The sequence below is a fragment of the Balaenoptera acutorostrata genome, chromosome 9 (genome assembly GCF_949987535.1).
Source record: "Balaenoptera acutorostrata chromosome 9, mBalAcu1.1, whole genome shotgun sequence".
NCBI lineage: Eukaryota > Metazoa > Chordata > Mammalia > Artiodactyla > Balaenopteridae > Balaenoptera > Balaenoptera acutorostrata.
The window spans coordinates 116355780-116427868 of NC_080072.1; positions in this window are offsets into that span (position 1 = coordinate 116355780).

The following is a 72089-nucleotide window of genomic DNA, read 5'->3' on the forward strand; positions in this document are numbered from 1 at the left end:
CTGAATAGTAAGAATCTTCAAACCTATGTATTGATATCTCTCTGTAAGTGAGTCAAGGGGCTGTAACACGGCATAAACACAGCCGTGAAAAGCAGCTAAACCCCATTATAAAAATAAATTTCTTTTCAAAACCTGTGAAACAAAGACAGTGAAAGAGAGAGAAATTCTTACAAAATTCGTTCAGGGGCTGTGATGCAACCTGGATTGACCATATCTAGACCCACAGCTGATTGAGACATAAGGGTGGACACTCTTGGGGCTGAGAGGTTTGGTGAGGTTGGGTGAGCCAATGCAGACCCTTTAAAGTAATACTGCATGGTACCTATCCCATGGGTCCCAAATCTCCAGGTTCAAGGGCATCTTCCTACGTCGAAAACGTGCATGAGAAACCCAGAAGATGGTACACCGTGTGATCGGGAAAGGTTTCTAAAACGCACCTCATTTCTCATCTCCTTGTGCTCGGGTTCGCCATTCCAGCCCCTTTACTAGCCATCTCCCTCCTTGGAGAATCAGCACCTTTAACCTCCTGTTCCGTACAGGTTGCAAATTGTCCTGATCATGAACGGGAAGTGGGGGAACCAATGAGAGACTAGCTCTAGTGGTTGGGACAGGCACAGGTCCCTCTATTTTCCCATCAGGAATAAGAATTAACCACAGCCTCAGCCTGCCCCCCAGAACCAGAAGAGGGCCTGAAGCAACACTGCGCTTTTGCGGCCAGCTCCCAAAAAGCGACTTGAAAAATGGAGCTCAGGGGCACTGCAATTCACAAACCTGCAGAGTTATAAATGATAACTCTCGTCCACAAATATATTGAGTGACGGCAACGAAGAGGCTTTGAAAGCAAGGCAGAATTGCAGGAAACAGATTTCAGGAGGTAGATTCGAATCGCCTTGAAAGCACATGAAAAGCGGCAAAACGTGGACAATGATGCCCTTGGCCAAAAAGGGCGTATGCGTTTTTTCCTGAATATATTCAGGAAAAAACGCATACGCCCTTTTTGGCCAACCAAGCAACCTGGAAAGGCAAATCAGCGCTCCAAAGAAGTCTCGCTTCCCAGCGGGCAAAAGTGCCATGCGGAAAAAAGTGTCCAAACCAGAAGTGCAGGAACGGCCATGGAGAAATGGGAGCCTTGCTTCGCTGATGGGTGCGATGTAAATTGCCAACAGCCACTCTGGAGAAGTGTACGGTGTGTTCTGAAACATCTAAAAAACACAGCTTGGAGAGCATAGGGCACTTCCACTCATGGGCGTATAAATTGGGAAAACTAAAAATCAGCAAGACACAGGCACCCGAAAGTTTAGGGCTGCTCTGTTGACAAGAACCCCCACTTCATTACACCTTAAATATCCTAGGAAAGAGAAAAATGGATAAAGAAGTTGTGGTCCTCATGTACAATGGAATAACACTCAGCCATGAAATCCACGTCATAAGGCTAGTAGCAGCACGATGAGTGGATTTAGGTACGACGATTCTAAGTGAAATAAGTCACACAGAAAAAGACACTTATCCTAAGATATCACTTCTAGAGGGAATGTAAAAACCGCTACACTTGAACTGAATTGCAAAACAGAACAGAGTCACACGTTTAGAAAACACACTATGGCTGCTGAACGGGAAAGGTGAGGTGGGGTGATGCATAAAACAAGGGTTTCAAATTAGCTCAGATACCGTTCCATAAACCCAATATGTAAGAGACAAGACCTATTCCTTTTTCAGTGAACTGGACTCAACACCCCCTATTCACCGCACAAGAATATATCTGACTAGTAAGAATCTTCAAACCTATGTATTGATATCTCTCTGTAAGTGAGTCAAGGGGGTGTAAAGCGGCATAAACACAGCCGTGAAAAGCAGCTAAACCCCATTATAAAAATAAATTACTTTTCAAAACCCGTGAAACAAAGACAGTGAAAGAGAGAGAAATTCTTACAAAATTCGTTCAGGGGCTGTGATGCAACCTGGATTGACCATATCTAGACCCACAGCTGATTGAGACATAAGGGTGGACACTCTTGGGGATGAGAGGTTCGGTGAGGTTGGGTGAGCCAACGCAGACCCTTTCAAGTAATACTGCATGGTACCCATCCCATGGGTCCCAAATCTCCAGGTTCAAGGGCATCTTCCTACATCGAAAACAAGCATGAGAAACCCAGAAGATGGTACACCGTGTGATCGGGAAAGGTTTCTAAAACGCACCTCATTTCTCATCTCCTTTGCTCGGGTTCGTCATTCCAGCCGATTTACTAGCCATCTCCCTCCTTGGAGAATCAGCACCTTTAACCTCCTGTTCCGTACAGGTTGCAATTTGTCCTGAGGATGAACGGGAAGAGGGGGAACCAATGAGAGACTAGCTCTAGGTGTTGGGATAGGCACAGGTCACTCTATTTTCCCATCAGGAAGCAGAATTAACCACAGGCTTAGCCTGCCCACCGGAACCAGAATAGGTCCTGAAGCAATCCTGCACTTTTGCAGCCAGCTCCCAAAAAAGCGACTTGAAAAATGGAGCTCAGGGGCACTGCAATTCACAAACCTGCAGAGTTATAAATGATAACTTTCGTCCACAAATATATTGAGGAAGGGCAACGAAGAGGATTTGAAACCAAGGCAGAATTGCAGGAAACAGATATCAGGAAGTAGATTCGAATTGCCTTGAAAGCACATGAAAAGCGGCAAATCGTGGACAATGATGCCCTTGGCCAAAAAGGGCGTATGAGTTTTTTCCTGAATATATTCAGGGAAAAACGCATACGCCCTTTTTGGCCAACCAACTACCTAGAAAGGCAAATCAGCGCTCCAAAGAAGTCTCGCTTCCCAGCGGGCAAAAGGGCCATGCGGAAAAAAGTGTCCAAACCAGAAATGCAGGACGGGCCATGGAGAAATGGGAGCCTTGCTACGCTGATGGGTGGGATGTAAATTGCCAACAGCCACTCTGGAGAAGTGTACGGTGTGTTCTGAAACATCTAAAAAACACAGCTTGGAGAGCATAGGGCACTTCCACTCATGGGCGTATAAATTGGGAAAACTAAAAATCAGCAAGACACAGGCACCCCAAAGTTTAGGGCTGCTCTGTTGACAAGAACCCCTACTTCATTACACCTTAAATATCCTAGGAAAGAGAAAAATGGATAAAGAAGTTCGGATCCTCATGTACAATGGAATATCACTCAGCCATGAAATCAACGTCATAAGGCTAGTAGCAGCACGATGAGTGGATTTAGGTACGACGATTCTAAGTGAAATAAGTCACACAGAAAAAGACACTTATCATAAGATATCACTTATAGAGGGAATGTAAAAACCGCTACAGTTGATGTGAATTACAAAACAGAACACAGTCACACGTATAGAAAACAAAGTATGGCTGCTGAAAGGGAAAGGTGAGATGGGGTGATGCATAAAACAAGGGTTTCAAATTAGCTCCGATACCGTTCCATAAACCCAATATGTAATAGACAAGACCTACTCCTTGCTCAGTGAACTGGACTCAACACCCCCTATTCACCGCACAAGAATATATCTGACTAGTAAGAATCTTCAAACCTATGTATTGATATCTCTCTGTAATTGAGTCAAGGGGGTGTAAAGCGGCATAAACACAGCAGTGAAAAGCAGCTAAACCCCATTATAAAAATAAATTTCTTTTCAAAACCCGTGAAACAAAGACAGTGAAAGAGAGAGAAATTCTTACAAAATTCGTTCAAGGGCTGTGATGCAACCTGGATTGACCATATCTAGACCCACAGCTGATTGAGACATAAGGGTGGACACTCTTGGGGCTGAGAGGTTTGGTGAGGTTGGGTGAGCCAATGCAGACCCTTTAAAGTAATACTGCATGGTACCCATCCCATGGGTCCCAAATCTGCAGGTTCAAGGGCATATTCCTACGTCGAAAACGTGCATGAGAAACCCAGAAGATGGTACACCGTGTGATCGGGAAAGGTTTCTAAAACGCACCTCATTTCTCATCTCCTTGTGCTCGGGTTCGCCATTCCAGCCCTTTTACAAGCCATCTCCCTCCTTGGAGAATCAGCACCTTTAACCTCCTGTTCCGTACAGTTTGCAATTTGTCCTGAGGATGACCGGGAAGAGGGGGAACCAATGAGAGACTAGCTCTAGTGGTTGGGACAGCACAGGTCACTCTATTTTCCCATCAGGAAGAAGAATTAACCACAGCCTCAGCCTGCCCCCCAGAACCAGAAGAGGGCCTGAAGCAATCCTGCGCTTTTGCGGCCAGGTCCCAAAAAGCGACTTAAAAAATGGAGCTCAGGGGCACTGCAATTCACAAACCTGCAGAGTTATAAATGATACCTCTCGTCCACAAATATATTGAGGGAAGGCAACGAAGACGATTTGAAAGCAAGGCAGAATTGCAGGAAACAGATTTCAGGAGGTAGATTCGAATCGCCTTGAAAGTACATGAAAAGCGGCAAAACGTCAACAGTGATGCCCTTGGCCAAAAAGGGCGTATGCGTTTTTTCCTGAATATATTCAGGAAAAAACGCATACGCCCTTTTTGGCCAACTAAGCAACCTGGAAAAGCAAATCAGTGCTACAAAGTAGTCTCGCTTCCCATCGGGCAAAAGGGCCATGCTGAAAAAAGTGTCAAAACCAGAAATGCAGGACAGGCCATGGAGAAATGGGAGCCTTGCTACGCTGATGGGCGGGATGTAAATTGACAACAGCCACTCTGGAGAAGTGTACGGTGTGTCCTGAAACATCTAAAAAACACAGCTTAGAGAGCATAGGGCACTTCCACTCATGGGTGTATAAATTGGGAAAACCAAAAATCAGGAAGACACAGGCACCCCAAAGTTTAGGGCTGCTCTGTTGACAAGAACCTCCACTTCATTACACCTTAAATATCCCAGGAAAGATAAAAATGGATAAAGAAATTTTGGTCCTTATGTACAATGGGATATCACTCAGCCATGAAATCAATGTCATAAGACTAGTAGCAGCATGATGAGTGGATTTAGGTATGAAGATTCTAAGTGAAATAAGTCACACAGAAAAAGACACTTATCATAAGATATCACTTACAGAGGGAATGTAAAAACCGTTACACTTGAACTGAATTACAAAACAGAACAGAGTCACACATTTAGAAAACACACTATGGCTGCTGAACGGGAAAGGTGTGGTGGGGTGATGCATAAAACAAGGGTTTCAAATTAGCTCAGATACCGTTCCATAAACCCAATATGTAATAGACAAGACCTACTCCTTGCTCAGTGAACTGGACTCAACACCCCCTATTCACCGCACAAGACTATATCTGACTAGTAAGAATCTTCAAACCTATGTATTGATATCTCTCTGTAAGTGAGTCAAGTGGGTGTAAAGCGGCATAAACACAGCAGTGAAAAGCACCTAAACCCCATTATAAAAATAAACTACTTTTAAATACCCATGAAACAAAGACTTTGAAAGAGAGAGAAATTCTCACACAATTCATTCAGGGGCTGTGATGCAACCTAGATTGACCATATGTATTTCCACAGCTGGATGAGACATAAGGGTGGACACTTTTGGGGCTGAAGGCTCCTTCCCTAGTTACCAGATTGGGGAACGTGGAAAGGCTCCCGCCCTCCGGGCGTTACCTACCAAAGCAGCTTTCAAACCTGTGCTAATGGTCACTTCATATGAACAAGTACTTCAGGGCTGTAAATGAAACCTGCCTTCAAAATGTCTTGAGGGAGGTAATGGCCAAAAATTTTCAAAATGTGACACTTACTTTAAGAAAACACTTTGAAGAACTAAGCTATAATCACAGTTTGATAAATAGAAAGGGCATGCTTTAAAGCTCAATTTCAACAGATTTTGGGACACATGCAAATTCAACCACAGAGAGGTATCAGCTCGCACCTGTTAGAATAACCATCAGCAAGAAAACTGCAAACAATAAATATTGAAGGTGTTTTTGAGAAATGCATACCCTCAATTTTAAGTGGGACGTAACCTGGAAAGAGCCACTAATGAGAACTGAATGGTGGTGCCTTTAAAACGTACACACTGAGCTACCATATGATACAGCAAGCCCACTCCTTGGCCTATAACATAAGAAGATAGAACTGGAAAGACACAGGCAAGAAAATATGCATTGCAGCAGTATTACAATAGCCAAGACATGGAGGCAACCAGAAAGTTCATCAAGAGGTGCGTGGCCAAAGAAGAACTGGTACACGTACAGATGGAATATTAGCCAGGGAAAAAAATGAAACAATGCCATTTGCAGCACCATGTATGATTCTTGAGGTAATCAGGCAAATTGTACTAAGTCAGAAAGCCAAAGACACATATCCTATAATATCACTTATAGGTCTTAGCTAAAAATTGATACCAATGAAGATATTTCCACAGAGAAATGCAATCACAGATTCATTAAACAAACTTATGGTTCAGCAAATGGATAGGTGTGAGGATTGGATACATTAGGATATTGGGGTTAAGATAGATATAGAAACACATGTGAAATATGTAATCACCAAAGACCTATGTAATACCAAGACAAGACTGCTCAACATTGTGTCATAACCTACATGGGAAAATGATGCAAAGAAGAATAGATATATGTATATGTTTAAAAGAACCACATCTTGCACACCTAGAAGAAACAAAACATTTTAATCAAATTTGCTCTGACAAAAAATAAAAATTAAATTAAAAAAAGAACAAGAAGTAATGAGACATAAACTTAAGGGGCTTTTTGCTGGCACATTGCATTCTAATTTACAACCAGAACATGACTTCCATTAAGGCTCTGTCATCACTAATAAAGCAGCTTTATAAGCAATGTTGAAGGTAGCTTAAAAGAAGTCTCACTAATTATTGATAGTAACAAGGAAACAAAGAAAAGTAAAAATCTCACTGCAAAAAGTATACATAGGGTAAGGATAGTAGATCAAACACTTATTAAACTTCTGTAAAGAATAAAAGACAACAGTAGTATGTTTTTTAAAAAGAGAGGGCCCAAATAAATCTGAAATGAAAGAGATGATGTTACAACAGACAGACACCACAGAAATACAAAGCATCCTAAGATACACACAGGGTAACTCAGGGCTCAGACTGGACAGAGCCCACTCTCCAGTCCCTTGTACATGACTTACAGGAGCCTCAGGAACTGAGGAGGGGTTCCCTGAGGAGAGGCTCAAGATAGAATATGGTAGGCATTAACATGACTGCATTCATCTTAAACATGCCTGAACTACATTCACACGAGATGATTTTGTCCTGTATGTACATCGGCACCTCTAGTCGGAACTGCAGATCTTTGGCTTCAACACCTCTACTGACAACATTAGCTTCACCTGCTGTGGACTGTCTCCTATAGGATTTCTAGAACCACAAAACATCGAAGCTTCACAGGACCCAGAGTCTGTGTGACTCCACGCAGAGTCTCAGAGTCTCAACTCCACTCAGATACTCCACTCTTGGAGGGCACACACAAAGTAGTGTGCACATCAGGACCCAGGGGAAGAAGCAGTGACCCTGTAGGAGAATGACCAGAACTACCTGCTACTTTTAGAGGGTCTCCTGCAGAGGCAGGTGGTGGCTGTGGCTGTGGCTCACCGTGAGGACAATGACACTGGCAGCAGAAGTTCTGGGAAATACTCCTTGGTGTGAGCCCTCCCAGAGTCTGCCATTAGCCCCACCAAGAGCAAGGTAGGCTCCAGTGCTGGGTCGCCTCAGGCCAAACAACCAACAGGGAGGGAACCCAGCCCCATGCATCAGCAGACAAGCGGATTAAACTTTTTATTAAAGTTTTATTTAATCCGCAGACAAGCGGATTAAAGCTCTGCCCACCAAAGCAACACCCAGCTCTACCCACCACCAGTCCCTCCCATCAGGAAGCTTGCACAAGCCTCTAAGATAGACTCATCCACCAGAGAGCAGACAGCAGAAGCAAGAAGAACTACAATTCTGCATCCTGTGGAAGGAAAACCACATTCACAGAAAGATAGACAAAATGAAAAGGCAGAGGACTTTATACCAGATCAAGGAACAAGATAAAACCCCAGAAAAAAAAAAAAAACGAAATGACGTGGAGATAGGGAACCTTCCAGAAAAAGAATTCAGAATAATGATAGTGAAGTTGAGCCAAGACCTTGGAAAAAGAAAGGAGGCAAAGATCGAGAAGACGCAAGAAATGCTTAACAAAGACGTAGAAGAATTAAGGAACAAACACCTAGAAGAATTAAAGAACAAACAAACAGAGGTGAACAATGTAATAACTGAAATGAAAAATATACTAGAAGGAATCAGTAGCAGAATAACTGTGGCAGAAGAACGGATAAGTGACCTGGAAGACAGAAAGGTGGAAATCACTGCCATGGAACAGAATAAAGAAAAAGAATGAAAATAAATGAAGACACGCCAAGAGTCCTCTGGGACAACATTAAACACAACAACATTCGCATGATAGGGATCCCAGAAGGAGAAGAGAGAGAAAGGACCCGAGAATATATTTGAAGAGATTATGGTCAAAAACTTCCCTAGCACGGGAAAAGAAATAGCCACCCAAGTCCAGAAGCACAGAGAGTCCCAGGCAGGATAAACCGAAGGAGAAAAATGACAAGACACATAGTAATCAAATTGACAAAAATTAACGACAAAGAAAAATTATTGAAAGCAGCAAGGGAAAAATGACAAATAACATACAAGGGAACTCCCATAAGGATAACAGCTGATTTCTCAGCAGAATATCTACAAGCCAGAAGGGAGTGGCATGATCAATTTAAAGTGATGAAAGGGAAGAACCTACAACCAAGAGTACTCCACCCTGCAAAGATCTCATTCAGATTTGATGGAGAAATCAAAAGCCCTACAGACAAGCAAAAGCTAAGAGAATTCAGCACCATGAAACCAGCTTTACACCAAATGCTAAAGGAACTTCTCTAAGTGGGAAACACAAGAGAAGAAAAGGACCCACCAAGACAACCCCATAACAATTAAGAAAATAGTAATAGGAACATACATATCGATAATTACCTTAAACGTGAATGCACTAAATGTTCCAACCAAAAGACACAGGCTCGCTGAATGGATACAAAAACAAGACCCATATATATGCTGTCTACAAGAGACCCATTTCAGACCTAGGGACACATACAGACTGAAAGTGAGGCGATGGAAAAATATACTCTATGCAAATGAAAATCAAAAGAAAGCTGGAGTAGCAATACTCATATCAGATAAAATAGACTTTAAAATAAAGAATGCTACAAGAGACAAGGAAAGACACTACATAATGGTCAAGGGATCAATCCAAGAAGAAGATATAACAATTATAAATATATATGTACCCAACATAGGAGCACCTCAATGTATAAGGCAACTGCTAACAGCTATAAAAGAGGAAATCAACAGTAACACAATAATAGTGGGGGACTTTAACAGCTCACTTACACCAGTGGAGATCAGCCAGACAGAAAATTAATAAGGAAACACAAGCTTTAAATGACACAATAGACCAGATAGAGTTAATTGATATTTATAGGACATTCCATCCAAAAACAGCAGATTACACGTTCTTCTTAACTGCACACGGAACATTCTCCAGGATAGATCACATCTTGGGTCACAAAGCCTCAGTAAATTTAAGAAAACTGAAATCATGTCAAGCAGCTGTTCCGACCACAATGCTATGAGATTAGAAATCAATTACACGGAAAAAAACCGTAAAAAACACAAACACATGGAGGCTAAACAATACGTTACTAAATAACCAAGAGATCACTGAAGAAATCAAAGAGGAAATCAAAAACTACCTAGAGACAAATGACAACAAAAACACGATGATCCAAAACCTATGGGATGCGGCAGAAGCAGTTCTAAGAGGGAAGTTTATAGCAATACAAGCCTACCTCAAGAAACAAGAAAAATCTCAAATAAACAATCTAACCTTACACCTAGAGGAACTAGAGAAAGAAGAACAAAACCCAAAGTTAGTAGAAGGAAAGAAATCTTAAAGATCAGAGCAGAAATAAATGAAATAGAAACAAAGAAAACGAAAGCAAAGATCAATAAACCTAAAAGCTGGTTCTTTGAGAAGATAAGCAATAATGATCAACCTTTAGCCAGACTCAAGAAAAAGAGGGAGAGGACTCAAATCAACAAAATTAGAAGTGAAAAAGGAGAAGTTACAACAGACACCACAGGAATACAAAGCATCCTAAGAGACTACTACATGCAACTCTATGCCAATAAAATGGACAACCTGGAAGAAATGGACAAATTCTTAGAAAGGGATAACCTTCCAAGACTGAACCAGGAAGAAATAGAAAATATGAACAAACCTATCACAAGCAATGAATTTGAAACTGTGATTAAAAATCTTCCAACAAACAAAAGTCCAGAACCAGATGGCATCACAGGTGAATTCTATCAAACATTAGGGAAGAGCTAACACCCAACCTTCTCAAATTCTTCAAAACAATTGCAGGGGAAGGAACACTCACAAACTCATTCTATGAGACCACCATCACCCTGATACCAAAATCAGACAGAGATACTACAAGGAAAGAAAATTATAGACCAATATCACTGATGAATATAGATGTAAAAATCCTCAACCAAATACTAGCAAATAGAATCGAACAACACATTAAAAGGATCATACACCATGATCAAGTGGGGTGTATCCCAGGGATGCAAGGATTCTTCAATATACACAAATCAATGTGATACACCATATTAACAAATTGTAGAATAAAACCATATGATCATCTCAATAGATGAAGGAAAAGATTTTGTGAAAATTCAACACCCATTTACGATAAAAACTCTGCAGAGTGTGGGCATAGAGGGAAACTACCTCAACATAATAAAGGTCATATATGACAAACCCGCAGCAAACACCATTCTCAATGGTGAAAAACTGCAAGCGTTTCCTCTAAGATCAGGAACAAGACGAGGATGTCCACTCTCACCACTGCTATTCAACATAGTTTTGGAAGTCCTAGCCATGGCAATCAGAGAAGAAAAATAAATAAAAGGAATACAAAAAGGAAAAGAAGGAGTACAATTGTCACTGTTTGCAGATGACATGATATCATAGATAGAGAATCCTAAAGATGCCACCAGAAAACCACTGGAGCTAATCAATGAATCTGGTAAAGTTGCAGGATACAAAATTAATGCACAGAAATTGCTTGCATTCCTATACACTAACAATGAAAGATCAGAAAGAGAAATTAAGGAAACAATCCCATTACCACTGCAACAAAAAGAATAAAATACCTAGGAATAAACCTACCTAAGGAAGTAAAAGACCTGTACTCAGAAAACTATAAGACGCTGATGAAAGAAATCAAAGATGATATAAACAGATGGAGACATATACCATGTTCTTGGATTAGAAGAATCAATATTGTGAAAATGACTATACTACCCAAAGCAATCTACAGATTTAATGCAATCCCGATCAAAATACTTTTGGCATTTTCTACAGAACAAGAAAAAAAAATCTTAAAATTTGTAGGGAGACACAAAAGACCCTGGATAGCCAAAGCAGTCTTGAGGGGGAAAAAAAAGAGCTGGAGGAATCAGACTTCCAGACTTCAGACTATATTACAAAGCTACAGTAATCAGATAATATGGTACTGACACAAAAACAGAAATATAGGTCAATAGAACAGGATAGAAAGCACAGAGATAAACCCACATACCTATGGTTAACTAATCTATGACAAAGGAGGCAAGGGTATACAACGGAGAAAAGACAGTGTCTTCAGTAAGTGGTGCTGGGAAAACTGGACAGCTACATGTAAAAGAATGAAATTAGAACACTCCCTAACACCATACACAAAAATAAACTCAAAATGGATTAGAGACCTAAATATAAGACCAGCCACTATAAAACTCTTAGAGGAAAACATAAGCAGAACAGTCTATGACATAAATCACAGCAAGATCCTTTTTGACCCACCTCCTAGAGAAATGGAAATAAAAACAAAAATTAAAAAATGGGACCTAATGAAACATAAATTCTTTTGCACAGCAAAGGAAAACATAAGCAAGATGAAAAGACAACCATCAGAATGGGAGAAAATATTTTCAAATGAAGCAAATGGCAAAGGATTAATCTCCAAAAAGCAGCTCATGTAGCTCAATATCACAAAACCAAACAACCCAATCCAAAAATGGGCAGAAGACCTAAATAGACATTTCTCCAAAGAAGATATACAGGTTGCCAACAAACACATGAAAGGATGCTGAACATCACTAATCATTAGAGAAATGCAAATCAAAACTACAGCGAGGTATCACCTCACACCAGTCAGAATGGCCATCATCAAAAAATCTACCAACAATAAATGCTGGAGAGGCATTAATTGGAGAAAAGGGAACCCTCTTGCACTGTTGGTGGGAATGTAAATTGATATAGCCACTAGGGAGAAAGGTATGAAGGTTCCTTAAATACTAAAAATAGAACTACCATACAACCCAGCAAACCCACTCCTGGACATTTACCCTGAGAAAACCATAATTCAAAAAGAGTCATGTACCACAATGTTCACTGTAGCTCTATTTACAATAGCCAGGACATGGAAGCAACCTAAGTGTCCATCAACAGACAAATGGATAAAGAAGATGTGGCACATATATACAATGGAACATGATTCAGCCATAAAAAGAAACGAAATTGAGTTATTTTTAGTGAGGTGGATGGATCTAGAGTCTGTCCTACAGAGTGAAGTAAGTCAGAAAGGGAAAAACAAACACTGTATGCTAACACATATATATGGAATCTAAAAAAAAAAGTTTATGTAGAACCTAGGGGCAGGAAAGGATTAAGGACACAGACGTAGAGAAAGGACTTGAGGACATGGGGAGGGGGAAGGGTAAGCTGGGACAAAGTGAGAGAGTGGTATGGACATATATACACTACCAAATGTAAAATTGATAGCTACTGGGAAGCAGCCACATAGCACAGGGAGATCAGCTCTGTGCTTTGTGACCACCTAAAAGGGTGGGATAAGGGAGTGAGAGGGAGGTGCAAGAGGGAGGGGATATGGTGTTATATGTATACGCATAGCTGATTCACTTTTTTATACAGCAGAAACTAACACACAATTGTAAAGCAATTATACTCCAATAAAGATGTAAAAGAAAAAAAAAAAAAGAAAGCCCAGAGATAAACCTACACACCTATGACCCACTAATCTATGACAAAGGAGGCAAGGATATACAATGGAGAAAAGACAGTCTCTTCAATAAGTGGTGCTGGGAAAAATGGACAGCTACATGTAAAAGAATGAAATTAGAACACTCCCTAACACCATACACAAAAAATAAACTCAAAATGCATTAGAGACCAAAATGTAAGACCGGACACTATAAAACTCTTAGAGGAAAACATAGGAAGAATACTCTTTGACATAAATCACAGCAAGGTCTTTTTTGATCCACCTCCTAGAGTAATGGAATAAAAAACAATAATAAACAAATGGGAGCAAATGAAACCTAAAAGCTTTTGCAAAGCAAAGGAAACTACAAACAAGACGAAAAGACAACCCTCAGAATGGGAGAAAATATTTGCAAACGAATCAATGGACAAAAGATTAATATCCAATGTATATAAACAGCTCATGCAGCTCAACAGTAAAAAAACAAACAACCCAATCCAAAAATGGGCAGATGACGTAAATAGACATTTGTCCCAAGAAGACATACAGATGACCAAGAAGCACATGAAAAGCTGCTCAACATCACTAATTATTAGAGAAATATAAACCAAAACTACAATGAGTTATCACCTCACACGAGTTAGAATGGGCATCATCAGAAAATCTACAAACAACAAATGCTGGAGAGGGTGTGGAGAAAAGGGAACCCTCTTACACTATTTGTGGGAATGTAAGTTGATACAGTCACTATGGAGAACAGTATGGAGGTTCCTTAAAAAACTAAATATAGAATTACCATATGACCCAGCAATCCCACTACTGGCCATATACCCAGAGAAAACCATAATTCAAAAAGACATATTCAAAAAAAAAAAAGACATATTCACCACAATGTTCACTGCAGCACTATTTACAATAGCCAGGTCATGGAAGCAACCTAAGTGCCCATAGACAGACGAACGGAAAAGATGTGTAACATATATAAAATGCAATATTTCTCAGCCATAAAAAGGAATGAAATTGGGTCATTTGTAGAGACGTGGATAGATCTAGAGACTGTCATACAGAGTGAAGTTAGTCAGAAAGAGAAAAACAAATATCGTATATTAACGCATACATGTGGAACCTAGAAAAAATGGTACAGATGAACCGGTTTGCAAGGCATAAATAGAGACACAGATGTATAGAACAAATGTATGGACAGCAAGGGGGGAAAGTGGCAGGGTGGTGGTGGTGGGATGAATTGCGAGCCTGGGATTGACATATATACACTTATATGTATAAAATAGATAACCAATAAGAACCTGCTGTATAAAAAAATGAATAAAATGAATTCAAAAATTAAAAAATAATTAATACTTAAAAAAATAAAACAGAAAAAAAGTTCTGTCCTTCCCATAGACGTATTTGTATGAATGAATTATTTCCATGCTTATATCCATAAATACAAAAAGAGGAATAAAACTTACCTTGAACCAAAAAAGAAAAAAACAAAAACAGAACCCACTGGTCATACAGAGGAAAACCCTATCAGGGCACTTGCTCCACTGGTAAACAATTCTGAAGTTGGTCACAGGTGGGGAATCATTTCCCATGCAGCCAGCAGCCCCAACACAAGGAGCGTCCTCATTGCAAAGCTGGGGGACCGTGAGGAGGCGTCTCTGAGTAAATGTGAGCTGAGCCCCAGGCCAGTTGCTGCTGAACTTTTCCCACCCTTCCCAGGTAAAACACCTGAATGTGTGCAAAGACTTTAAAAGCTAGAGGAAGGGGCTTGGACACGCAGGCCGACTTGGTGCCTGCAGGCCAGCCAGGATGGTCCTGGCCCCGGGCACTCGTCTGGAAGCTTTCCATTTCCCTGCCTGAGGTACCCCTCCTGTCCCGGTCCCCACTGCTTTTTTCCTTCCTCACCTCTGCCCGGGGAGAAATTCCAGCAGCAAGTATGGGTGACACATCCTCCTCTTTAGCAGGTGGCAGCCCGGCAACTCCTGCAGGAAGTCCAGCAGAGCCCCAGTCACACCGGGCCACTCATAGAGCCGTGGGCCCTACTCCCTCCCACCATCCCAACCCCGAGACTGCTGACGGGGCAGAGAATATGGCGTCAGGCACAGCTGCAGAGGCTTTTGCTGCCTGGAGGGGTGTTTATATTGACCTCAACCCAGGCACACCTGGGAAGGGCTGGCTGGCTGGGTCAGGCTGCCCAGGCCAGCCAATCCTCGCCCCTCAGGGGCTCAGAGTTGCAGAAAATGTGCCTTGCTGCACTGGCCAGATCCAAGGAACAGGTGTAGGGTTCCGAGAGTCAGGATAGATAAGGGGCGGCAGCCCTGGCTTGTTTTCTAATCATTTTATCTGGTTCATGAGTGGGAGACAACTTCAAGAAGACCCTCTGCTAATGAGAGGAACCCAGGAGTCAGGGAGAGGAGGGGTGGTGGGTGGAGACAGAGGCCTGGTGCCCCGGCTGCAGTGGAAGCCCCTGGAAGACCAGGCAGAGGGAGGCCGCACAGAGTGAAGCCTAGGGTCACAGACCTGTTGGAGCTGCTGTTTGTTAGTTCAAGCTCTGCTCTGAGGTGCTCTGTGTCAGCTCTGAGCTACAGTTGTGCTGGGGGTGCTCTGCAATGAGGGCTATGTGCACGGTTCCTGTGTGCCCAGCCCTGCCAGGGTACCTGTCCAGGGGAGCTCCATATCCAGGGAGGGGCCTGCCCACGAGAGCCCTGTGGGCTGCTGCATACCTGCCCAGGTGAGCTCCATATCCTGGGAGGGGCCTGACCATGAGGGCCCCATGGGTTGCTGGGTACATGCCCAGGTGAACTCCATATCCTGGGAGTGGTCTAACACCGAGAGTCCCATGGGCTGCTGGGTACCTGCCCAGGTGAGCTCCATATCCTGGGAGGGGCCTGACCACAAGAGCCCCGTGGGCTGCTGGGTACCTGGTAGAGGACGACAGGACAGTCAGTGAAGCCACAGAGGATATACATCTAGTAGTTCCAAATTCCTACACCCTGCTGGTCATTCTACCATCCACCAGGACATGGTATTCTGTATTAGACTTCAATGATGCCTTCTTCTGTATTCCATTAGTCCCAGAGTCACAAGAAATTTTGGCTGTGAGTGGCAGGACTCAACATACAACAAAAACAATGCTGCCGGGCCGTCCTGCCCCAGGGGTTCAAAAATCCCCACACCATCTTTTGGGAAACGTTAGCTAAAGACCTAAAAGATCTACCTCTGGAGAAGGGAACCCTCCTTCAATATGCAGATGACATTCTGATCACCAGCCCGACTAAGGAGGCCTCTGAACTACCTAGCCAATAAAAGATAGAAGGTGTCCAAGAAAAAGGCTCAAATATCACAAACTAAGGTGACCTTCCTGGGTTTCATTCACACAGAAGGTCGGAGAAGCCCACCCCAGGAAAGGGAAGAAGCCATTTGCAGCCTCACCCTTCCTAAAACTAGAAGACAGCTTAGGGGTTCCTGGGGAGACCGGGGTTTGCTGCATCTGGATCCCTAACTACAGTCCAATAACTGGGCCTCTATATGAAACACTGAAAGGAAAAGATGATGATCCTTTTGAATAGAATCCAGAAGCGGCCTTTCAAGAAGGGAAAGTGCAGTCAATTCAGACCCTTGCCCTGGACCTCCTTAAGTTAGCTAAACCCTTTGACCTTTACATTCCTGGTCCAAGGCGAATCGCCCTTGGAGTATTAGTGCAAAAACTGGGACCACTTGAAATGGAACAATGCAAGACTGCCCTCCAGGCATTGGCCAGCCACCCCATCTGACCAGGATACTGGGGGTATCTAAAAACCTGGAAATCAGCAGCCCGCAAGTCCAGCTCCCTCGTAAGGGTAAAGGATGCCACTTGGTGATCCTCACCACCCACCATGCCCTGAAGTTGCAGGGATTGCTCCGTGGGCACAATGACCTCGAGTGAGGAGGCCGTCCAACACCAACCTCCAGAGAGACAACCGGGGGCAATGGGCCCCCATGACGACTCGTGTGACCGTCACTTGACCTGGAGTTTCTCTCAGAAAACAACAAGAGTGTGCCCCAAAAGAGCAGACTATTGCTTACAGGACTTACTGCACCCAGAGCGGAGCTAATAAACTTGGCAGGGGAACCGTAAATAACGCTGCCACCATAGAAAAGCCTACAGACACTGCGGTGACGGAGGCCAATGAGACCGGCTGTACTCCTGGCTACTTCAAAAGGCCGTTGACTGAGTGGCCGTCATGGTCCTGGATCACCACCAGCCCTGGACTGTCTGGGAGTTGAGCAAGCAGGGCTCTGATACCTGGTGCTGTTTGTACGTTAATTCAGTGGCCTAACTGAAGAAAGCGCAGACTACTGGTCAGAGCATCTAGGCTGGCAGAAACCGTCAGCCTAAGGGGGTCGAACCAATGTGGAGCAGGGTAAAACCGCCCACCCCCCCGCAACGTCTCTGAACATCTCTTTCCTGGACCCTTAAAGGTCATTAGAATCTATGAAACTTCCAATGCTGGTGCTCAGGCAGACGAGCAGTGAGGGAGGAGGCCTGGGGACAATCCACCTCACCTGGAGGCTGCTGGAGAGAAGTCCTGCCCCTCCCCCCAGGTATGAGGACACCCAACTCAGCACGAAGCATTTACAGAAGAGGTGTCTGCACCCTCAGTGCCCCACGAATGAGGAATGGGACAAAAGGCAGAGGAGGGCTTTGTCACTGGCAAAGCCCATTAAAAATTCCTGGGAGATAAAAATAGAATCTGGGCAATAAAATAAAGTCTAACCATTTTGTCCTTTGTACTTTGTCTAATTTCACTTGCTCCTAGGTTTCCACATGCAGAGGTCCCACACCCGGCACTTCAGACCCGGTTTCCTAGTGCAAGATGGCTGGGTCGACACCTCAGCTCGTGGGGCCCTGTGCAGACTCTGCGACATAGAGCCTGAGCTCCAGCCAACCCGGCCCTCGAGAGCTCTGCCCCCTCCCTCTGGCTGATGCTGACAGGATCCCTACACAGCAGCCCGGCCCACAACCCGCAGGGGAGCACACACTCTCACCTCTCCATTCTCTGATTAAAATATAAAGTTTTCCTTTGCTTCTGAACCAAAGTCAGTCTCGATCTGTTGGCTCCAATGACACTGGGCAGGGAGACCCTTGTTGGGGCCCACTCTGCAGGATCAGTAACAGAATTTGTGAACATTGTAACTTCAATGAACAGATGTGTGAGCCAAACTGTAATTAACATAGAGCAGTGTATAAGGCTCGTGTAAAATAAGATGTTTCTAACACTTCCATTTGATATTTCCATCACTTTATTATAAGCAAGTTCAGTGGAGGGGTTTGTCTTATTTGTCAGGTCAACAGTAGTGAAATGCAGTGATTTCTTTCCAAGGATGTACATCTAATAATCTTGGTTGAAGTTTCAACCTTGTTTTGAATGATTTTCCATTGAAAATGATACCTCTCTTTCAGCTCCTAGATTTCTGAGAAGTATAAAATCTTATATTTTTTTATTACCAAAGGGGAAAGGTGGGAGGAGGGATAAATTAACAGTTTCGGATTAACATATACACACTGCTATGTATAAAATATATCATCAACAAGGATCTACTGTATAGCACAGGGAACTATACTCAATATTTTTTAATGACCGCTAAGGGGAAATAATCTGAAAAACAATAGATATCTCTATCGACATCATCTATCAACTACAGATAAAATGGAAACTAAAGGAGGCCGATGGTGAGCGTTTCTGAACCTGAAGACTTCAATCATCTAAAGTTCGGACTCTGCCTACAGCCCAAGTCCCTTAATGAACACACATGTACCAGTAGCTTAAAAATTCCCCAGATTGGAGCTTGGGGAGAAACTGATTTGTAAAAAATCCCTGGTGTTCGCCTTACATACATGGGACCTTTCCTACAGCTAAAACATGCCTGTGACACCCAGAAGATGGAACACGGTTGGATCAGGAAGATTTTGGAAAAGGAACCAAAACTCCTAATTTCCTGGTTGTTGGATTCACCCCTCCAGCCTTTTTCCTTAAAATCTCCCCACTTGAGGATGTCAGCACCTTCAACATCCAGTTGCACAGAATTTGGAATTTGTCCAAAGGAAAAAGGGGAAGGAGGAGAAACAAGGAGAGCCAAGCCCTAGATGCTCGGACAGGCACATGTCACTCTAATTTCCAATCAGGAAGAAGAATTAAGCAAAGGCGTAGCCTGCCACTGAGAACCAGAGCAGGGCCAGAAGCAAACCAGCGGCTCTGCGGGAAGCTCCCAAAAAGCGAGTTGAAAAATGGAGCTCAGGGGCACTGCAATTCACAAACCTGCAGAGTTTTAAATTATAATTATCGTCCAAAACTATATTGAGGGAAGGCAACGAAAAGGATTGGAAAGCAAGGCAGAATTGCAGGAAACAAATTTCAGGAGTTAGATTCGAATAGCCACTAAAGCACATGAAAAGCGGACAAACGTCGACAAGGATGCACTTGGCCAAAAAGGGCGTATGCGTTTTTTCCTGAATAAATTCAGAAAAAAACGCATAGGCCCTTATAGGCAAACCAAGCAAGCCGGAAATGCAAATCAGCACTACAAAGAGGTCTCACTTCCCATCGGTCAAAAGGAACTTCCTGAAAAAGTGTAAAACCAAGAAATCCAGGAGAGGCCAAGGAGGAAAGGGAGCCTTGTTACACTGATGGGCGGGATGTAAATTGCCAATGGCGAGTCTGGAGAAGGGTATGGTGTTTCCTAAAACATCTAAAAAACAGAGCTAGAGAGAATAGGGCACTTCCACTCATGGGCGTATAAATTGGGAAAATTAAAAATGAAAAAGACACAGGCAACCCAAAGCTTAGTGCTGCTCTGGTTACAAGAAACTCCACTTCATTACACCTTAAATATCCTAGGAAAGAGAAAAATGGATAAAAAAGTTGTGGTCCTCATGTACAATGGAATATCACTCAGGCATGAGATCAACGTCATAAGGCTATTAGCAGCACGATGAGTGGATTTAGGTACGACGATTCTAAGTGAAATAAGTCACACAGAAAACGACACTTATCATAAGATATCACTTATAGAGGGAATGTAAAAACCGCTACGCTTGAACTGAATTACAAAACAGAACAGAGTCACACGTTTAGAAAACACACTATGGCTGCTGAACGGGAAAGGTGAGGTGTGGTGATGCATAAAACAAGGGTTTCAAATTAGCTCAGATACCGTTCCATAAACCCAATATGTAATAGACGAGACCTACTCCTTGCTCACTGAACTGGACTCAACACCCCCTATTCACCACAGAAGCATATATCTGACTAGTAAGAATCTTCAAACCTACGTATTGATATCTCTCTGTAAGTGAGTCAAGGGGGTGTAAGGCGGCATAAACACAGCCGTGAAAATCAGCTAAACCCCATTATAAAAATAAATTACTTTTCAAAACCCGTGAAACAGAGACAGTGAAAGAGAGAGAAATTCTTACAAAATTCGTTCAGGGGCTGTGATGCAACCTGGATTGACCATATCTAGACCCACAGCTCTTTGAAACCTAAGGGTGGACACTCCTGGGGCTGAGAGGTTTGGTGAGGTTGGGTGAGCCAACGCAGACCCTTTAAAGTAATAATGCATGGTACCCATCCCATGGGTCCCAAATCTCCAGGTTCAAGGGCATCTTCCTACATCGAAAACAGGCATGAGAAACCCAGAAGATGGTACACCGTGTGATCGGGAAAGGTTTCTAAAACGCACCTCATTTCTCATCTCCTTTGCTCGGGTTCGTCATTCCAGCCGATTTACTAGCCATCTCCCTCCTTGGAGAATCAGCACCTTTAACCTCCTGTTCCGTACAGGTTGCAATTTGTCCTGAGGATGAACGGGAAGAGGGGGAACCAATGAGAGACTAGCTCTAGGTGTTGGGATAGGCACAGGTCACTCTATTTTCCCATCAGGAAGCAGAATTAACCACAGGCTTAGCCTGCCCACCGGAACCAGAATAGGTCCTGAAGCAATACTGCACTTTTGCAGCCAGCTCCCAAAAAAGCGACTTGAAAAATGGAGCTCAGGGGCACTGCAATTCACAAACCTGCAGAGTTATAAATGATAACTTTCGTCCACAAATATATTGAGGAAGGGCAACGAAGAGGATTTGAAACCAAGGCAGAATTGCAGGAAACAGATATCAGGAAGTAGATTCGAATTGCCTTGAAAGCACATGAAAAGCGGCAAATCGTGGACAATGATGCCCTTGGCCAAAAAGGGCGTATGAGTTTTTTCCTGAATATATTCAGGGAAAAACGCATACGCCCTTTTTGGCCAACCAACTACCTAGAAAGGCAAATCAGCGCTCCAAAGAAGTCTCGCTTCCCAGCGGGCAAAAGGGCCATGCGGAAAAAAGTGTCCAAACCAGAAATGCAGGACCGGCCATGGAGAAATGGGAGCCTTGCTACGCTGATGGGTGGGATGTAAATTGCCAACAGCCACTCTGGAGAAGTGTACGGTGTGTTCTGAAACATCTAAAAAACACAGCTTGGAGAGCATAGGGCACTTCCACTCATGGGCGTATAAATTGGGAAAACTAAAAATCAGCAAGACACAGGCACCCCAAAGTTTAGGGCTGCTCTGTTGACAAGAACCCCTACTTCATTACACCTTAAATATCCTAGGAAAGAGAAAAATGGATAAAGAAGTTCGGATCCTCATGTACAATGGAATATCACTCAGCCATGAAATCAACGTCATAAGGCTAGTAGCAGCACGATGAGTGGATTTAGGTACGACGATTCTAAGTGAAATAAGTCACACAGAAAAAGACACTTATCCTAAGATATCACTTATAGAGGGAATGTAAAAACCGCTACACTTGAACTGAATTGCAAAACAGAACAGAGTCACACGTTTAGGAAACACACTATGGCTGCTGAACGGGAAAGGTGAGGTGGGGTGATGCATAAAACAAGGGTTTCAAATTAGCTCAGATACCGTTCCATAAACCCAATATGTAATAGACAAGACCTATTCCTTGCTCAGTGAACTGGACTCAACACCCCCTATTCACCACACAAGAATATATCTGACTAGTAAGAATCTTCAAACCTATGTATTGATATCTCTCTGTAAGTGAGTCAAGGGGGTGTAAAGCGGCATAAACACAGCCGTGAAAAGCAGCTAAGCCCCATTATAAAAATAAATTACTTTTCAAAACCCGTGAAACAAAGACAGTGAAAGAGAGAGAAATTCTTACAAAATTCGTTCAGGGGCTGTGATGCAACCTGGATTGACCATATCTAGACCCACAGCTGATTGAGACATAAGGGTGGACACTCTTGGGGCTGAGAGGTTCGGTGAGGTTGGGTGAGCCAACGCAGACCCTTTCAAGTAATACTGCATGGTACCCATCCCATGGGTCCCAAATCTCCAGGTTCAAGGGCATCTTCCTACATCGAAAACAGGCATGAGAAACCCAGAAGATGGTACACCGTGTGATCGGGAAAGGTTTCTAAAACGCACCTCATTTCTCATCTCCTTTGCTCGGGTTCGCCATTCCAGCCGATTTACTAGCCATCTCCCTCCTTGGGGAATCAGCACCTTTAACCTCCTGTTCCGTACAGGTTGCAGTTTGTCCTGAGGATGAAGGGGAAGAGGGGGAACCAATGAGAGACAATTTCTAGGTGTTGTGACAGGCACAGGTCACTCTATTTTCCCATCAGGATGAAGAATTAAGCACAAGCTCAGCCTGCCCCCCAGAACCAGAAGAGGGCCTGAAGCAATCCTGCGCTTTTGCGGCCAGCTCCCAAAAAAGCGAGTTGAAAAATGGAGCTCAGGGGCACTGCAATTCACAAACCTGCAGAGTTTTAAATGATACCTCTCGTCCACAAATATATTAAGGGAAGGCAACGAAGAGGCTTTGAAAGCAAGGCAGAATTGCAGGAAACAGATTTCAGGAGGTAGATTCGAATCGCCTTGAAAGCACATGAAAAGGGGCAAAACGTGGACAATGATGCCCTTGGCCAAAAAGGGCGTATGCGTTTTTTCCTGAATATATTCAGGAAAAAACGCATACGCCCTTTTTGGCCAACCAAGCCACCTGGAAAGGCAAATCAGCGCTCCAAAGAAGTCTCGCTTCCCAGCGGGCAAAAGGGCCATGCGGAAAAAAGTGTCCAAACCGGAAATGCAGGACCGGCCATGGAGAAATGGGAGCCTTGCTACACTGATGGGTTGGATGTAAACTGCCAACAGCCACTCTCGAGAAGTGTACGGTGTGTTCTGAAACATCTAAATAACACAGATTGGAGAGCATAGGGCACTTCCACTCATGGGCCTATAAATTGGGAAAACTAAAAATCAGCAAGACACAGGCACCCCAAAGTTTAGGGCTGCTCTGTTGACAAGAACCCCCACTTCATTACACCTTAAATATCCTAGGAAAGAGAAAAATGGATAAAGAAGTTGGGGTCCTCATGTACAATGGAATATCACTCAGCCAAGAAATCAACGTCATAAGGCTAGTAGCAGCACGATGAGTGGATTTAGGTACGACGATTCTAAGTGAAATAAGTCACACAGAAAAAGACACTTATCATAAGATATCACTTCTAGAGGGAATGTAAAAACCGCTACACTTGAACTGAATTACAAAACAGAACAGAGTCACACGTTTAGAAAACACACTATGGCTGTTGAACGGGAAAGGTGAGGTGGGGTGATGCATAAAACAAGGGTTTCAAATTAGCTCCGATACCCTTCCATAAACCCAATATGTAATAGACAAGACCTACTCCTTGCTCAGTGAACTGGACTCAACACCCCCTATTCACCGCACAAGAATATATCTGAATAGTAAGAATCTTCAAACCTATGTATTGATATCTCTCTGTAAGTGAGTCAAGGGGCTGTAACACGGCATAAACACAGCCGTGAAAAGCAGCTAAACCCCATTATAAAAATAAATTTCTTTTCAAAACCTGTGAAACAAAGACAGTGAAAGAGAGAGAAATTCTTACAAAATTCGTTCAGGGGCTGTGATGCAACCTGGATTGACCATATCTAGACCCACAGCTGATTGAGACATAAGGGTGGACACTCTTTGGGCTGAGAGGTTTGGTGAGGTTGGGTGAGCCAATGCAGACCCTTTAAAGTAATACTGCATGGTACCTATCCCATGGGTCCCAAATCTCCAGGTTCAAGGGCATCTTCCTACGTCGAAAACGTGCATGAGAAACCCAGAAGATGGTACACCGTGTGATCGGGAAAGGTTTCTAAAACGCACCTCATTTCTCATCTCCTTGTGCTCGGGTTCGCCATTCCAGCCCCTTTACTAGCCATCTCCCTCCTTGGAGAATCAGCACCTTTAACCTCCTGTTCCGTACAGGTTGCAAATTGTCCTGATCATGAACGGGAAGTGGGGGAACCAATGAGAGACTAGCTCTAGTGGTTGGGACAGGCACAGGTCCCTCTATTTTCCCATCAGGAATAAGAATTAACCACAGCCTCAGCCTGCCCCCCAGAACCAGAAGAGGGCCTGAAGCAACCCTGCGCTTTTGCGGCCAGCTCCCAAAAAGCGACTTGAAAAATGGAGCTCAGGGGCACTGCAATTCACAAACCTGCAGAGTTATAAATGATAACTCTCGTCCACAAATATATTGAGTGACGGCAACGAAGAGGCTTTGAAAGCAAGGCAGAATTGCAGGAAACAGATTTCAGGAGGTAGATTCGAATCGCCTTGAAAGCACATGAAAAGCGGCAAAACGTGGACAATGATGCCCTTGGCCAAAAAGGGCGTATGCGTTTTTTCCTGAATATATTCAGGAAAAAACGCATACGCCCTTTTTGGCCAACCAAGCAACCTGGAAAGGCAAATCAGCGCTCCAAAGAAGTCTCGCTTCCCAGCGGGCAAAAGTGCCATGCGGAAAAAAGTGTCCAAACCAGAAGTGCAGGAACGGCCATGGAGAAATGGGAGCCTTGCTTCGCTGATGGGTGGGATGTAAATTGCCAACAGCCACTCTGGAGAAGTGTACGGTGTGTTCTGAAACATCTAAAAAACACAGCTTGGAGAGCATAGGGCACTTCCACTCATGGGCGTATAAATTGGGAAAACTAAAAATCAGCAAGACACAGGCACCCGAAAGTTTAGGGCTGCTCTGTTGACAAGAACCCCCACTTCATTACACCTTAAATATCCTAGGAAAGAGAAAAATGGATAAAGAAGTTGTGGTCCTCATGTACAATGGAATAACACTCAGCCATGAAATCCACGTCATAAGGCTAGTAGCAGCACGATGAGTGGATTTAGGTACGACGATTCTAAGTGAAATAAGTCACACAGAAAAAGACACTTATCCTAAGATATCACTTCTAGAGGGAATGTAAAAACCGCTACACTTGAACTGAATTGCAAAACAGAACAGAGTCACACGTTTAGAAAACACACTATGGCTGCTGAACGGGAAAGGTGAGGTGGGGTGATGCATAAAACAAGGGTTTCAAATTAGCTCAGATACCGTTCCATAAACCCAATATGTAAGAGACAAGACCTATTCCTTTTTCAGTGAACTGGACTCAACACCCCCTATTCACCGCACAAGAATATATCTGACTAGTAAGAATCTTCAAACCTATGTATTGATATCTCTCTGTAAGTGAGTCAAGGGGGTGTAAAGCGGCATAAACACAGCCGTGAAAAGCAGCTAAACCCCATTATAAAAATAAATTACTTTTCAAAACCCGTGAAACAAAGACAGTGAAAGAGAGAGAAATTCTTACAAAATTCGTTCAGGGGCTGTGATGCAACCTGGATTGACCATATCTAGACCCACAGCTGATTGAGACATAAGGGTGGACACTCTTGGGGATGAGAGGTTCGGTGAGGTTGGGTGAGCCAACGCAGACCCTTTCAAGTAATACTGCATGGTACCCATCCCATGGGTCCCAAATCTCCAGGTTCAAGGGCATCTTCCTACATCGAAAACAGGCATGAGAAACCCAGAAGATGGTACACCGTGTGATCGGGAAAGGTTTCTAAAACGCACCTCATTTCTCATCTCCTTTGCTCGGGTTCGTCATTCCAGCCGATTTACTAGCCATCTCCCTCCTTGGAGAATCAGCACCTTTAACCTCCTGTTCCGTACAGGTTGCAATTTGTCCTGAGGATGAACGGGAAGAGGGGGAACCAATGAGAGACTAGCTCTAGGTGTTGGGATAGGCACAGGTCACTCTATTTTCCCATCAGGAAGCAGAATTAACCACAGGCTTAGCCTGCCCACCGGAACCAGAATAGGTCCTGAAGCAATCCTGCACTTTTGCAGCCAGCTCCCAAAAAAGCGACTTGAAAAATGGAGCTCAGGGGCACTGCAATTCACAAACCTGCAGAGTTATAAATGATAACTTTCGTCCACAAATATATTGAGGAAGGGCAACGAAGAGGATTTGAAACCAAGGCAGAATTGCAGGAAACAGATATCAGGAAGTAGATTCGAATTGCCTTGAAAGCACATGAAAAGCGGCAAATCGTGGACAATGATGCCCTTGGCCAAAAAGGGCGTATGAGTTTTTTCCTGAATATATTCAGGGAAAAACGCATACGCCCTTTTTGGCCAACCAACTACCTAGAAAGGCAAATCAGCGCTCCAAAGAAGTCTCGCTTCCCAGCGGGCAAAAGGGCCATGCGGAAAAAAGTGTCCAAACCAGAAATGCAGGACGGGCCATGGAGAAATGGGAGCCTTGCTACGCTGATGGGTGGGATGTAAATTGCCAACAGCCACTCTGGAGAAGTGTACGGTGTGTTCTGAAACATCTAAAAAACACAGCTTGGAGAGCATAGGGCACTTCCACTCATGGGCGTATAAATTGGGAAAACTAAAAATCAGCAAGACACAGGCACCCCAAAGTTTAGGGCTGCTCTGTTGACAAGAACCCCTACTTCATTACACCTTAAATATCCTAGGAAAGAGAAAAATGGATAAAGAAGTTCGGATCCTCATGTACAATGGAATATCACTCAGCCATGAAATCAACGTCATAAGGCTAGTAGCAGCACGATGAGTGGATTTAGGTACGACGATTCTAAGTGAAATAAGTCACACAGAAAAAGACACTTATCCTAAGATATCACTTATAGAGGGAATGTAAAAACCGCTACACTTGAACTGAATTGCAAAACAGAACAGAGTCACACGTTTAGGAAACACACTATGGCTGCTGAACGGGAAAGGTGAGGTGGGGTGATGCATAAAACAAGGGTTTCAAATTAGCTCAGATACCGTTCCATAAACCCAATATGTAATAGACAAGACCTATTCCTTGCTCAGTGAACTGGACTCAACACCCCCTATTCACCGCACAAGAATATATCTGACTAGTAAGAATCTTCAAACCTATGTATTGATATCTCTCTGTAAGTGAGTCAAGGGGGTGTAAAGCGGCATAAACACAGCCGTGAAAAGCAGCTAAGCCCCATTATAAAAATAAATTACTTTTCAAAACCCGTGAAACAAAGACAGTGAAAGAGAGAGAAATTCTTAAAAAATTCGTTCAGGGGCTGTGATGCAACCTGGATTGACCATATCTAGACCCACAGCTGATTGAGACATAAGGGTGGACACTCTTGGGGCTGAGAGGTTCGGTGAGGTTGGGTGAGCCAACGCAGACCCTTTCAAGTAATACTGCATGGTACCCATCCCATGGGTCCCAAATCTCCAGGTTCAAGGGCATCTTCCTACATCGAAAACAGGCATGAGAAACCCAGAAGATGGTACACCGTGTGATCGGGAAAGGTTTCTAAAACGCACCTCATTTCTCATCTCCTTTGCTCGGGTTCGCCATTCCAGACGATTTACTAGCCATCTCCCTCCTTGGGGAATCAGCACCTTTAACCTCCTGTTCCGTACAGGTTGCAATTTGTCCTGAGGATGAAGGGGAAGAGGGGGAACCAATGAGAGACTATTTCTAGGTGTTGTGACAGGCACAGGTCACTCTATTTTCCCATCAGGATGAAGAATTAAGCACAAGCTCAGCCTGCCCCCCAGAACCAGAAGAGGGCCTGAAGCAATCCTGAGCTTTTGCGGCCAGCTCCCAAAAAAGCGAGTTGAAAAATGGAGCTCAGGGGCACTGCAATTCACAAACCTGCAGAGTTTTAAATGATACCTCTCGTCCACAAATATATTAAGGGAAGGCAACGAAGAGGCTTTGAAAGCAAGGCAGAATTGCAGGAAACAGATTTCAGGAGGTAGATTCGAATCGCCTTGAAAGCACATGAAAAGCGGCAAAACGTGGACAATGATGCCCTTGGCCAAAAAGGGCGTATGCGTTTTTTCCTGAATATATTCAGGAAAAAACGCATACGCCCTTTTTGGCCAACCAAGCCACCTGGAAAGGCCAATCAGCGCTCCAAAGAAGTCTCGCTTCCCAGCGGGCAAAAGGGCCATGCGGAAAAAAGTGTCCAAACCGGAAATGCAGGACCGGCCATGGAGAAATGGGAGCCTTGCTACACTGATGGGTTGGATGTAAACTGCCAACAGCCACTCTCGAGAAGTGTACGGTGTGTTCTGAAACATCTAAATAACACAGATTGGAGAGCATAGGGCACTTCCACTCATGGGCCTATAAATTGGGAAAACTAAAAATCAGCAAGACACAGGCACCCCAAAGTTTAGGGCTGCTCTGTTGACAAGAACCCCCACTTCATTACACCTTAAATATCCTAGGAAAGAGAAAAATGGATAAAGAAGTTGGGGTCCTCATGTACAATGGAATATCACTCAGCCAAGAAATCAACGTCATAAGGCTAGTAGCAGCACGATGAGTGGATTTAGGTACGACGATTCTAAGTGAAATAAGTCACACAGAAAAAGACACTTATCATAAGATATCACTTCTAGAGGGAATGTAAAAACCGCTACACTTGAACTGAATTACAAAACAGAACAGAGTCACACGTTTAGAAAACACACTATGGCTGTTGAACGGGAAAGGTGAGGTGGGGTGATGCATAAAACAAGGGTTTCAAATTAGCTCCGATACCCTTCCATAAACCCAATATGTAATAGACAAGACCTACTCCTTGCTCAGTGAACTGGACTCAACACCCCCTATTCACCGCACAAGAATATATCTGAATAGTAAGAATCTTCAAACCTATGTATTGATATCTCTCTGTAAGTGAGTCAAGGGGCTGTAACACGGCATAAACACAGCCGTGAAAAGCAGCTAAACCCCATTATAAAAATAAATTTCTTTTCAAAACCTGTGAAACAAAGACAGTGAAAGAGAGAGAAATTCTTACAAAATTCGTTCAGGGGCTGTGATGCAACCTGGATTGACCATATCTAGACCCACAGCTGATTGAGACATAAGGGTGGACACTCTTGGGGCTGAGAGGTTTGGTGAGGTTGGGTGAGCCAATGCAGACCCTTTAAAGTAATACTGCATGGTACCTATCCCATGGGTCCCAAATCTCCAGGTTCAAGGGCATCTTCCTACGTCGAAAACGTGCATGAGAAACCCAGAAGATGGTACACCGTGTGATCGGGAAAGGTTTCTAAAACGCACCTCATTTCTCATCTCCTTGTGCTCGGGTTCGCCATTCCAGCCCCTTTACTAGCCATCTCCCTCCTTGGAGAATCAGCACCTTTAACCTCCTGTTCCGTACAGGTTGCAAATTGTCCTGATCATGAACGGGAAGTGGGGGAACCAATGAGAGACTAGCTCTAGTGGTTGGGACAGGCACAGGTCCCTCTATTTTCCCATCAGGAATAAGAATTAACCACAGCCTCAGCCTGCCCCCCAGAACCAGAAGAGGGCCTGAAGCAACCCTGCGCTTTTGCGGCCAGCTCCCAAAAAGCGACTTGAAAAATGGAGCTCAGGGGCACTGCAATTCACAAACCTGCAGAGTTATAAATGATAACTCTCGTCCACAAATATATTGAGTGACGGCAACGAAGAGGCTTTGAAAGCAAGGCAGAATTGCAGGAAACAGATTTCAGGAGGTAGATTCGAATCGCCTTGAAAGCACATGAAAAGCGGCAAAACGTGGACAATGATGCCCTTGGCCAAAAAGGGCGTATGCGTTTTTTCCTGAATATATTCAGGAAAAAACGCATACGCCCTTTTTGGCCAACCAAGCAACCTGGAAAGGCAAATCAGCGCTCCAAAGAAGTCTCGCTTCCCAGCGGGCAAAAGTGCCATGCGGAAAAAAGTGTCCAAACCAGAAGTGCAGGAACGGCCATGGAGAAATGGGAGCCTTGCTTCGCTGATGGGTGGGATGTAAATTGCCAACAGCCACTCTGGAGAAGTGTACGGTGTGTTCTGAAACATCTAAAAAACACAGCTTGGAGAGCATAGGGCACTTCCACTCATGGGCGTATAAATTGGGAAAACTAAAAATCAGCAAGACACAGGCACCCGAAAGTTTAGGGCTGCTCTGTTGACAAGAACCCCCACTTCATTACACCTTAAATATCCTAGGAAAGAGAAAAATGGATAAAGAAGTTGTGGTCCTCATGTACAATGGAATATCACTCAGCCATGAAATCCACGTCATAAGGCTAGTAGCAGCACGATGAGTGGATTTAGGTACGACGATTCTAAGTGAAATAAGTCACACAGAAAAAGACACTTATCCTAAGATATCACTTCTAGAGGGAATGTAAAAACCGCTACACTTGAACTGAATTGCAAAACAGAACAGAGTCACACGTTTAGAAAACACACTATGGCTGCTGAACGGGAAAGGTGAGGTGGGGTGATGCATAAAACAAGGGTTTCAAATTAGCTCAGATACCGTTCCATAAACCCAATATGTAAGAGACAAGACCTATTCCTTTTTCAGTGAACTGGACTCAACACCCCCTATTCACCGCACAAGAATATATCTGACTAGTAAGAATCTTCAAACCTATGTATTGATATCTCTCTGTAAGTGAGTCAAGGGGGTGTAAAGCGGCATAAACACAGCCGTGAAAAGCAGCTAAACCCCATTATAAAAATAAATTACTTTTCAAAACCCGTGAAACAAAGACAGTGAAAGAGAGAGAAATTCTTACAAAATTCGTTCAGGGGCTGTGATGCAACCTGGATTGACCATATCTAGACCCACAGCTGATTGAGACATAAGGGTGGACACTCTTGGGGATGAGAGGTTCGGTGAGGTTGGGTGAGCCAACGCAGACCCTTTCAAGTAATACTGCATGGTACCCATCCCATGGGTCCCAAATCTCCAGGTTCAAGGGCATCTTCCTACGTCGAAAACAGGCATGAGAAACCCAGAAGATGGTACACCGTGTGATCGGGAAAGGTTTCTAAAACGCACCTCATTTCTCATCTCCTTTGCTCGGGTTCGCCATTCCAGCCGATTTACTAGCCATCTCCCTCCTTGGAGAATCAGCACCTTTAACCTCCTGTTCCGTACAGGTTGCAATTTGTCCTGAGGATGAACGGGAAGAGGGGGAACCAATGAGAGACTAGCTCTAGGTGTTGGGACAGGCACAGGTCACTCTATTTTCCCATCAGGAAGAAGAATTAAGCACAAGCTCAGCCTGCCCCCCAGAACCAGAAGAGGGCCTGAAGCAATCCTGCGCTTTTGCGGCCAGCTCCCAATAAAGCGAGTTGAAAAATGGAGCTCAGGGGCACTGCAATTCACAAACCTGCAGAGGTACTTCTGGTTCCATAGTGTAGTGGTTAGCACGTCTGCTTTACACAAACCTGCAGAGTTTTAAATGATAACTCTCGTCCACAAATATATTAAGGGAAGGCAACCAAGAGGCTTTGAAAGCAAGGCAGAATTGCAGGAAACGGATTTCAGGAGGTAGATTCGAATCGCCTTGAAAGCACATGAAAAGCGGCCAAACGTGGACAATGATGCCCTTGGCCAAAAAGGGCGTATGCGTTTTTTCCTGAATATATTCAGGAAAAAACGCATACGCCCTTTTTGGCCAACCAAGCAACCTGGAAAGGCAAATTAGCGCTCCAAAGAAGTCTCGCTTCAAAGCGGGCAAAAGGGCCATGCGGAAAAAAGTGTCCAAACCAGAAATGCAGGACCGGCCATGGAGAAATGGGAGCCTTGCTATGCTGATAGGTGGGATGTAAATTGCCAACAGCCACTCTGGAGAAGTGTACGGTGTGTCCTGAAACATCTAAAAAACATACCTTGGAGCGCATAGGGCACTTCCACTCATGGGCGTATAAATTGGGAAAACTAAAAATCAGCAAGACACAGGCACCCCAAAGTTTAGGGCTGCTCTGTTGACAAGAAACCCCACTTCATTACACCTTAAATATCCTAGGAAAGAGAAAAATGGATAAAGAAGTTGGGGTCCTCATGTACAATGGAATATCACTCAGCCATGAAATCAACGTCATAAGGCTAGTAGCAGCACGATGAGTGGATTTAGGTACGACGATTCTAAGTGAAATAAGTCACACAGAAGAAGACACTTATCCTAAGATATCACTTATAGAGGGAATGTAAAAACCGCTACACTTGAACTAAATTAGAAAACAGAACAGAGTCACACGTTTAGAAAAAACACTATGTCTGCTGAACGGGAAAGGTGAGGTGGGGTGATGCATAAAACAAGGGTTTCAAATTAGCTCCTATACCCTTCCCTAAACCCAATATGTAATAGACAAGTCCTACTCCTTGCTCAGTTAACTGGATTCAACACCCCCTATTCACCGCACAAGAATATATCTGACTAGTAAGAATCTTCAAACCTATGTATTGATATCTCTCTGTAAGTGAGTCAAGGGGGTGTAAAGCGGCATAAACACAGCCGTGAAAAGCAGCTAAACCCCATTATAAAAATAAATTACTTTTCAAAACCCGTGAAACAAAGACAGTGAAAGAGAGAGAAATTCTTACAAAATTCGTTCAGGGGCTGTGATGCAACCTGGATTGACCATATCTAGACACATAGCTGATTGAGACATAAGGGTGGACACTCTTGGGGCTGAGAGGTTCGGTGAGGTTGGGTGAGCCAACGCAGACCCTTTCAAGTAATACTGCATGGTACCCATCCCATGGGTCCCAAATCTCCAGGTTCAAGGGCATCTTCCTACGTCGAAAACAGGCATGAGAAACCCAGAAGATGGTACACCGTGTGATCGGGAAAGGTTTCTAAAACGCACCTCATTTCTCATCTCCTTTGCTCGGGTTCGCCATTCCAGCCGATTTACTAGCCATCTCCCTCCTTGGAGAATCAGCACCTTTAACCTCCTGTTCCGTACAGGTTGCAATTTGTCCTGAGGATGAACGGGAAGAGGGGGAACCAATGAGAGACTAGCTCTAGGTGTTGGGACAGGCACAGGTCACTCTATTTTCCCATCAGGAAGAAGAATTAAGCACAAGCTCAGCCTGCCCCCCAGAACCAGAAGAGGGCCTGAAGCAATCCTGCGCTTTTGCGGCCAGCTCCCAATAAAGCGAGTTGAAAAATGGAGCTCAGGGGCACTGCAATTCACAAACCTGCAGAGGTACTTCTGGTTCCATAGTGTAGTGGTTAGCACGTCTGCTTTACACAAACCTGCAGAGTTTTAAATGATAACTCTCGTCCACAAATATATTAAGGGAAGGCAACCAAGAGGCTTTGAAAGCAAGGCAGAATTGCAGGAAACAGATTTCAGGAGGTAGATTCGAATCGCCTTGAAAGCACATGAAAAGCGGCCAAACGTGGACAATGATGCCCTTGGCCAAAAAGGGCGTATGCGTTTTTTCCTGAATATATTCAGGAAAAAACGCATACGCCCTTTTTGGCCAACCAAGCAACCTGGAAAGGCAAATCAGCGCTCCAAAGAAGTCTCGCTTCCCAGCGGGCAAAAGGGCCATGCGGAAAAAAGTGTCCAAACCAGAAATGCAGGACCGGCCATGGAGAAATGGGAGCCTTGCTACGCTGATGGGCGGGATGTAAATTGCCAACAGCCACTCTGGAGAAGTGTACGGTGTGTCCTGAAACATCTAAAAAACACAGCTTGGAGAGCATAGGGCACTTCCACTCATGGGCGTATAAATTGGGAAAACTAAAAATCAGCAAGACACAGGCACCCCAAAGTTTAGGGCTGCTCTGTTGACAAGAACCCCCACTTCATTACACCTTAAATATCCTAGGAAAGAGAAAAATGGATAAAGAAGTTGGGGTCCTCATGTAGAATGGAATATCACTCAGCCATGAAATCAACGTCATAAGGCTAGTAGCAGCACGATGAGTGGATTTAGGTACGACCATTCTAAGTGAAATAAGTCACACAGAAAAAGGCACTTATCATAAGATATCACTTATAGAGGGAATCTAAAAACCGCTACACTTGAACTGAATTAGAAAACAGAACAGAGTCACACGTTTAGAAAAAACACTTTGTCTGCTGAACGGGAAAGGTGAGGTGGGGTGATGCATAAAACAAGGGTTTCAAATTAGCTCCGATACCCTTCCCTAAACCCAATATGTAATAGACAAGACCTACTCCTTGCTCAGTGAACTGGACTCAACACCCCCTATTCACCGCACAAGAATATATCTGACTAGTAAGAATCTTCAAACCTATGTATTGATATCTCTCTGTAAGTGAGTCAAGGGGCTGTAACACGGCATAAACACAGCCGTGAAAAGCAGCTAAACCCCATTATAAAAATAAATTTCTTTTCAAAACCTGTGAAACAAAGACAGTGAAAGAGAGAGAAATTCTTACAAAATTCGTTCAGGGGCTGTGATGCAACCTGGATTGACCATATCTAGACCCACAGCTGATTGAGACATAAGGGTGGACACTCTTGGGGCTGAGAGGTTCGGTGAGGTTGGGTGAGCCAACGCAGACCGTTTCAAGTAATACTGCATGGTACCCATCCCATGGGTCCCAAATCTCCAGGTTCAAGGCCATCTTCCTACATCGAAAACAGGCATGAGAAACCCAGAAGATGGTACACCGTGTGATCGGGAAAGGTTTCTAAAACGCACCTCATTTCTCATCTCCTTTGCTCGGGTTCGCCATTCCAGCCGATTTACTAGCCATCTCCCTCCTTGGAGAATCAGCACCTTTAACCTCCTGTTCCGTACAGGTTGCAATTTGTCCTGAGGATGAACGGGAAGAGGGGGAACCAATGAGGGACTAGCTCTAGGTGTTGGGACAGGCACAGGTCACTCTATTTTCCCATCAGGAAGAAGAATTAAGCACAAGCTCAGCCTGCCCCCCAGAACCAGAAGAGGGCCTGAAGCAATCCTGCGCTTTTGCGGCCAGCTCCCAAAAAAGCGACTTGAAAAATGGAGCTCATGGGCACTGCAATTCACAAACCTGCAGAGTTATGAATGATAACTCTCGTCCACAAATATATTGAGGGAAGGAAACGAAGAGGCTTTGAAAGCAAGGCAGAATTGCAGGAAACAGATTTCAGGAGGTAGATTCGAATCGCTTTGAAAGCACATGAAAAGTGGCAAAACGTGGACAATGATGCCCTTGGCCAAAAAGGGCGTATGCGTTTTTTCCTGAATATATTCAGGAAAAAACGCATACGCCCTTTTTGGCCAACCAAGCAACCTGGAAAGGCAAATCAGCGCTCCAAAGAAGTCTCGCTTCCCAGCGGGTAAAAGGGCCATGCGGAAAAAAGTGTCCAAACCAGAAATGCAGGAGCGGCCATGGAGAAATGGGAGACTTGCTACGCTGATGGGCGGGATGTAAATTGCCAACAGTCACTCTGGAGAAGTGTACGGTGTGTCCTGAAACATCTAAAAAACACAGCTTGGAGCGCATAGGGCACTTCCACTCATGGGCGTATAAATTGGGAAAACTAAAAATCAGCAAGACACAGGCACCCCAAAGTTTAGGGCTGCTCTGTTGACAAGAACCCCCACTTCATTACACCTTAAATATCCTAGGAAAGAGAAAAATGGATAAAGAAGTTGGGGTCCTCATGTACAATGGAATATCACTCAGCCAAGAAATCAACGTCATAAGGCTAGTAGCAGCACGATGAGTGGATTTAGGTACGACGAATCTAAGTGAAATAAGTCACACAGAAAAAGACACTTATCATAAGATAGCACTTATAGAGGGAATGTAAAAACCGCTACAGTTGAAGTGAATTACAAAACAGAACATAGTCACACGTTTAGAAAACAAACTATGGCTGCTGAACGGGAAAGGTGAGGTGGGGTTATGCATAAAACAAGGGTTTCAAATTAGCTCCGATACCGTTCCATAAACCCAATATGTAATAGACAAGACCTACTCCTTGCTCAGTGAACTGGACTCAACACCCCCTATTCACCGCACAAGAATATATCTGACTAGTAAGAATCTTCAAACCTATCTATTGATATCTCTCTGTAAGTGAGTCAAGGGGGTGTAAAGCGGCATAAACACAGCCGTGAAAAGCAGCTAAACCCCATTATAAAAATAAATTACTTTTCAAAACCCGTGAAACAAAGACAGTGAAAGAGAGAGAAATTCTTACAAAATTCGTTCAGGGGTTGTGATGCAACCTGGATTGACCATATCTAGACCCACAGCTGATTGAGACATAAGGGTGGACACTCTTGGGGCTGAGAGGTTCGGTGAGGTTGGGGGAGCCAACGCAGACCCTTTCAAGTAATACTGCATGGTACCCGTCCCATGGGTCCCAAATCTCCAGGTTCAAGGGCATCTTCCTACATCGAAAACATGCATGAGAAACCCAGAAGATGGTACACCGTGTGATCGGGAAAGGTTTCTAAAACGCATCTCATTTCTCATCTCCTTTGCTCGGGTTCGCCATTCCACCCGATTTACTAGCCATCTCCCTCCTTGGAGAATCAGCACCTTTAACCTCCTGTTCAGTACAGGTTGCAAATTGTCCTGATCATGAACGGGAAGTGGGGGAACGAATGAGAGACTACCTCTAGTGGTTGGGACAGGCACAGGTCCCTCTATTTTCCCATCAGGAAGAAGAATTAACCACAGCTTCAGCCTGCCCCCCAGAACCAGAAGAGTGCGTGAAGCAATCCTGCGCTTTTGCGGCCAGCTCCCAAAAAGCGACTTGAAAAATGGAGCTCATGGGCACTGCAATTCACAAACCTGCAGAGTTATAAATGATAACTCTCGTCCACAAATATATTGAGGGAAGGAAACGAAGAGGCTTTGAAAGCAAGGCAGAATTGCAGGAAACAGATTTCAGGAGGTAGATTCGAATCGCTTTGAAAGCACATGAAAAGTGGCAAAACGTGGACAATGATGCCCTTGGCCAAAAAGGGCGTATGTGTTTTTTCCTGAATATATTCAGGAAAAAACGCATACGCCCTTTTTGTCCAACCAAGCAACCTGGAAAGGCAAATCAGCACTCCAAAGAAGTCTCGCTTCCCAGAGGGCAAAAGGGCCATGCGGAAAAAAGTGTCAAAACCAGAAATGCAGGACCGGCCATGGAGAAATGGGAGCCTTGCTACGCTGATGGGCAGGATGTAAATTGCCAACAGCCACTCTGGAGAAGTGTACGGTGTGTCCTGAAACATCTAAATAACACAGATTGGAGAGCATAGGGCACTTCCACTCATGGGCCTATAAATTGGGAAAACTAAAAATCAGCAAGACACAGGCACCCCAAAGTTTAGGGCTGCTCTGTTGACAAGAACCCCCACTTCATTACACCTTAAATATCCTAGGAAAGAGAAAAATGGATAAAGAAGTTGGGGTCCTCATGTACAATGGAATATCACTCAGCCAAGAAATCAACGTCATAAGGCTAGTAGCAGCACGATGAGTGGATTTAGGTACGACGATTCTAAGTGAAATAAGTCACACAGAAAAAGACACTTATCATAAGATATCACTTATAGAGGGAATGTAAAAACCGCTACACTTGAACTGAATTACAAAACACAACAGAGTCACACGTTTAGAAAACACACTATGGCTGTTGAACGGGAAAGGTGAGGTGGGGTGATGCATAAAACAAGGGTTTCAAATTAGCTCCGATACCCTTCCATAAACCCAATATGTAATAGACAAGACCTACTCCTTGCTCAGTGAACTGGACTCAACACCCCCTATTCACCGCAGAAGAATATATCTGAATAGTAAGAATCTTCAAACCTATGTATTGATATCTCTCTGTAAGTGAGTCAAGGGGCTGTAACACGGCATAAACACAGCCGTGAAAAGCAGCTAAACCCCATTATAAAAATAAATTTCTTTTCAAAACCTGTGAAACAAAGACAGTGAAAGAGAGAGAAATTCTTACAAAATTCGTTCAGGGGCTGTGATGCAACCTGGATTGACCATATCTAGACCCACAGCTGATTGAGACATAAGGGTGGACACTCTTGGGGCTGAGAGGTTCGGTGAGGTTGGGGGAGCCAACGCAGACCCTTTCAAGTAATACTGCATGGTACCCGTCCCATGGGTCCCAAATCTCCAGGTTCAAGGGAATCTTCCTACATCGAAAACATGCATGAGAAACCCAGAAGATGGTACACCGTGTGATCGGGAAAGGTTTCTAAAACGCATCTCATTTCTCATCTCCTTTGCTCGGGTTCGCCATTCCACCCGATTTACTAGCCATCTCCCTCCTTGGAGAATCAGCACCTTTAACCTCCTGTTCAGTACAGGTTGCAAATTGTCCTGATCATGAACGGGAAGTGGGGGAACGAATGAGAGACTACCTCTAGTGGTTGGGACAGGCACAGGTCCCTCTATTTTCCCATCAGGAAGAAGAATTAACCACAGCTTCAGCCTGCCCCCCAGAACCAGAAGAGTGCGTGAAGCAATCCTGCGCTTTTGCGGCCAGCTCCCAAAAAGCGACTTGAAAAATGGAGCTCATGGGCACTGCAATTCACAAACCTGCAGAGTTATAAATGATAACTCTCGTCCACAAATATATTGAGGGAAGGAAACGAAGAGGCTTTGAAAGCAAGGCAGAATTGCAGGAAACAGATTTCAGGAGGTAGATTCGAATCGCTTTGAAAGCACATGAAAAGTGGCAAAACGTGGACAATGATGCCCTTGGCCAAAAAGGGCGTATGCGTTTTTTCCTGAATATATTCAGGAAAAAACGCATACGCCCTTTTTGTCCAACCAAGCAACCTGGAAAGGCAAATCAGCGCTCCAAAGAAGTCTCGCTTCCCAGAGGGCAAAAGGGCCATGCGGAAAAAAGTGTCAAAACCAGAAATGCAGGACCGGCCATGGAGAAATGGGAGCCTTGCTACGCTGATGGGCAGGATGTAAATTGCCAACAGCCACTCTGGAGAAGTGTACGGTGTGTCCTGAAACATCTAAATAACACAGATTGGAGAGCATAGGGCACTTCCACTCATGGGCCTATAAATTGGGAAAATTAAAAATCAGCAAGACACAGGCACCCCAAATTTTAGGGCTGCTCTGTTGACAAGAACCCCCACTTCATTACACCTTAAATATCCTAGGAAAGAGAAAAATGGATAAAGAAGTTGGGGTCCTCATGTACAATGGAATATCACTCAGCCAAGAAATCAACGTCATAAGGCTAGTAGCAGCACGATGAGTGGATTTAGGTACGACGATTCTAAGTGAAATAAGTCACACAGAAAAAGACACTTATCATAAGATATCACTTATACAGGGAATGTAAAAACCGCTACACTTGAACTGATTTACAAAACACAACAGAGTCACACGATTAGAAAACACACTATGGCTGTTGAACGGGAAAGGTGAGGTGGGGTGATGCATAAAACAAGGGTTTCAAATTAGCTCCGATACCCTTCCATAAACCCAATATGTAATAGACAAGGCCTACTCCTTGCTCAGTGAACTGGACTCAACACCCCCTATTCACCGCAGAAGAATATATCTGAATAGTAAGAATCTTCAAACCTATGTATTGATATCTCTCTGTAAGTGAGTCAAGGGGCTGTAACACGGCATAAACACAGCCGTGAAAAGCAGCTAAACCCCATTATAAAAATAAATTTCTTTTCAAAACCTGTGAAACAAAGACAGTGAAAGAGAGAGAAATTCTTACAAAATTCGTTCAGGGGCTGTGATGCAACCTGGATTGACCATATCTAGACCCACAGCTGATTGAGACATAAGGGTGGACACTATTGGGGCTGAGAGGTTTGGTGAGGTTGGGTGAGCCAATGCAGACCCTTTAAAGTAATACTGCATGGTACCTATCCCATGGGTCCCAAATCTCCAGGTTCAAGGGCATCTTCCTACGTCGAAAACGTGCATGAGAAACCCAGAAGATGGTACACCGTGTGATCGGGAAAGGTTTCTAAAACGCACCTCATTTCTCATCTCCTTGTGCTCGGGTTCGCCATTCCAGCCCCTTTACTAGCCATCTCCCTCCTTGGAGAATCAGCACCTTTAACCTCCTGTTCCGTACAGGTTGCAAATTGTCCTGATCATGAACGGGAAGTGGGGGAACCAATGAGAGACTAGCTCTAGTGGTTGGGACAGGCACAGGTCCCTCTATTTTCCCATCAGGAATAAGAATTAACCACAGCCTCAGCCTGCCCCCCAGAACCAGAAGAGGGCCTGAAGCAACCCTGCGCTTTTGCGGCCAGCTCCCAAAAAGCGACTTGAAAAATGGAGCTCAGGGGCACTGCAATTCACAAACCTGCAGAGTTATAAATGATAACTCTCGTCCACAAATATATTGAGTGACGGCAACGAAGAGGCTTTGAAAGCAAGGCAGAATTGCAGGAAACAGATTTCAGGAGGTAGATTCGAATCGCCTTGAAAGCACATGAAAAGCGGCAAAACGTGGACAATGATGCCCTTGGCCAAAAAGGGCGTATGCGTTTTTTCCTGAATATATTCAGGAAAAAACGCATACGCCCTTTTTGGCCAACCAAGCAACCTGGAAAGGCAAATCAGCGCTCCAAAGAAGTCTCGCTTCCCAGCGGGCAAAAGTGCCATGCGGAAAAAAGTGTCCAAACCAGAAGTGCAGGAACGGCCATGGAGAAATGGGAGCCTTGCTTCGCTGATGGGTGGGATGTAAATTGCCAACAGCCACTCTGGAGAAGTGTACGGTGTGTTCTGAAACATCTAAAAAACACAGCTTGGAGAGCATTGGGCACTTCCACTCATGGGCGTATAAATTGGGAAAACTAAAAATCAGCAAGACACAGGCACCCCAAAGTTTAGGGCTGCTCTGTTGACAAGAACCCCCACTTCATTACACCTTAAATATCCTAGGAAAGAGAAAAATGGATAAAGAAGTTGGGGTCCTCATGTACAATGGAATATCACTCAGCCATGAAATCAACGTCATAAGGCTAGTAGCAGCACGATGAGTGGATTTAGGTACGACGATTCTAAGTGAAATAAGTCACACAGAAGAAGACACTTATCCTAAGATATCACTTATAGAGGGAATGTAAAAACCGCTACACTTGAACTAAATTAGAAAACAGAACAGAGTCACACGTTTAGAAAAAACACTATGTCTGCTGAACGGGAAAGGTGAGGTGGGGTGATGCATAAAACAAGGGTTTCAAATTAGCTCCTATACCCTTCCCTAAACCCAATATGTAATAGACAAGTCCTACTCCTTGCTCAGTTAACTGGATTCAACACCCCCTATTCACCGCACAAGAATATATCTGACTAGTAAGAATCTTCAAACCTATGTATTGATATCTCTCTGTAAGTGAGTCAAGGGGGTGTAAAGCGGCATAAACACAGCCGTGAAAAGCTGCTAAACCCCATTATAAAAATAAATTACTTTTAAAAACCGTGAAACAAAGACAGTGAAAGAGAGAGAAATTCTTACAAAATTCGTTCAGGGGCTGTGATGCAACGTGGATTGACCATATCTAGACCCACAGCTGATTGAGACATAAGGGTGGACACTCTTGGGGCTGAGAGGTTCGGTGAGGTTGGGGGAGCCAACGCAGACCCTTTCAAGTAATACTGCATGGTACCCATCCCATGGGTCCCAAATCTCCAGGTTCAAGGCCATCTTCCTACGTCGAAAACAGGCATGAGAAACCCAGAAGATGGTACACCGTGTGATCGGGAAAGGTTTCTAAAACGCACCTCATTTCTCATCTCCTTTGCTCGGGTTCGCCATTCCAGCCGATTTACTAGCCATCTCCCTCCTTGGAGAATCAGCACCTTTAACCTCCTGTTCCGTACAGGTTGCAATTTGTCCTGAGGATGAACGGGAAGAGGGGGAACCAATGAGAGACTAGCTCTAGGTGTTGGGACAGGCACAGGTCACTCTATTTTCCCATCAGGAAGAAGAATTAAGCACAAGCTCAGCCTGCCCCCCAGAACCAGAAGAGGGCCTGAAGCAATCCTGCGCTTTTGCGGCCAGCTCCCAATAAAGCGAGTTGAAAAATGGAGCTCAGGGGCACTGCAATTCACAAACCTGCAGAGGTACTTCTGGTTCCATAGTGTAGTGGTTAGCACGTCTGCTTTACACAAACCTGCAGAGTTTTAAATGATAACTCTCGTCCACAAATATATTAAGGGAAGGCAACCAAGAGGCTTTGAAAGCAAGGCAGAATTGCAGGAAACGGATTTCAGGAGGTAGATTCGAATCGCCTTGAAAGCACATGAAAAGCGGCCAAACGTGGACAATGATGCCCTTGGCCAAAAAGGGCGTATGCGTTTTTTCCTGAATATATTCAGGAAAAAACGCATACGCCCTTTTTGGCCAACCAAGCAACCTGGAAAGGCAAATTAGCGCTCCAAAGAAGTCTCGCTTCAAAGCGGGCAAAAGGGCCATGCGGAAAAAAGTGTCCAAACCAGAAATGCAGGACCGGCCATGGAGAAATGGGAGCCTTGCTATGCTGATAGGTGGGATGTAAATTGCCAACAGCCACTCTGGAGAAGTGTACGGTGTGTCCTGAAACATCTAAAAAACATACCTTGGAGCGCATAGGGCACTTCCACTCATGGGCGTATAAATTGGGAAAACTAAAAATCAGCAAGACACAGGCACCCCAAAGTTTAGGGCTGCTCTGTTGACAAGAACCCCCACTTCATTACACCTTAAATATCCTAGGAAAGAGAAAAATGGATAAAGAAGTTGGGGTCCTCATGTACAATGGAATATCACTCAGCCATGAAATCAACGTCATAAGGCTAGTAGCAGCACGATGAGTGGATTTAGGTACGACGATTCTAAGTGAAATAAGTCACACAGAAGAAGACACTTATCCTAAGATATCACTTATAGAGGGAATGTAAAAACCGCTACACTTGAACTAAATTAGAAAACAGAACAGAGTCACACGTTTAGAAAAAACACTATGTCTGCTGAACGGGAAAGGTGAGGTGGGGTGATGCATAAAACAAGGGTTTCAAATTAGCTCCTATACCCTTCCCTAAACCCAATATGTAATAGACAAGTCCTACTCCTTGCTCAGTTAACTGGATTCAACACCCCCTATTCACCGCACAAGAATATATCTGACTAGTAAGAATCTTCAAACCTATGTATTGATATCTCTCTGTAAGTGAGTCAAGGGGGTGTAAAGCGGCATAAACACAGCCGTGAAAAGCTGCTAAACCCCATTATAAAAATAAATTAGTTTTAAAAACCGTGAAACAAAGACAGTGAAAGAGAGAGAAATTCTTACAAAATTCGTTCAGGGGCTGTGATGCAACCTGGATTGACCATATCTAGACCCACAGCTGATTGAGACATAAGGGTGGACACTCTTGGGGCTGAGAGGTTCGGTGAGGTTGGGGGAGCCAACGCAGACCCTTTCAAGTAATACTGCATGGTACCCATCCCATGGGTCCCAAATCTCCAGGTTCAAGGCCATCTTCCTACATCGAAAACAGGCATGAGAAACCCAGAAGATGGTACACCGTGTGATCGGGAAAGGTTTCTAAAACGCACATCATTTCTCATCTCCTTTGCTCGGGTTCGCCATTCCAGCCGATTTACTAGCCATCTCCCTCCTTGGAGAATCAGCACCTTTAACCTCCTGTTCCGTACAGGTTGCAATTTGTCTTGAGGATGAACAGGAAGAGGGGGAACCAATGAGAGACTAGCTCTAGGTGCTGGGTCAGGCAGAGGTCACTCTATTTTCCCATCAGGAAGAAGAATTAAGCACAAGCTCAGCCTGCCCCCCAGAACCAGAAGAGGGCCTGAAGCAATCCTGCGCTTTTGCGGCCAGCTCCCAAAAAAGCGAGTTGAAAAATGGAGCTCAGGGGCACTGCAATTCACAAACCTGCAGAGTTTTAAATGATACCTCTCGTCCACAAATATATTAAGGGAAGGCAACGAAGAGGCTTTGAAAGCAAGGCAGAATTGCAGGAAACAGATTTCAGGAGGTAGATTCGAATCGCCTTGAAAGCACATGAAAAGCGGCCAAACGTGGACAATGATGCCCTTGACCAAAAAGGGCGTATGCGTTTTTTCCTGAATATATTCAGGAAAAAACGCATACGCCCTTTTTGGCCAACCAAGCAACCTGGAAAGGCAAATCAGCGCTCCAAAGAAGTCTCGCTTCCCAGCGGGCAAAAGGGCCATGCGGAAAAAAGTGTCCAAACCAGAAATGCAGGACCGGCCCTGGAGAAATGGGAGCCTTGCTACGCTGATGGGCGGGATGTAAATTGCCAACAGCCACTCTGGAGAAGTGTACGGTGTGTCCTGAAACATCTAAAAAACACAGCTTGGAGAGCATAGGGCACTTCCACTCATGGGCGTATAAATTGGGAAAACTAAAAATCAGCAAGACACAGGCACCCCAAAGTTTAGGGCTGCTCTGTTGACAAGAACCCCCACTTCATTACACCTTAAATATCCTAGGAAAGAGAAAAATGGATAAAGAAGTTGGAGTCCTCATGTAGAATGGAATATCACTCAGCCATGAAATCAACGTCATAAGGCTAGTAGCAGCACGATGAGTGGATTTAGGTACGACCATTCTAAGTGAAATAAGTCACACAGAAAAAGGCACTTATCATAAGATATCACTTATAGAGGGAATCTAAAAACCGCTACACTTGAACTGAATTAGAAAACAGAACAGAGTCACACGTTTAGAAAAAACAGTTTGTCTGCTGAACGGGAAAGGTGAGGTGGGGTGATGCATAAAACAAGGGTTTCAAATTAGCTCCGATACCCTTCCCTAAACCCAATATGTAATAGACAAGACCTACTCCTTGCTCAGTGAACTGGACTCAACACCCCCTATTCACCGCACAAGAATATATCTGACTAGTAAGAATCTTCAAACCTATGTATTGATATCTCTCTGTAAGTGAGTCAAGGGGCTGTAACACGGCATAAACACAGCCGTGAAAAGCAGCTAAACCCCATTATAAAAATAAATTTCTTTTCAAAACCTGTGAAACAAAGACAGTGAAAGAGAGAGAAATTCTTACAAAATTCGTTCAGGGGCTGTGATGCAACCTGGATTGACCATATCTAGACCCACAGCTGATTGAGACATAAGGGTGGACACTCTTGGGGCTGAGAGGTTCGGTGAGGTTGGGTGAGCCAACGCAGACCCTTTCAAGTAATACTGCATGGTACCCATCCCATGGGTCCCAAATCTCCAGGTTCAAGGCCATCTTCCTACATCGAAAACAGGCATGAGAAACCCAGAAGATGGTACACCGTGTGATCGGGAAAGGTTTCTAAAACGCACCTCATTTCTCATCTCCTTGTGCTCGGGTTCGCCATTCCAGCCCCTTTACTAGCCATCTCCCTCCTTGGAGAATCAGCACCTTTAACCTCCTGTTCCGTACAGGTTTCAAATTGTCCTGATCATGAACGGGAAGTGGGGGAACCAATGAGAGACTAGCTCTAGTGGTTGGGACAGGCACAGGTCCCTCTATTTTCCCATCAGGAATAAGAATTAACCACAGCCTCAGCCTGCCCCCCAGAACCAGAAGAGGGCCTGAAGCAACCCTGCGCTTTTGCGGCCAGCTCCCAAAAAGCGACTTGAAAAATGGAGCTCAGGGGCACTGCAATTCACAAACCTGCAGAGTTATAAATGATAACTCTCGTCCACAAATATATTGAGTGACGGCAACGAAGAGGCTTTGAAAGCAAGGCAGAATTGCAGGAAACAGATTTCAGGAGGTAGATTCGAATCGCCTTGAAAGCACATGAAAAGCGGCCAAACGTGGACAATGATGCCCTTGGCCAAAAAGGGCGTATGCGTTTTTTCCTGAATATATTCAGGAAAAAACGCATACGCCCTTTTTGGCCAACCAAGCAACCTGGAAAGGCAAATTAGCGCTCCAAAGAAGTCTCGCTTCAAAGCGGGCAAAAGGGCCATGCGGAAAAAAGTGTCCAAACCAGAAATGCAGGACCGGCCATGGAGAAATGGGAGCCTTGCTATGCTGATAGGTGGGATGTAAATTGCCAACAGCCACTCTGGAGAAGTGTACGGTGTGTCCTGAAACATCTAAAAAACATACCTTGGAGCGCATAGGGCACTTCCACTCATGGGCGTATAAATTGGGAAAACTAAAAATCAGCAAGACACAGGCACCCCAAAGTTTAGGGCTGCTCTGTTGACAAGAACCCCCACTTCATTACACCTTAAATATCCTAGGAAAGAGAAAAATGGATAAAGAAGTTGGGGTCCTCATGTACAATGGAATATCACTCAGCCATGAAATCAACGTCATAAGGCTAGTAGCAGCACGATGAGTGGATTTAGGTACGACGATTCTAAGTGAAATAAGTCACACAGAAGAAGACACTTATCCTAAGATATCACTTATAGAGGGAATGTAAAAACCGCTACACTTGAACTAAATTAGAAAACAGAACAGAGTCACACGTTTAGAAAAAACACTATGTCTGCTGAACGGGAAAGGTGAGGTGGGGTGATGCATAAAACAAGGGTTTCAAATTAGCTCCTATACCCTTCCCTAAACCCAATATGTAATAGACAAGTCCTACTCCTTGCTCAGTTAACTGGATTCAACACCCCCTATTCACCGCACAAGAATATATCTGACTAGTAAGAATCTTCAAACCTATGTATTGATATCTCTCTGTAAGTGAGTCAAGGGGGTGTAAAGCGGCATAAACACAGCCGTGAAAAGCTGCTAAACCCCATTATAAAAATAAATTAGTTTTAAAAACCGTGAAACAAAGACAGTGAAAGAGAGAGAAATTCTTACAAAATTCGTTCAGGGGCTGTGATGCAACCTGGATTGACCATATCTAGACCCACAGCTGATTGAGACATAAGGGTGGACACTCTTGGGGCTGAGAGGTTCGGTGAGGTTGGGGGAGCCAACGCAGACCCTTTCAAGTAATACTGCATGGTACCCATCCCATGGGTCCCAAATCTCCAGGTTCAAGGCCATCTTCCTACATCGAAAACAGGCATGAGAAACCCAGAAGATGGTACACCGTGTGATCGGGAAAGGTTTCTAAAACGCACATCATTTCTCATCTCCTTTGCTCGGGTTCGCCATTCCAGCCGATTTACTAGCCATCTCCCTCCTTGGAGAATCAGCACCTTTAACCTCCTGTTCCGTACAGGTTGCAATTTGTCTTGAGGATGAACAGGAAGAGGGGGAACCAATGAGAGACTAGCTCTAGGTGCTGGGTCAGGCAGAGGTCACTCTATTTTCCCATCAGGAAGAAGAATTAAGCACAAGCTCAGCCTGCCCCCCAGAACCAGAAGAGGGCCTGAAGCAATCCTGCGCTTTTGCGGCCAGCTCCCAAAAAAGCGAGTTGAAAAATGGAGCTCAGGGGCACTGCAATTCACAAACCTGCAGAGTTTTAAATGATACCTCTCGTCCACAAATATATTAAGGGAAGGCAACGAAGAGGCTTTGAAAGCAAGGCAGAATTGCAGGAAACAGATTTCAGGAGGTAGATTCGAATCGCCTTGAAAGCACATGAAAAGCGGCCAAACGTGGACAATGATGCCCTTGACCAAAAAGGGCGTATGCGTTTTTTCCTGAATATATTCAGGAAAAAACGCATACGCCCTTTTTGGCCAACCAAGCAACCTGGAAAGGCAAATCAGCGCTCCAAAGAAGTCTCGCTTCCCAGCGGGCAAAAGGGCCATGCGGAAAAAAGTGTCCAAACCAGAAATGCAGGACCGGCCCTGGAGAAATGGGAGCCTTGCTACGCTGATGGGCGGGATGTAAATTGCCAACAGCCACTCTGGAGAAGTGTACGGTGTGTCCTGAAACATCTAAAAAACACAGCTTGGAGAGCATAGGGCACTTCCACTCATGGGCGTATAAATTGGGAAAACTAAAAATCAGCAAGACACAGGCACCCCAAAGTTTAGGGCTGCTCTGTTGACAAGAACCCCCACTTCATTACACCTTAAATATCCTAGGAAAGAGAAAAATGGATAAAGAAGTTGGAGTCCTCATGTAGAATGGAATATCACTCAGCCATGAAATCAACGTCATAAGGCTAGTAGCAGCACGATGAGTGGATTTAGGTACGACCATTCTAAGTGAAATAAGTCACACAGAAAAAGGCACTTATCATAAGATATCACTTATAGAGGGAATCTAAAAACCGCTACACTTGAACTGAATTAGAAAACAGAACAGAGTCACACGTTTAGAAAAAACAGTTTGTCTGCTGAACGGGAAAGGTGAGGTGGGGTGATGCATAAAACAAGGGTTTCAAATTAGCTCCGATACCCTTCCCTAAACCCAATATGTAATAGACAAGACCTACTCCTTGCTCAGTGAACTGGACTCAACACCCCCTATTCACCGCACAAGAATATATCTGACTAGTAAGAATCTTCAAACCTATGTATTGATATCTCTCTGTAAGTGAGTCAAGGGGCTGTAACACGGCATAAACACAGCCGTGAAAAGCAGCTAAACCCCATTATAAAAATAAATTTCTTTTCAAAACCTGTGAAACAAAGACAGTGAAAGAGAGAGAAATTCTTACAAAATTCGTTCAGGGGCTGTGATGCAACCTGGATTGACCATATCTAGACCCACAGCTGATTGAGACATAAGGGTGGACACTCTTGGGGCTGAGAGGTTCGGTGAGGTTGGGTGAGCCAACGCAGACCCTTTCAAGTAATACTGCATGGTACCCATCCCATGGGTCCCAAATCTCCAGGTTCAAGGCCATCTTCCTACATCGAAAACAGGCATGAGAAACCCAGAAGATGGTACACCGTGTGATCGGGAAAGGTTTCTAAAACGCACCTCATTTCTCATCTCCTTGTGCTCGGGTTCGCCATTCCAGCCCCTTTACTAGCCATCTCCCTCCTTGGAGAATCAGCACCTTTAACCTCCTGTTCCGTACAGGTTTCAAATTGTCCTGATCATGAACGGGAAGTGGGGGAACCAATGAGAGACTAGCTCTAGTGGTTGGGACAGGCACAGGTCCCTCTATTTTCCCATCAGGAATAAGAATTAACCACAGCCTCAGCCTGCCCCCCAGAACCAGAAGAGGGCCTGAAGCAACCCTGCGCTTTTGCGGCCAGCTCCCAAAAAGCGACTTGAAAAATGGAGCTCAGGGGCACTGCAATTCACAAACCTGCAGAGTTATAAATGATAACTCTCGTCCACAAATATATTGAGTGACGGCAACGAAGAGGCTTTGAAAGCAAGGCAGAATTGCAGGAAACAGATTTCAGGAGGTAGATTCGAATCGCCTTGAAAGCACATGAAAAGCGGCAAAACGTGGACAATGATGCCCTTGGCCAAAAAGGGCGTATGCGTTTTTTCCTGAATATATTCAGGAAAAAACGCATACGCCCTTTTTGGCCAACCAAGCAACCTGGAAAGGCAAATCAGCGCTCCAAAGAAGTCTCGCTTCCCAGCGGGCAAAAGTGCCATGCGGAAAAAAGTGTCCAAACCAGAAGTGCAGGAACGGCCATGGAGAAATGGGAGCCTTGCTTCGCTGATGGGTGGGATGTAAATTGCCAACAGCCACTCTGGAGAAGTGTACGGTGTGTTCTGAAACATCTAAAAAACACAGCTTGGAGAGCATAGGGCACTTCCACTCATGGGCGTATAAATTGGGAAAACTAAAAATCAGCAAGACACAGGCACCCCAAAGTTTAGGGCTGCTCTGTTGACAAGAACCCCCACTTCATTACACCTTAAATATCCTAGGAAAGAGAAAAATGGATAAAGAAGTTGTGGTCCTCATGTACAATGGAATATCACTCAGCCATGAAATCCACGTCATAAGGCTAGTAGCAGCACGATGAGTGGATTTAGGTACGACGATTCTAAGTGAAATATGTCACACAGAAAAAGACACTTATCATAAGATATCACTTCTAGAGGGAATGTAAAAACCGCTACACTTGAACTGAATTACAAAACAGAACAGAGTCACACGTTTAGGAAACACACTATGGCTGCTGAACGGGAAAGGTGAGGTGGGGTGATGCATAAAACAAGGTTTTCAAATTAGCTCAGATACCGTTCCATAAACCCAATATGTAAGAGACAAGACCTATTCCTTTTTCAGTGAACTGGACTCAACACCCCCTATTCACCGCACAAGAATATATCTGACTAGTAAGAATCTTCAAACCTATGTATTGATATCTCTCTGTAAGTGAGTCAAGGGGGTGTAAAGCGGCATAAACACAGCCGTGAAAAGCAGCTAAAGCCCATTATAAAAATAAATTACTTTTCAAAACCCGTGAAACAAAGACAGTGAAAGAGAGAGAAATTCTTACAAAATTCGTTCAGGGGCTGTGATGCAACCTGGATTGACCATATCTAGACACACAGCTGATTGAGACATAAGGGTGGACACTCTTGGGGCTGAGAGGTTCGGTGAGGTTGGGTGAGCCAACGCAGACCCTTTCAAGTAATACTGCATGGTACCCATCCCATGGGTCCCAAATCTCCAGGTTCAAGGGCATCTTCCTACGTCGAAAACAGGCATGAGAAACCCAGAAGATGGTACACCGTGTGATCGGGAAAGGTTTCTAAAACGCACCTCATTTCTCATCTCCTTTGCTCGGGTTCGCCATTCCAGCCGATTTACTAGCCATCTCCCTCCTTGGAGAATCAGCACCTTTAACGTCCTGTTCCGTACAGGTTGCAATTTGTCCTGAGGATGAACGGGAAGAGGGGGAACCAATGAGAGACTAGCTCTAGGTGTTGGGACAGGCACAGGTCACTCTATTTTCCCATCAGGAAGAAGAATTAAGCACAAGCTCAGCCTGCCCCCCAGAACCAGAAGAGGGCCTGAAGCAATCCTGCGCTTTTGCGGCCAGCTCCCAATAAAGCGAGTTGAAAAATGGAGCTCAGGGGCACTGCAATTCACAAACCTGCAGAGGTACTTCTGGTTCCATAGTGTAGTGGTTAGCACGTCTGCTTTACACAAACCTGCAGAGTTTTAAATGATAACTCTCGTCCACAAATATATTAAGGGAAGGCAACCAAGAGGCTTTGAAAGCAAGGCAGAATTGCAGGAAACAGATTTCAGGAGGTAGATTCGAATCGCCTTGAAAGCACATGAAAAGCAGCAAAACGTGGACAATGATGCCCTTGGCCAAAAAGGGCGTATGCGTTTTTTCCTGAATATATTCAGGAAAAAACGCATACGCCCTTTTTGGCCAACCAAGCAACCTGGAAAGGCCAATCAGCGCTCCAAAGAAGTCTCGCTTCCCAGCGTGCATAAGGGCCATGCGGAAAAAAGTGTCCAAACCAGAAATGCAGGACCGGCCATGGAGAAATGGGAGCCTTGCTACGCTGATGGGTGGGATGTAAATTGCCAACAGCCACTCTGGAGAAGTGTACGGTGTGTTCTGAAACATCTAAAAAACACAGCTTGGAGAGCATAGGGCACTTCCACTCATGGGCGTATAAATTGGGAAAACTAAAAATCAGCAAGACACAGGCACCCCAAAGTTTAGGGCTGCTCTATTGACAAGAACCCCCACTTCATTACACCTTAAATATCCTAGGAAAGAGAAAAATGGATAAAGAAGTTGGGGTCCTCATGTAGAATGGAATATCACTCAGCCATGAAATCAACGTCATAAGGCTAGTAGCAGCACGATGAGTGGATTTAGGTACGACCATTCTAAGTGAAATAAGTCACACAGAAAAAGGCACTTATCATAAGATATCACTTATAGAGGGAATCTAAAAACCGCTACACTTGAACTGAATTAGAAAACAGAACAGAGTCACACGTTTAGAAAAAACACTTTGTCTGCTGAACGGGAAAGTTGAGGTGGGGTGATGCATAAAACAAGGGTTTCAAATTAGCTCCGATACCCTTCCCTAAACCCAATATGTAATAGACAAGACCTACTCCTTGCTCAGTGAACTGGACTCAACACCCCCTATTCACCGCACAAGAATATATCTGACTAGTAAGAATCTTCAAACCTATGTATTGATATCTCTCTGTAAGTGAGTCAAGGGGCTGTAACACGGCATAAACACAGCCGTGAAAAGCAGCTAAACCCCATTATAAAAATAAATTTCTTTTCAAAACCTGTGAAACAAAGACAGTGAAAGAGAGAGAAATACTTACAAAATTCGTTCAGGGGCTGTGATGCAACCTGGATTGACCATATCTAGACCCACAGCTGATTGAGACATAAGGGTGGACACTCTTGGGGCTGAGAGGTTCGGTGAGGTTGGGTGAGCCAACGCAGACCCTTTCAAGTAATACTGCATGGTACCCATCCCATGGGTCCCAAATCTCCAGGTTCAAGGCCATCTTCCTACATCGAAAACAGGCATGAGAAACCCAGAAGATGGTACACCGTGTGATCGGGAAAGGTTTCTAAAACGCACCTCATTTCTCATCTCCTTTGCTCGGGTTCGCCATTCCAGCCGATTTACTAGCCATCTCCCTCCTTGGAGAATCAGCACCTTTAACCTCCTGTTCCGTACAGGTTGCAATTTGTCCTGAGGATGAACGGGAAGAGGGGGAACCAATGAGGGACTAGCTCTAGGTGTTGGGACAGGCACAGGTCACTCTATTTTCCCATCAGGAAGAAGAATTAAGCACAAGCTCAGCCTGCCCCCCAGAACCAGAAGAGGGCCTGAAGCAATCCTGCGCTTTTGCGGCCAGCTCCCAAAAAAGCGACTTGAAAAATGGAGCTCATGGGCACTGCAATTCACAAACCTGCAGAGTTATGAATGATAACTCTCGTCCACAAATATATTGAGGGAAGGAAACGAAGAGGCTTTGAAAGCAAGGCAGAATTGCAGGAAACAGATTTCAGGAGGTAGATTCGAATCGCTTTGAAAGCACATGAAAAGTGGCAAAACGTGGACAATGATGCCCTTGGCCAAAAAGGGCGTATGCGTTTTTTCCTGAATATATTCAGGAAAAAACGCATACGCCCTTTTTGGCCAACCAAGCAACCTGGAAAGGCAAATCAGCGCTCCAAAGAAGTCTCGCTTCCCAGCGGGTAAAAGGGCCATGTGGAAAAAAGTGTCCAAACCAGAAATGCAGGAGCGGCCATGGAGAAATGGGAGACTTGCTACGCTGATGGGCGGGATGTAAATTGCCAACAGTCACTCTGGAGAAGTGTACGGTGTGTCCTGAAACATCTAAAAAACACAGCTTGGAGCGCATAGGGCACTTCCACTCATGGGCGTATAAATTGGGAAAACTAAAAATCAGCAAGACACAGGCACCCAAAGTTTAGGGCTGCTCTGTTGACAAGAACCCCCACTTCATTACACCTTAAATATCCTAGGAAAGAGAAAAATGGATAAAGAAGTTGGGGTCCTCATGTACAATGGAATATCACTCAGCCAAGAAATCAACGTCATAAGGCTAGTAGCAGCACGATGAGTGGATTTAGGTACGACGAATCTAAGTGAAATAAGTCACACAGAAAAAGACACTTATCATAAGATAGCACTTATAGAGGGAATGTAAAAACCGCTACAGTTGAAGTGAATTACAAAACAGAACATAGTCACACGTTTAGAAAAAAACTATGGCTGCTGAACGGGAAAGGTGAGGTGGGGTTATGCATAAAACAAGGGTTTCAAATTAGCTCCGATACCGTTCCATAATCCCAATATGTAATAGACAAGACCTACTCCTTGCTCAGTGAACTGGACTCAACACCCCCTATTCACCGCACAAGAATATATCTGACTAGTAAGAATCTTCAAACCTATGTATTGATATCTCTCTGTAAGTGTGTCAAGGGGGTGTAAAGCGGCATAAACACAGCCGTGAAAAGCTGCTAAACCCCATTATAAAAATAAATTAGTTTTAAAAACCGTGAAACAAAGACAGTGAAAGAGAGAGAAATTCTTACAAAATTCGTTCAGGGGCTGTGATGCAACCTGGATTGACCATATCTAGACCCACAGCTGATTGAGACATAAGGGTGGACACTCTTGGGGCTGAGAGGTTCGGTGAGGTTGGGGAAGCCAACGCAGACCCTTTCAAGTAATACTGCATGGTACCCATCCCATGGGTCCCAAATCTCCAGGTTCAAGGCCATCTTCCTACATCGAAAACAGGCATGAGAAACCCAGAAGATGGTACACCGTGTGATCGGGAAAGGTTTCTAAAACGCACATCATTTCTCATCTCCTTTGCTCGGGTTCGCCATTCCAGCCGATTTACTAGCCATCTCCCTCCTTGGAGAATCAGCACCTTTAACCTCCTGTTCCGTACAGGTTGCAATTTGTCTTGAGGATGAACAGGAAGAGGGGGAACCAATGAGAGACTAGCTCTAGGTGCTGGGTCAGGCAGAGGTCACTCTATTTTCCCATCAGGAAGAAGAATTAAGCACAAGCTCAGCCTGCCCCCCAGAACCAGAAGAGGGCCTGAAGCAATCCTGCGCATTTGCGGCCAGCTCCCAAAAAAGCGAGTTGAAAAATGGAGCTCAGGGGCACTGCAATTCACAAACCTGCAGAGTTTTAAATGATACCTCTCGTCCACAAATATATTAAGGGAAGGCAACGAAGAGGCTTTGAAAGCAAGGCAGAATTGCAGGAAACAGATTTCAGGAGGTAGATTCGAATCGCCTTGAAAGCACATGAAAAGCGGCCAAACGTGGACAATGATGCCCTTGGCCAAAAAGGGCGTATGCGTTTTTTCCTGAATATATTCAGGAAAAAACGCATACGCCCTTTTTGGCCAACCAAGCAACCTGGAAAGGCAAATCAGCGCTCCAAAGAAGTCTCGCTTCCCAGCGGGCAAAAGGGCCATGCGGAAAAAAGTGTCCAAACCAGAAATGCAGGACCGGCCCTGGAGAAATGGGAGCCTTGCTACGCTGATGGGCGGGATGTAAATTGCCAACAGCCACTCTGGAGAAGTGTACGGTGTGTCCTGAAACATCTAAAAAACACAGCTTGGAGAGCATAGGGCACTTCCACTCATGGGCGTATAAATTGGGAAAACTAAAAATCAGCAAGACACAGGCACCCCAAAGTTTAGGGCTGCTCTGTTGACAAGAACCCCCACTTCATTACACCTTAAATATCCTAGGAAAGAGAAAAATGGATAAAGAAGTTGGGGTCCTCATGTAGAATGGAATATCACTCAGCCATGAAATCAACGTCATAAGGCTAGTAGCAGCACGATGAGTGGATTTAGGTACGACCATTCTAAGTGAAATAAGTCACACAGAAAAAGGCACTTATCATAAGATATCACTTATAGAGGGAATCTAAAAACCGCTACACTTGAACTGAATTAGAAAACAGAACAGAGTCACACGTTTAGAAAAAACACTTTGTCTGCTGAACGGGAAAGGTGAGGTGGGGTGATGCATAAAACAAGGGTTTCAAATTAGCTCCGATACCCTTCCCTAAACCCAATATGTAATAGACAAGACCTACTCCTTGCTCAGTGAACTGGACTCAACACCCCCTATTCACCGCACAAGAATATATCTGACTAGTAAGAATCTTCAAACCTATGTATTGATATCTCTCTGTAAGTGAGTCAAGGGGCTGTAACACGGCATAAACACAGCCGTGAAAAGCAGCTAAACCCCATTATAAAAATAAATTTCTTTTCAAAACCTGTGAAACAAAGACAGTGAAAGAGAGAGAAATTCTTACAAAATTCGTTCAGGGGCTGTGATGCAACCTGGATTGACCATATCTAGACCCACAGCTGATTGAGACATAAGGGTGGACACTCTTGGGGCTGAGAGGTTCGGTGAGGTTGGGTGAGCCAACGCAGACCCTTTCAAGTAATACTGCATGGTACCCATCCCATGGGTCCCAAATCTCCAGGTTCAAGGCCATCTTCCTACATCGAAAACAGGCATGAGAAACCCAGAAGATGGTACACCGTGTGATCGGGAAAGGTTTCTAAAACGCACCTCATTTCTCATCTCCTTGTGCTCGGGTTCGCCATTCCAGCCCCTTTACTAGCCATCTCCCTCCTTGGAGAATCAGCACCTTTAACCTCCTGTTCCGTACAGGTTTCAAATTGTCCTGATCATGAACGGGAAGTGGGGGAACCAATGAGAGACTAGCTCTAGTGGTTGGGACAGGCACAGGTCCCTCTATTTTCCCATCAGGAATAAGAATTAACCACAGCCTCAGCCTGCCCCCCAGAACCAGAAGAGGGCCTGAAGCAACCCTGCGCTTTTGCGGCCAGCTCCCAAAAAGCGACTTGAAAAATGGAGCTCAGGGGCACTGCAATTCACAAACCTGCAGAGTTATAAATGATAACTCTCGTCCACAAATATATTGAGTGACGGCAACGAAGAGGCTTTGAAAGCAAGGCAGAATTGCAGGAAACAGATTTCAGGAGGTAGATTCGAATCGCCTTGAAAGCACATGAAAAGCGGCAAAACGTGGACAATGATGCCCTTGGCCAAAAAGGGCGTATGCGTTTTTTCCTGAATATATTCAGGAAAAAACGCATACGCCCTTTTTGGCCAACCAAGCAACCTGGAAAGGCAAATCAGCGCTCCAAAGAAGTCTCGCTTCCCAGCGGGCAAAAGTGCCATGCGGAAAAAAGTGTCCAAACCAGAAGTGCAGGAACGGCCATGGAGAAATGGGAGCCTTGCTACGCTGATGGGTGGGATGTACATTGCCAACAGCCACTCTGGAGAAGTGTACGGTGTGTTCTGAAACATCTAAAAAACACAGCTTGGAGAGCATAGGGCACTTCCACTCATGGGCGTATAAATTGGGAAAACTAAAAATCAGCAAGACACAGGCACCCCAAAGTTTAGGGCTGCTCTGTTGACAAGAACCCCCACTTCATTACACCTTAAATATCCTAGGAAAGAGAAAAATGGATAAAGAAGTTGTGGTCCTCATGTACAATGGAATATCACTCAGCCATGAAATCCACGTCATAAGGCTAGTAGCAGCACGATGAGTGGATTTAGGTACGACGATTCTAAGTGAAATATGTCACACAGAAAAAGACACTTATCATAAGATATCACTTCTAGAGGGAATGTAAAAACCGCTACACTTGAACTGAATTACAAAACAGAAGAGAGTCACACGTTTAGGAAACACACTATGGCTGCTGAACGGGAAAGGTGAGGTGGGGTGATGCATAAAACAAGGGTTTCAAATTAGCTCAGATACCGTTCCATAAACCCAATATGTAAGAGACAAGACCTATTCCTTTTTCAGTGAACTGGACTCAACACCCCCTATTCACCGCACAAGAATATATCTGACTAGTAAGAATCTTCAAACCTATGTATTGATATCTCTCTGTAAGTGAGTCAAGGGGGTGTAAAGCGGCATAAACACAGCCGTGAAAAGCAGCTAAACCCCATTATAAAAATAAATTACTTTTCAAAACCCGTGAAACAAAGACAGTGAAAGAGAGAGAAATTCTTACAAAATTCGTTCAGGGGCTGTGATGCAACCTGGATTGACCATATCTAGACACACAGCTGATTGAGACATAAGGGTGGACACTCTTGGGGCTGAGAGGTTCGGTGAGGTTGGGTGAGCCAACGCAGACCCTTTCAAGTAATACTGCATGGTACCCATCCCATGGGTCCCAAATCTCCAGGTTCAAGGGCATCTTCCTACGTCGAAAACAGGCATGAGAAACCCAGAAGATGGTACACCGTGTGATCGGGAAAGGTTTCTAAAACGCACCTCATTTCTCATCTCCTTTGCTCGGGTTCGCCATTCCAGCCGATTTACTAGCCATCTCCCTCCTTGGAGAATCAGCACCTTTAACCTCCTGTTCCGTACAGGTTGCAATTTGTCCTGAGGATGAACGGGAAGAGGGGGAACCAATGAGAGACTAGCTCTAGGTGTTGGGACAGGCACAGGTCACTCTATTTTCCCATCAGGAAGAAGAATTAAGCACAAGCTCAGCCTGCCCCCCAGAACCAGAAGAGGGCCTGAAGCAATCCTGCGCTTTTGCGGCCAGCTCCCAATAAAGCGAGTTGAAAAATGGAGCTCAGGGGCACTGCAATTCACAAACCTGCAGAGGTACTTCTGGTTCCATAGTGTAGTGGTTAGCACGTCTGCTTTACACAAACCTGCAGAGTTTTAAATGATAACTCTCGTCCACAAATATATTAAGGGAAGGCAACCAAGAGGCTTTGAAAGCAAGGCAGAATTGCAGGAAACAGATTTCAGGAGGTAGATTCGAATCGCCTTGAAAGCACATGAAAAGCGGCCAAACGTGGACAATGATGCCCTTGGCCAAAAAGGGCGTATGCGTTTTTTCCTGAATATATTTAGGAAAAAACGCATACGCCCTTTTTGGCCAACCAAGCAACCTGGAAAGGCAAATCAGCGCTCCAAAGAAGTCTCGCTTCCCAGCGGGCAAAAGGGCCATGCGGAAAAAAGTGTCCAAACCAGAAATGCAGGACCGGCCATGGAGAAATGGGAGCCTTGCTACGCTGATGGGCGGGATGTAAATTGCCAACAGCCACTCTGGAGAAGTGTACGGTGTGTCCTGAAACATCTAAAAAACACAGCTTGGAGAGCATAGGGCACTTCCACTCATGGGCGTATAAATTGGGAAAACTAAAAATCAGCAAGACACAGGCACCCCAAAGTTTAGGGCTGCTCTATTGACAAGAACCCCCACTTCATTACACCTTAAATATCCTAGGAAAGAGAAAAATGGATAAAGAAGTTGGGGTCCTCATGTAGAATGGAATATCACTCAGCCATGAAATCCACGTCATAAGGCTAGTAGCAGCACGATGAGTGGATTTAGGTACGACGATTCTAAGTGAAATAAGTCACACAGAAAAAGGCACTTATCATAAGATATCACTTATAGAGGGAATCTAAAAACCGCTACACTTGAACTGAATTAGAAAACAGAACAGAGTCACACGTTTAGAAAAAACACTTTGTCTGCTGAACGGGAAAGGTGAGGTGGGGTGATGCATAAAACAAGGGTTTCAAATTAGCTCCGATACCCTTCCCTAAACCCAATATGTAATAGACAAGACCTACTCCTTGCTCAGTGAACTGGACTCAACACCCCCTATTCACCGCACAAGAATATATCTGACTAGTAAGAATCTTCAAACCTATGTATTGATATCTCTCTGTAAGTGAGTCAAGGGGCTGTAACACGGCATAAACACAGCCGTGAAAAGCAGCTAAACCCCATTATAAAAATAAATTTCTTTTCAAAACCTGTGAAACAAAGACAGTGAAAGAGAGAGAAATTCTTACAAAATTCGTTCAGGGGCTGTGATGCAACCTGGATTGACCATATCTAGACCCACAGCTGATTGAGACATAAGGGTGGACACTCTTGGGGCTGAGAGGTTCGGTGAGGTTGGGTGAGCCAACGCAGACCCTTTCAAGTAATACTGCATGGTACCCATCCCATGGGTCCCAAATCTCCAGGTTCAAGGCCATCTTCCTACATCGAAAACAGGCATGAGAAACCCAGAAGATGGTACACCGTGTGATCGGGAAAGGTTTCTAAAACGCACCTCATTTCTCATCTCCTTTGCTCGGGTTCGCCATTCCAGCCGATTTACTAGCCATCTCCCTCCTTGGAGAATCAGCACCTTTAACCTCCTGTTCCGTACAGGTTGCAATTTGTCCTGAGGATGAACGGGAAGAGGGGGAACCAATGAGGGACTAGCTCTAGGTGTTGGGACAGGCACAGGTCACTCTATTTTCCCATCAGGAAGAAGAATTAAGCACAAGCTCAGCCTGCCCCCCAGAACCAGAAGAGGGCCTGAAGCAATCCTGCGCTTTTGCGGCCAGCTCCCAAAAAAGCGACTGGAAAAATGGAGCTCATGGGCACTGCAATTCACAAACCTGCAGAGTTATGAATGATAACTCTCGTCCACAAATATATTGAGGGAAGGAAACGAAGAGGCTTTGAAAGCAAGGCAGAATTGCAGGAAACAGATTTCAGGAGGTAGATTCGAATCGCTTTGAAAGCATATGAAAAGTGGCAAAACGTGGACAATGATGCCCTTGGCCAAAAAGGGCGTATGCGTTTTTTCCTGAATATATTCAGGAAAAAACGCATACGCCCTTTTTGGCCAACCAAGCAACCTGGAAAGGCAAATCAGCGCTCCAAAGAAGTCTCGCTTCCCAGCGGGTAAAAGGGCCATGCGGAAAAAAGTGTCCAAACCAGAAATGCAGGAGCGGCCATGGAGAAATGGGAGACTTGCTACGCTGATGGGCGGGATGTAAATTGCCAACAGTCACTCTGGAGAAGTGTACGGTGTGTCCTGAAACATCTAAAAAACACAGCTTGGAGCGCATAGGGCACTTCCACTCATGGGCGTATAAATTGGGAAAACTAAAAATCAGCAAGACACAGGCACCCCAAAGTTTAGGGCTGCTCTGTTGACAAGAACCCCCACTTCATTACACCTTAAATATCCTAGGAAAGAGAAAAATGGATAAAGAAGTTGGGGTCCTCATGTACAATGGAATATCACTCAGCCAAGAAATCAACGTCATAAGGCTAGTAGCAGCACGATGAGTGGATTTAGGTACGACGAATCTAAGTGAAATAAGTCACACAGAAAAAGACACTTATCATAAGATAGCACTTATAGAGGGAATGTAAAAACCGCTACAGTTGAAGTGAATTACAAAACAGAACATAGTCACACGTTTAGAAAACAAACTATGGCTGCTGAACGGGAAAGGTGAGGTGGGGTTATGCATAAAACAAGGGTTTCAAATTAGCTCCGATACCGTTCCATAAACCCAATATGTAATAGACAAGACCTACTCCTTGCTCAGTGAACTGGACTCAACACCCCCTATTCACCGCACAAGAATATATCTGACTAGTAAGAATCTTCAAACCTATCTATTGATATCTCTCTGTAAGTGAGTCAAGGGGGTGTAAAGCGGCACAAACACAGCCGTGAAAAGCAGCTAAACCCCATTATAAAAATAAATTACTTTTCAAAACCCGTGAAACAAAGACAGTGAAAGAGAGAGAAATTCTTACAAAATTCGTTCAGGGGCTGTGATGCAACCTGGATTGACCATATCTAGACCCACAGCTGATTGAGACATAAGGGTGGACACTCTTGGGGCTGAGAGGTTTGGTGAGGTTGGGTGAGCCAACGCAGACCCTTTAAAGTAATACTGCATGGTACCCATCCCATGGGTCCCAAATCTCCAGGTTCAAGGGCATCTTCCTACGTCGAAAACACGCATGAGAAACCCAGAAGATGGTACACCGTGTGATCGGGAAAGGTTTCTAAAACGCATCTCATTTCTCATCTCCTTTGCTCGGGTTCGCCATTCCACCCGATTTACTAGCCATCTCCCTCCTTGGAGAATCAGCACCTTTAACCTCCTGTTCAGTACAGGTTGCAAATTGTCCTGATCATGAACGTGAAGTGGGGGAACGAATGAGAGACTACCTCTAGTGGTTGGGACAGGCACAGGTCCCTCTATTTTCCCATCAGGAAGAAGAATTAACCACAGCTTCAGCCTGCCCCCCAGAACCAGAAGAGTGCGTGAAGCAATCCTGCGCTTTTGCGGCCAGCTCCCAAAAAGCGACTTGAAAAATGGAGCTCATGGGCACTGCAATTCACAAACCTGCAGAGTTATAAATGATAACTCTCGTCCACAAATATATTGAGGGAAGGAAACGAAGAGGCTTTGAAAGCAAGGCAGAATTGCAGGAAACAGATTTCAGGAGGTAGATTCGAATCGCTTTGAAAGCACATGAAAAGTGGCAAAACGTGGACAATGATGCCCTTGGCCAAAAAGGGCGTATGTGTTTTTTCCTGAATATATTCAGGAAAAAACGCATACGCCCTTTTTGTCCAACCAAGCAACCTGGAAAGGCAAATCAGCACTCCAAAGAAGTCTCGCTTCCCAGAGGGCAAAAGGGCCATGCGGAAAAAAGTGTCAAAACCAGAAATGCAGGACCGGCCATGGAGAAATGGGAGCCTTGCTACGCTGATGGGCAGGATGTAAATTGCCAACAGCCACTCTGGAGAAGTGTACGGTGTGTCCTGAAACATCTAAATAACACAGATTGGAGAGTATAGGGCACTTCCACTCATGGGCCTATAAATTGGGAAAACTAAAAATCAGCAAGACACAGGCACCCCAAAGTTTAGGGCTGCTCTGTTGACAAGAACCCCCACTTCATTACACCTTAAAAATCCTAGGAAAGAGAAAAATGGATAAAGAAGTTGGGGTCCTCATGTACAATGGAATATCACTCAGCCAAGAAATCAACGTCATAAGGCTAGTAGCAGCACGATGAGTGGATTTAGGTACGACGATTCTAAGTGAAATAAGTCACACAGAAAAAGACACTTATCATAAGATATCACTTATAGAGGGAATGTAAAAACCGCTACACTTGAACTGAATTACAAAACACAACAGAGTCACACGTTTAGAAAACACACTATGGCTGTTGAACGGGAAAGGTGAGGTGGGGTGATGCATAAAACAAGGGTTTCAAATTAGCTCCGATACCCTTCCATAAACCCAATATGTAATAGACAAGACCTACTCCTTGCTCAGTGAACTGGACTCAACACCCCCTATTCACCGCACAAGAATATATCTGAATAGTAAGAATCTTCAAATCTATGTATTGATATCTCTCTGTAAGTGAGTCAAGGGGCTGTAACACGGCATAAACACAGCCGTGAAAAGCAGCTAAACCCCATTATAAAAATAAATTTCTTTTCAAAACCTGTGAAACAAAGACAGTGAAAGAGAGAGAAATTCTTACAAAATTCGTTCAGGGGCTGTGATGCAACCTGGATTGACCATATCTAGACCCACAGCTGATTGAGACATAAGGGTGGACACTCTTGGGGCTGAGAGGTTCGGTGAGGTTGGGGGAGCCAACGCAGACCCTTTCAAGTAATACTGCATGGTACCCGTCCCATGGGTCCCAAATCTCCAGGTTCAAGGGCATCTTCCTACATCGAAAACATGCATGAGAAACCCAGAAGATGGTACACCGTGTGATCGGGAAAGGTTTCTAAAACGCATCTCATTTCTCATCTCCTTTGCTCGGGTTCGCCATTCCACCCGATTTACTAGCCATCTCCCTCCTTGGAGAATCAGCACCTTTAACCTCCTGTTCAGTACAGGTTGCAAATTGTCCTGATCATGAACGGGAAGTGGGGGAACGAATGAGAGACTACCTCTAGTGGTTGGGACAGGCACAGGTCCCGCTATTTTCCCATCAGGAAGAAGAATTAACCACAGCTTCAGCCTGCCCCCCAGAACCAGAAGAGTGCGTGAAGCAATCCTGCGCTTTTGCGGCCAGCTCCCAAAAAGCGACTTGAAAAATGGAGCTCATGGGCACTGCAATTCACAAACCTGCAGAGTTATAAATGATAACTCTCGTCCACAAATATATTGAGGGAAGGAAACGAAGAGGCTTTGAAAGCAAGGCAGAATTGCAGGAAACAGATTTCAGGAGGTAGATTCGAATCGCTTTGAAAGCACATGAAAAGTGGCAAAACGTGGACAATGATGCCCTTGGCCAAAAAGGGCGTATGCGTTTTTTCCTGAATATATTCAGGAAAAAACGCATACGCCCTTTTTGTCCAACCAAGCAACCTGGAAAGGCAAATCAGCGCTCCAAAGAAGTCTCGCTTCCCAGAGGGCAAAAGGGCCATGCGGAAAAAAGTGTCAAAACCAGAAATGCAGGACCGGCCATGGAGAAATGGGAGCCTTGCTACGCTGATGGGCAGGATGTAAATTGCCAACAGCCACTCTGGAGAAGTGTACGGTGTGTCCTGAAACATCTAAATAACACAGATTGGAGAGCATAGGGCACTTCCACTCATGGGCCTATAAATTGGGAAAACTAAAAATCAGCAAGACACAGGCACCCCAAAGTTTAGGGCTGCTCTGTTGACAAGAACCCCCACTTCATTACACCTTAAATATCCTAGGAAAGAGAAAAATGGATAAAGAAGTTGGGGTCCTCATGTACAATGGAATATCACTCAGCCAAGAAATCAACGTCATAAGGCTAGTAGCAGCACGATGAGTGGATTTAGGTACGACGATTCTAAGTGAAATAAGTCACACAGAAAAAGACACGTATCATAAGATATCACTTATACAGGGAATGTAAAAACCGCTACACTTGAACTGATTTACAAAACACAACAGAGTCACACGTTTAGAAAACACACTATGGCTGTTGAACGGGAAAGGTGAGGTGGGGTGATGCATAAAACAAGGGTTTCAAATTAGCTCCGATACCCTTCCATAAACCCAATATGTAATAGACAAGGCCTACTCCTTGCTCAGTGAACTGGACTCAACACCCCCTATTCACCGCAGAAGAATATATCTGAATAGTAAGAATCTTCAAACCTATGTATTGATATCTCTCTGTAAGTGAGTCAAGGGGCTGTAACACGGCATAAACACAGCCGTGAAAAGCAGCTAAACCCCATTATAAAAATAAATTTCTTTTCAAAACCTGTGAAACAAAGACAGTGAAAGAGAGAGAAATTCTTACAAAATTCGTTCAGGGGCTGTGATGCAACCTGGATTGACCATATCTAGACCCACAGCTGATTGAGACATAAGGGTGGACACTCTTGGGGCTGAGAGGTTTGGTGAGGTTGGGTGAGCCAATGCAGACCCTTTAAAGTAATACTGCATGGTACCTATCCCATGGGTCCCAAATCTCCAGGTTCAAGGGCATCTTCCTACGTCGAAAACGTGCATGAGAAACCCAGAAGATGGTACACCGTGTGATCGGGAAAGGTTTGTAAAACGCACCTCATTTCTCATCTCCTTGTGCTCGGGTTCGCCATTCCAGCCCCTTTACTAGCCATCTCCCTGCTTGGAGAATCAGCACCTTTAACCTCCTGTTCCGTACAGGTTGCAAATTGTCCTGATCATGAACGGGAAGTGGGGGAACCAATGAGAGACTAGCTCTAGTGGTTGGGACAGGCACAGGTCCCTCAATTTTCCCATCAGGAATAAGAATTAACCACAGCCTCAGCCTGCCCCCCAGAACCAGAAGAGGGCCTGAAGCAACCCTGCGCTTTTGCAGCCAGCTCCCAAAAAGCGACTTGAAAAATGGAGCTCAGGGGCACTGCAATTCACAAACCTGCAGAGTTATAAATGATAACTCTCGTCCACAAATATATTGAGTGACGGCAACGAAGAGGCTTTGAAAGCAAGGCAGAATTGCAGGAAACAGATTTCAGGAGGTAGATTCGAATCGCCTTGAAAGCACATGAAAAGCGGCAAAACGTGGACAATGATGCCCTTGGCCAAAAAGGGCGTATGCGTTTTTTCCTGAATATATTCAGGAAAAAACGCATACGCCCTTTTTGGCCAACCAAGCAACCTGGAAAGGCAAATCAGCGCTCCAAAGAAGTCTCGCTTCCCAGCGGGCAAAAGGGCCATGCGGAAAAATGTGTCCAAACCAGAAATGCAGGACCGGCCATGGAGAAATGGGAGCCTTGCTACGCTGATGGGTGGGATATAAATTGCCAACAGCCACTCTGGAGAAGTGTACGGTGTGTTCTGAAACATCTAAAAAACACAGCTTGGAGAGCATAGGGCACTTCCACTCATGGGCGTATAAATTGGGAAAACTAAAAATCAGCAAGACACAGGCACCCCAAAGTTTAGGGCTGCTCTGTTGACAAGAACCCCCACTTCATTACACCTTAAATATCCTAGGAAAGAGAAAAATGGATAAAGAAGTTGTGGTCCTCATGTACAATGGAATATCACTCAGCCATGAAATCCACGTCATAAGGCTAGTAGCAGCACGATGAGTGGATTGAGGTACGACGATTCTAAGTGAAATAAGTCACACAGAAAAAGACACTTATCATAAGATATCACTTCTAGAGGGAATGTAAAAACCGCTACACTTGAACTGAATTACAAAACAGAACAGAGTCACACGTTTAGGAAACACACTATGGCTGCTGAACGGGAAAGGTGAGGTGGGGTGATGCATAAAACAAGGGTTTCAAATTAGCTCAGATACCGTTCCATAAAGCCAATATGTAAGAGACAAGACCTATTCCTTTTTCAGTGAACTGGACTCAACACCCCCTATTCACCGCACAAGAATATATCTGACTAGTAAGAATCTTCAAACCTATGTATTGATATCTCTCTGTAAGTGAGTCAAGGGGGTGTAAAGCGGCATAAACACAGCCGTGAAAAGCAGCTAAACCCCATTATAAAAATAAATTACTTTTCAAAACCCGTGAAACAAAGACAGTGAAAGAGAGAGAAATTCTTCCAAAATTCGTTCTGGGGCTGTGATGCAACCTGGATTGACCATATCTAGACCCACAGCTGATTGAGACATAAGGGTGGACACTCTTGCGGCTGAGAGGTTCGGTGAGGTTGGGTGAGCCAACGCAGACCCTTTCAAGTAATACTGCATGGTACCCATCCCATGGGTCCCAAATCTCCAGGTTCAAGGGCATCTTCCTACGTCGAAAACAGGCATGAGAAACCCAGAAGATGGTACACCGTGTGATCGGGAAAGGTTTCTAAAACGCACCTCATTTCTCATCTCCTTGGCTCGGGTTCGCCATTCCAGCCGCTTTACTAGCCATCTCCCTCCTTGGAGAATCAGCACCTTTAACCTCCTGTTCCGTACAGGTTGCAATTTGTCCTGAGGATGAACGGGAAGAGGGGGAACCAATGAGAGACTAGCTCTAGGTGTTGGGACAGGCACAGGTCACTCTATTTTCCCATCAGGAAGAAGAATTAAGCACAAGCTCAGCCTGCCCCCCAGAACCAGAAGAGGGCCTGAAGCAATCCTGCGCTTTTGCGGCCAGCTCCCAAAAAAGCGAGTTGAAAAATGGAGCTCAGGGGCACTGCAATTCACAAACCTGCAGAGTTTTAAATGATACCTCTCGTCCACAAATATATTAAGGGAAGGTAACGAAGAGGCTTTGAAAGCAAGGCAGAATTGCAGGAAACAGATTTCAGGAGGTAGATTCGAATCGCCTTGAAAGCACATGAAAAGCGGCAAAACGTGGACACTGATGCCCTTGGCCCAAAGGGCGTATGCGTTTTTTCCTGAATATATTTAGGAAAAAACGCATACGCCCTTTTTGGCCAACCAAGCAACCTGGAAAGGCCAATCAGCGCTCCAAAGAAGTCTCGCTTCCCAGCGGGCAAAAGGGCCATGCGGAAAAAAGTGTCCAAACCCGAAATGCAGGACCGGCCATGGAGAAATGGGAGCCTTGCTATGCTGATGGGAGGGATGTAAATTGCCAACAGCCATTCTGGAGAAGTGTACGGTGTGTCCTGAAACATCTAAAAAACACAGCTTGGAGAGCATAGGGCACTTCCACTCATGGGCGTATAAATTGGGAAAACTAAACAACAGCAAGACACAGCCACCCCAAAGTTTAGGGCTGCTCTATTGACAAGAACCCCCACTTCATTACACCTTAAATATCCTAGGAAAGAGAAAAATGGATAAAGAAGTTGGGGTCCTCTTGTACAATGGAATATCACTCAGCCATGAAATCAACGTCATAAGGCTAGTAGCAGCACGATGAGTGGATTTAGGTATGACGATTCTAAGTGAAATAAGTCACACAGAAAAAGACACTTATCATAAGAGAGCACTTATAGAGGGAATGTAAAAACCGCTACACTTGAACTGAATTACAAAACAGAACATAGTCACACGTTTAGAAAACACACTATGGCTGCTGAACGGGAAAGGTGAGGTGGGGTGATGCATAAAACAAGGGTTTCAAATTAGCTCCGATACCCTTCCATAAACCCAATATGTAATAGAGAAGACCTACTCCTTGCTCAGTGAACTGGACTCAACACCCCCTATTCACCGCACAAGAATATATCTGACTAGTAAGAATCTTCAAACCTATGTATTGATATCTCTCTGTAAGTGAGTCAAGGGGCTGTAACACGGCATAAACACAGCCGTGAAAAGCAGCTAAACCCCATTATAAAAATAAATTTCTTTTCAAAACCTGTGAAACAAAGACAGTGAAAGAGAGAGAAATTCTTACAAAATTCGTTCAGGGGCTGTGATGCAACCTGGATTGACCATATCTAGACCCACAGCTGATTGAGACATAAGGGTGGACACTCTTGGGGCTGAGAGGTTTGGTGAGGTTGGGTGAGCCAATGCAGACCCTTTAAAGTAATACTGCATGGTACCTATACCATGGGTCCCAAATCTCCAGGTTCAAGGGCATCTTCCTACGTCGAAAACGTGCATGAGAATCCCAGAAGATGGTACACCGTGTGATCGGGAAAGGTTTCTAAAACGCACCTCATTTCTCATCTCCTTGTGCTCGGGTTCGCCATTCCAGCCCCTTTACTAGCCATCTCCCTCCTTGGAGAATCAGCACCTTTAAACTCCTGTTCCGTAGAGTTTGCAATTTGTCCTGAGGATGAACGGGAATAGGGGGAACCAAAGAGAGACTAGCTCTAGGTGTTGGGACAGGCACAGGGCACTCTATTTTCCCATCAGGAAGAAGAATTAAGCACAAGCTCAGCCTGCCCCCCAGAACCAGAAGAGGGCCTGAAGCAATCCTGCGCTTTTGCGGCCAGCTCCCAAAAAAGCGAGTTGAAAAATGGAGCTCAGGGGCACTGCAATTAACAAACCTGCAGTGTTTTAAATGATAACTCTCGTCCACAAATATATTAAGGGAAGGCAACGAAGAGGCTTTGAAAGCAAGGCAGAATTGCAGGAAACAGATTTCAGGAGGTAGATTCGAATCGCCTTGAAAGCACATGAAAAGCGGCAAAACGTGGACAATGATGCACTTGGCTAAAAAGGGCGTATGCGTTTTTTCCTGAATATATTCAGGAAAAAACGCATACTCCCTTTTTGGCCAACCAAGCAACCTGGAAAGGCAAATCAGCGCTACAAAGAAGTCTCGCATCCCAGCGGTCAAAAGGGCCATGCAGAAAAAAGTGTCAAAACCAGAAATGCAGGAGCGGCCATGGAGAAATGGGAGACTTGCTACGCTGATGGGCGGGATGTAAATTGCAAACAGCCACTCTGGAGAAGTGTACGGTGTGTCCTGAAACATCTAAAAAACACAGCTTGGAGCGCATAGGGCACTTCCACTCATGGGCGTATAAATTGGGAAAACTAAATATCAGCAAGACACAGGCACCCCAAAGTTTAGGGCTGCTCTGTTGACAAGAACCCCCACTTCATTACACCTTAAATATCCTAGGAAAGAGAAAAATGGATAAAGAAGTTGGGGTCCTCATGTACAATGGAATATCACTCAGCCAAGAAATCAACGTCATAAGGCTAGTAGCAGCACGATGAGTGGATTTAGGTACGACGATTCTAAGTGAAATAAGTCACACAGAAAAAGACACTTATCATAAGATATCACTTATACAGGGAATGTAAAAACCGCTACACTTGAACTGATTTACAAAACACAACAGAGTCACACGATTAGAAAACACACTATGGCTGTTGAACGGGAAAGGTGAGGTGGGGTGATGCATAAAACAAGGGTTTCAAATTAGCTCCGATACCCTTCCATAAACCCAATATGTAATAGACAAGGCCTACTCCTTGCTCAGTGAACTGGACTCAACACCCCCTATTCACCGCAGAAGAATATATCTGAATAGTAAGAATCTTCAAACCTATGTATTGATATCTCTCTGTAAGTGAGTCAAGGGGCTGTAACACGGCATAAACACAGCCGTGAAAAGCAGCTAAACCCCATTATAAAAATAAATTTCTTTTCAAAACCTGTGAAACAAAGACAGTGAAAGAGAGAGAAATTCTTACAAAATTCGTTCAGGGGCTGTGATGCAACCTGGATTGACCATATCTAGACCCACAGCTGATTGAGACATAAGGGTGGACACTATTGGGGCTGAGAGGTTTGGTGAGGTTGGGTGAGCCAATGCAGACCCTTTAAAGTAATACTGCATGGTACCTATCCCATGGGTCCCAAATCTCCAGGTTCAAGGGCATCTTCCTACGTCGAAAACGTGCATGAGAAACCCAGAAGATGGTACACCGTGTGATCGGGAAAGGTTTCTAAAACGCACCTCATTTCTCATCTCCTTGTGCTCGGGTTCGCCATTCCAGCCCCTTTACTAGCCATCTCCCTCCTTGGAGAATCAGCACCTTTAACCTCCTGTTCCGTACAGGTTGCAAATTGTCCTGATCATGAACGGGAAGTGGGGGAACCAATGAGAGACTAGCTCTAGTGGTTGGGACAGGCACAGGTCCCTCTATTTTCCCATCAGGAATAAGAATTAACCACAGCCTCAGCCTGCCCCCCAGAACCAGAAGAGGGCCTGAAGCAACCCTGCGCTTTTGCGGCCAGCTCCCAAAAAGCGACTTGAAAAATGGAGCTCAGGGGCACTGCAATTCACAAACCTGCAGAGTTATAAATGATAACTCTCGTCCACAAATATATTGAGTGACGGCAACGAAGAGGCTTTGAAAGCAAGGCAGAATTGCAGGAAACAGATTTCAGGAGGTAGATTCGAATCGCCTTGAAAGCACATGAAAAGCGGCAAAACGTGGACAATGATGCCCTTGGCCAAAAAGGGCGTATGCGTTTTTTCCTGAATATATTCAGGAAAAAACGCATACGCCCTTTTTGGCCAACCAAGCAACCTGGAAAGGCAAATCAGCGCTCCAAAGAAGTCTCGCTTCCCAGCGGGCAAAAGTGCCATGCGGAAAAAAGTGTCCAAACCAGAAGTGCAGGAACGGCCATGGAGAAATGGGAGCCTTGCTTCGCTGATGGGTGGGATGTAAATTGCCAACAGCCACTCTGGAGAAGTGTACGGTGTGTTCTGAAACATCTAAAAAACACAGCTTGGAGAGCATTGGGCACTTCCACTCATGGGCGTATAAATTGGGAAAACTAAAAATCAGCAAGACACAGGCACCCCAAAGTTTAGGGCTGCTCTGTTGACAAGAACCCCCACTTCATTACACCTTAAATATCCTAGGAAAGAGAAAAATGGATAAAGAAGTTGGGGTCCTCATGTACAATGGAATATCACTCAGCCATGAAATCAACGTCATAAGGCTAGTAGCAGCACGATGAGTGGATTTAGGTACGACGATTCTAAGTGAAATAAGTCACACAGAAGAAGACACTTATCCTAAGATATCACTTATAGAGGGAATGTAAAAACCGCTACACTTGAACTAAATTAGAAAACAGAACAGAGTCACACGTTTAGAAAAAACACTATGTCTGCTGAACGGGAAAGGTGAGGTGGGGTGATGCATAAAACAAGGGTTTCAAATTAGCTCCTATACCCTTCCCTAAACCCAATATGTAATAGACAAGTCCTACTCCTTGCTCAGTTAACTGGATTCAACACCCCCTATTCACCGCACAAGAATATATCTGACTAGTAAGAATCTTCAAACCTATGTATTGATATCTCTCTGTAAGTGAGTCAAGGGGGTGTAAAGCGGCATAAACACAGCCGTGAAAAGCTGCTAAACCCCATTATAAAAATAAATTACTTTTAAAAACCGTGAAACAAAGACAGTGAAAGAGAGAGAAATTCTTACAAAATTCGTTCAGGGGCTGTGATGCAACGTGGATTGACCATATCTAGACCCACAGCTGATTGAGACATAAGGGTGGACACTCTTGGGGCTGAGAGGTTCGGTGAGGTTGGGGGAGCCAACGCAGACCCTTTCAAGTAATACTGCATGGTACCCATCCCATGGGTCCCAAATCTCCAGGTTCAAGGCCATCTTCCTACATCGAAAACAGGCAT